The sequence below is a fragment of the Falco biarmicus genome, chromosome 12, assembly GCF_023638135.1.
Source record: "Falco biarmicus isolate bFalBia1 chromosome 12, bFalBia1.pri, whole genome shotgun sequence".
NCBI classification, from domain to species: Eukaryota; Metazoa; Chordata; class Aves; order Falconiformes; family Falconidae; genus Falco; species Falco biarmicus.
The window spans coordinates 21221519-21291246 of record NC_079299.1 but is presented as its reverse complement, the minus strand read 5'-3'; the positions used below and the strand labels follow the sequence as shown (position 1 = coordinate 21291246).

Here is a 69728-nt window from a genome sequence, read left to right as displayed (position 1 = left end):
GCAGCATGTGGGCCAGGTGGGACATGAGTGGGACAGTTGTGGATGGGAGCCAGTGTGGAGGAACATGCTGGTCAGACCGTGATGATGGCTTGGGGTACATGAGGAGGATAGTGCATGCATATCCTGACCTTGTTTACTGTGCCCGAGACCCCGCTATGTAATCTGATATAACAGATGTTGGGCCTGAAGATTTGTGCCTATGTGTAGCCCTCTCAGGCCCCATGGAGGGCTTACAAAGCATGCTTCAATGTCATATACATCCTTTAAGTGCTGCGTGCTGATGAGGCAGTATTAAGGGGTCATCAGCCTGGTCCATTCCCAACAATGTTTTGCCTGCATAACCCCATTAATTAAGGAAAGGAAAAGTCATCCTGTCCCTCCCATCAATACAGCTATGCTGGCAAGAGTCTTAAGACAACGTGCTGCTCTGCTGGCAGCAAATTCATCTGGGATAAGCCACCCTGGCATGTGCAAACTTCTTGCCAGTGGAAGCTGAGTCTCCACTGGGAGGGTTTTGCTACAGCAGCTGACCAGTTTTGCATGTGAAGAAGGCCTTGGTGGCAATGAGAACAAGGTGCCCTGTGTGGTTGCAGGTGGAGAAGTTTGTGGTCAGTTACCTGAGTCAAGTGGTAGAAAAAGACCAGCTGGTGGCCCACTTGATTTCTCCCTCTGTCCCCACAGTTCCTGTCTCCTCTGTGATCTTTTTTGTGAAGTGGCTGCCACCAAACTGAGACTGGTGTTGCTTGCTGTCCTTGCCCCATGTCTCGTGCGCTGCATTAGCTACCAGGGCGGTTGTGCTGCTTGAAGACATGCACCCATCCATGGAGCCGGCAGGCTTGTCCTCACCGTCATGTCAGTGAGAGAGTAGGTACATGCGTACAGTAATTGAAGAGATCAAGGCTGAGTGCGTCCAACAGACCGACAAAGCCAATTACCCCTCAGGAATTTCTGCTCCTCAGGCTCGGATGGTGATTACAAAACCTTTGCCATTAAAAACTAGCCAAGGGAGAAACTTGTTGCCAGAGTCCAGCAGGAATTTCCCATGCCCATCTGATACACAGAGTGACCACAAAACGTGTAGCTGCCAAACCATGGACATCACCATTTCACAGGCCTGACATTCCCCTGTGCTCTGTGAGGTGGGTAGTATGACACATAGATGCACATATATCCACAGGAACAGAGCATGCGTCCACATATGTTGGCACACAGAGCAAATAAACTGTAAAGCTGCAGTAATAGGAGGTTGTGAAACCCACAGTGATTGTGCTGACAGCTCCCATTTCTGGCTGCATGCTCTGGGCCCAGCTGCGGGGTCTCAGGGTGGAGGCGGAGGAGGGATGAGTGGCTGAAGTATGGACAGGGGGAGGGGGTCCTGCTGCTGAGATCCTGAGTCCTGGAGGCTAAAAGGAGAATAATGTCCTGCCCCCACTTTGTGCTTGTGGCACTGGGACCCCTGGGTGTGTGCAGTGAAGGGAACGAGAGTGGGAAGGCTACAGCTGGACCAGAACTACAAGTCTGGCTGTCCTGTTTCTCGTTTGGAGTCACCCTACCTCCCTGGCCTCCCTGCTTAGGGTGGGTGTTCACTGCAGAGTTAATAAGATTATAGCTCCAGTGTTGCTGGTAAATTGTGTCTTATCCACACCCACATCCCTATAAATCAGAGATGCTTTTCAACTTCAGCTGGCCAGCCAAGGAGATGGGCTAGGGTACAACGCCAAGGCTGCTGACATAACTGCTCTGCAATGCGGGTGCAGGCTAGCCTATCTATCTCCCATGTTGCTAAGTCCTACAGGGGCTTCCTATAATCCCCCTCTTGCCCTGAGTCAGACAGACATCTCTCCTCCCATTTCTCTGGGGAAGGGTTTGTAGAGCCATGCCATTTCCTGTACAGCACCTGGGGCTGTGGGATAAGGCCCCAAAAGCACGGAGAGGAGCCAGTGAGGCACAGCTGCTTTTCTGCAAGGTCAGATAACTGGAGACCGGGACTGGACTGTAAACTGCACGAGTTAACTCCACCATGCGGATGAACACTTGCTGGCGTAAACCCTGCTTACCCTAAAGGCTGGCTCTTGCAGTAAAAGAACTGGGGAAAGTCTTGCAATATACTGCCAGTCCTGCTATTTTTCATTTCTCCTGTCCTGCAGGGTTTGGTAGTGGAGTTAGGAAACTTTTTTATAACAGTCTACCTTTTGGGTGCTGGTAAGAATTTACTCCTATGCAGAGAAAATAACACCAGGCTGGAATCCACTAGAATCTCACTTATGCCCAAACCATTCCCCATGTATTTAAAGAGAGCTAAAATCATAGAATCACTTCAGTTGGAAAAGACCCTTAAGATTATCAAATCCAACCATAAACCTAACACTGCCAAACTGACCACTAAACCAGGTCCCCAAGCGGCACATCTACACGTCTTTTAAATATTTCCAGGGATGGTGACTATAAGGCTAGTGTTAGCCCTTTGCACCACGTGACTGTCACTCTAGTATATTCTTCCTCCCTCTACTCCCCCTTTTATTCTCTTTATACTGCCTGATTTCAGTTTAGTTAGGATATTGCCACTAGAAACCCCTTAGCAATGGGTCTATGAAAGCTTCCTGGGTATTCACTGCTCACCACTGTGGCATGCTGATGTTACTGTTCCCTGATCCGGGAAGGATCAGGAAGGAGGAGGGATGTGACCAAGTCACTTGGCCTTTGATTCTCCTGTCTGGGGGAATTAATGAGAATGATGAAGCTTTTAGGAAGTCTCACACTACTCCTTCAGACCTTTTAAGCCTCACTAAAAATCCCTCCCCAGAACTGAATTTGCTTGTACAGCTCTGGCCCTGGTCCTGCAACAAGCAGTTGGTGGGTGGACATCTGAGTGGACCACATCTGAAGGTGGAGCAGGGAAGAGCACCTGTGAGAAACACATAGCAGAATCAGGGCACATGTTTGTAACACTGCAGCACCTTGACAGCAATATCTGCAATTTGAAATCCTTTCTTGTATTATTTCCCCTTACAGCCCACTGAAGGGGCCCCAGGTTGCCCTCCTGGTGCATGGGCTGTATGAAGGATACAGCAGCACCTTTGCAAGACAGGAACTTCATGCTCCAACTCAGCAAGAAATTATCCAGCTACTTTGTTTCCTAGGCTCCGCTTCTTTTTTTTTGTGAACTCCATGTATATGCCTTGCAGCCCTCCTGTCTTCTGACTGCCATTAGGAGTTTGCAGTGATTTGTTATGCTTTTTGTTTCTGCCTGCCAGTGAAGAGCCCCCACACACCACTCCCTTTGTGCTCCAGTCAGACCCCGGTAAATTCACTGCTTAAACTAACTAAAGTTCTCCGGCACCACATGGTGTAACTCTTAACATCTACGTTTGCAGTGGGCCTGGTATACTGATACTGCTGTTACAAATATGCCACAGAGCAGTCTGGAAACAGGAGGTGCTGGTTGAATTTAACAGAACAATTATTTCATCCCACTTCTGTTAAACTATCTTTTGTCCATGGTGCCTGGGCGCTTGGAGACACCTTGTTCTGGGACTGCCTTATTTAATGAAATCTCTGCTCGATTCTGGCTTGACTTAATGAAAGCCTGTGCAGCTCTGGCACAGAGGAGTGGTGTCAGACCTTGGCCTTTTCCTGTCCATCTTCCCACCCCAGTTCCAGCCTGAGCTTTGGAGGCTGCAGTCCCACATGCTGCTGCACTGGAAACAGTTCATCCTCTGAGCACCACCTCATGAAGCCGCCTAGCTGACCATCACTCCCTTTTCTTGATGCAGAGAAAGGATGCAGGGTTGAAGTCACCCTTACTCAGCCTCATGAGCTCAGTTCAGTGCGTGCTATATGAGACTATTTGCTTGAAGACTCTCTGGTGCTGCACAGAATTGCACAATTCAGGCTTCAGGAGCTGCCATGTGGGTGTGCATGCACTTTCTGCACTGGAAGAAGCACAGACAGTTCCTTGTAATAGCCTTTGTTTCAGGGCTCCGGGGACATCTTAAAAGCCTGTCCCTCTCTTATGTCAGCTGTAACTTCCTTTGCACGTCACTGGAACACACGCAGTGCGTGGGAGAGGTAATGACAGTGGAAGGAGAAAGTACTCAAAATGTAAACATGCTTTCACCTTGCATAGATATCAGAAGAGACCCCAACAAATGGCCTTTCAAGGAAGGGAATCTCCTTCTAGCTTGGTGTGTCTGTTAGGGGAAGATCACGGTCATTGCCTGCACAGACACTGTGTTTTCTGCAGGGCACTCTGATGATGCTAGGAGCACTGTCCCTGATGCTGCGCTTGTTTACTGTAGTATGGTGTGGCTTTTGGAACTGCAGCACAGAAATGTCCAAAAGGTTTTATACTTGGCATGCGTCTCACAGAGCTGTGGCTTGCAAAACTCAGCCTATCCTTTCTTCCAAATAGTCAAGAAAAATGCTTGGAAATGTCATTCTACAGAGGGCTTTCATTTCTGACTTTTCCGATTAATTGAGGGAGAAAACAGAGGTCCTGGAATTTCCTGCAAAGCAGAATTTCTGTTTTTTCACCAGCTTGACTCAGCAAGAATTTGTCCCACAGGAATTTGGCCATGAGCATTCATACTAGCTAGATGGTTTGTATGAATCTCTGAAGATGGTGTAAGCAAGAGAAAAGTATCTTATAAATCTTTGCATAGTTTCTGTTTGATGCCTCTGAGCAGAGAAGATCATGACATGTTTCTCTCTCCATTATCCCATGTAGGTTTCCTGGGAACAGCTTGTGTAAATGGGTACCAAAGCAAAGGTGCATGGAGGTCTGAAGGGCTAGAACTGATGAGCTGTGCTCTGTGAATTGTTCCTTGTGTACAGCTTCCCCCTTTGGGTTTTTTTTTGTTTGTTTGTGGTTTTTTTTTTTCTTTTTTTCTTTTTTTGTGAATGCGCTCAGTTTTTACAGCACAGCTTCTTGGTTGCAATTACACAGACTTCTCATGCTTTTTTATTAGGGGCAGGTAATGGTCCTTCAGAAACTGTTTTTTCAGGTGTCATTTTTGCTTGTAGGTTCACCAGTGGGGAAGGATGGGATGGAGAGATTGGGGGCGAGGTGCAGGGAAGTGCTCCAGTGACTGTGCACCAGAAATGGCAGAATCACTGGCATGAGAGGCCCTGTCCTGAGCCCTGTATTGAGACTCAGGAGAACAACAGGAAATGGTCTTGTCTGTCCATACCCAGATGTAAGGACTGGAGTGAGGGATTTTACCATACTTCTGTCTTTGTGTGACTCCTTCTATTAAAGCTGCGTTAGAAAAAACACCTAATAAATATCTTGCCTTTCCTTCACCAAACAAAAAAAAAAAAAAAAAAAAAAAAAAAGTCTTGGGGACCTTCCTGGTACCGCTAGCAGAGATTTGCTAAAACCAAGCATAGCTCTTGAACTGCTGAAGTCTGTGTCCTAGGGGCAGCAGGAGATCAGATGAGATGTTCTGGCTGGCCCTCTGTGGCCTTAAGAGGCTGTGAACCTCAGCTAAAACAATGTTACCCTGAATCAAGTTCAAAGTCTATGAATTGAGAATTCAAGCCTGAGTCTAGCTCAGTGCAAAGGAACAAATTCATGGTATTTGATGACAGTGCGAGATGTTACTAGGAAGTTTCCCTGTGTACACATAGCAAAAGCCAAACAACTGACTGTGTTCATGGCCAAAACATTTATTTTCTTTATGGAGTGAAAACAGAACCTGAAATGCAATAAATAGCTTCTGAATGTGCCTTCATCTCTGGGCTATTGCAGGAGATCCTGCTGGAAACTCGGGCTTTGATTGCTGCTGTCAAGATTGCTGCTGCCTCTTGCATGGTTTCACAAGGAACGTGTACCCTGAATTTGTGTCTGGGCCTGAGCCTGCACTTATGACCAATCTTGTCTGGTGTCCACCTGGTTTTCCTCATATCCATGGTGTGGTTTCCGTGACTGTGGGGTGTTCTGTGTGTGGCCATACATGCGCTGACCTGCAGGTGCCCTGCACCTATGGGTGGGAATGGCTGCATGGAGCAGGGCTCGGGGAGCTTGTTAGGGTTTAGATGGCTTCCTGGCAGGGCCTCCGTTGAGCTGTGTGGATGCAAACAGAATTCATCCAAGTGACCACAAACAGGTACTTTAGGTGAATGTATGTGAGAAACGGTAAATCCTCAATGGTTGCTCATACAGTGAGGTCTGCCAGATTGTCTGGAGCTTCCCAGATTTTTGGTAGAATTTGTCATGCTTCTGAAACTAAAAAAGACATTTATAATGATGAAAGAATGACATACTTGAAGATGGCAAGGCACATTGTGATCTGGCTTTTTACAGGCACTTAAGTTGCCCTTTATATTAAATTTTCAAATTTTAAGGCCAAAAAGTGAATTATTTCTTTTCTGGTTTGCAACATGACAAGAAAACCATTGTGGCTTTTTCAAAAATTACTTCTGCAAAATAATGTTTCTCTTTTTTTTTTTTTTTTTTTTTTTTCAAACTCTCAGGCAATACCAAGGTGACAGTAATAGTTATGCTGAAAGGCACAGGGAACATCAAGACTGCTTTGCTGAACTGTTAAGAGCTGTTCAGGGATGCAAAAAGTTTGCATTGTCTGCTGATCCATTTCCACCTTGAAGCTGAACAGTTAGTTTTTTAAGATGCGAATGAGATTTTGCAAAGGATCCCGCTGTACGTCATTGTCAATGCCTGTTGACTGATAGATATGCAGGCGCATAGGGGTGCTTGGGTTTGTCTGGCATTCTTTCAAATGGTTTGTGAACATACTTGGGAACGTCATATTTCCCTAATTCATCTGAACAGCAAAACCAGTAACAAATTAAACCACTTGGAACTTCTGAATCATAAGTTTAAGTAACAGAAAGGAGATATCTCCTGGCTTCCGTCATGAGACCTGTCCTTCCTTCTTGATGCAAATTTTGTTCCAAGCTCCTTCTGAAAGCTTTTTAATCAGCTTCCCCACAGACAACTAATCATCCCTCCCCCCACCCCACCCCCCAACCTGTGCTTTCCTTCATGTCTTTCTTTGAAACAGGCTGTTGGTGCAAGTGATGTCAGGATCAAATTTGCTATTAGCATGAAAGATGGAAGACCCCATAGCTGTGCAGGCAGAACAGCTAGGAGAGGTTTGAGCAGTAGAGGCTGTGGACAAGAAGAGGAGATTAAGACCTGCAGCTGGTGGAAAGGAGAAGCTCAGACCCAAAAGGGGTGAAGGAATGGCATGAAGTGCTATCAGATGATACCCCACTTTGCTTCCTAATACTGCACTTTTGTCTGCCTCTGAGCACTGGGAACAACTTCAGGGATGACCAAAATATGGCTCTGCAAGGCTAGGAAGGAAGTTGTGAACAAGAACATCTTATCTTTAAGAAGTGGTTTCCAAAAAGAGATTCCAGGCTCACCTGTGCAATACAGCAGATGTGCCAGTTCCACCAAGTTAAAATGGGCTAAGAAATAAGTAGGGCACATTTTTTTCACTCTTTAGTTCTCTAGGATGTTCTTTAGGTTCTTTCTCCTGCTGCTCTGAAGGCATATTTTTGTTTTAATCTATGCTTTGTGAAATTCTGCATGCTTTTGCTGCCCAAATAGAAAGTTGTGAGTGGTTAGATCTGATTCAAATCTTTTGCAAGTTCAGGTGTAATTAACATACCAACATCAAGAAGCTGGCAAATGGCCAGCATGCTCCCCAGCATTGCTAACATCTGTCACCCTGGCTTTGTCAGGAATCAAAGATGTTTCTTTCCCTGGTAGCAGAACAGCTTTACTGACATCAGGACTCTGCATGGTCCAGGAGGGAGAAACAAGTCACCAAGACAGGTCATTATTTTCAAGGATATAATTTGGTGGGGTCCTCTTGACTTACTTCCCACCCAGTCTCTGCTGCTCTTCTGCTCTCATCACAGGGCAAAGCAGAAAGGGCAGAAATATTTTTCTTGTGTCTGAACTCGCAGAACATTTAAAATCTGGATGAGTGCCTAGATGGGTTCAGGATGATCCCATTCTGCATTACGATTCCAGGCAGGGCAGTGTATACACTCACACTGCATGTTCTCCTCCATGCTGAGCTGTGTGCAGTCCCTGCTCGGAGGGCTGGAATAATGCAGTACAGGTTGCATAGTCTGCTGGTGTCTTGTTCTGTACGGTCCCCATCACCACACTACCTAAGCACTGTGTCTTGTAAAGCAGAGGAGGTGATAATGAAGGGATCCCTGGTTATAAAAGTCAGGGTGGTGCTGACAGGTGTGTATGTTAAAATCGTTTTGTTATCATCTAGGGCCCAGAGACACCTATCCTGAAGCTCCAGAGGGAAGTACGTCCTTTTGCTAGGCTTTGCATGTTCCTTACACTGAACGGTGTCTGCTCGAGTTCCTTCAGAGAGTAATGGTGAATGAGAGAGATGCTTAGGCCCTGGTGCCTCCAAGGTTCCTCCAAGGTGTACAGGGTTGCTTCCTAGTTTCACGAAAGACACCTCCAAGACCACAGGCAAGTAGCCTGCTTCTCAGGAGGCTAAATATTGCTCTCTAGTACCCTCTAGGGTTCAGAAGACACAGGTCCTGGGAACTCATGGATGTAGGATGGAGTCCACAGGAGCAGAGCTACGGGATGGGCAAGAAAGCAAAGGAGACGCTCTGGTCACTTCGCAATTGCTCTCATCCAGAGGGCTCTGAGGCACTATCTTCTGCAGGGGTGTAAGTTGTCCTTGTCTCGCAGGCAAGTCCGAAGCCCTCACATCACCTCCGTCCCACCCACAGGGCTGCCCCATGCAGCAGATGGGAGGGAGCAACTCCCCAGCCCACAGCCAAGTTACTGAATCACAGCATTTAGAGGCAGAGGCGTGGTAAGGATACTTGGGCTAAATCCCGACTCTAAAACAATGAGCCCGAGGGGTCTTTATTGTCCATCACAGTGCAGACAATAATATTTTTGTTACCAGAGCAATTGCCAGTGGGATGTGGGGACAGCAGCCCTCTACATACCACAAGGCACAAGAAAATATTGCTCAAAAGTTGTCTCATGTTTTGGATTGCTACTTCGATTTATTGCTTCTCCCTGCCTCTGGGGATGTACTGCTGAGGCAATCCAGGAGCAAGGATGCTGCATTTTTTGAGCAGTCAGGGCTGGACTGTCAGTATTATTTGTAAACACAAAGCTTAGTTCTCCTCACTAGGAATAAAAGCCACTTATCCTGCAAACAAAGCTTGTTCAGCTGTAGGCCCCTTACACTGCCACTTCCCATTTCTCCTCTATTTCCTAAGGAGAAGATAAGCTTAATCCTTTATCCTTTTCATATTTTAATGACAGGGTAGCTAGCTTTTCGGTCTCTCTTCCACTCTACTTGTGTTTGGACTTGTAGCCATGAGCCCAACTCTAAGCTTCTCCACATTTATTCCTTCCTAGAAAAAGCAGGTGGGAGGTGTCCCCAGGAAAACTCAGCCTGGGCTCAGGGTAATACAAAAGATCTCTCTGAGCTGGCTCTTTTCCTTTACAGAGTTTCCAGGGGGAAAGTCTGCCTCTGTTTGTGGGGAGGATCTGCTGGGAAAGGGTTTGGGGGGGAAAGAGCGAGGGAGTGCCTGGGGGGAAAGTGGCAAGAGGTTCTGCCACAGGCTGGCAGGGATGGAGGGCACTGCCGCGGGGTGAGCTCAGCCCTTGCCAAGAGGACACCCCGCATGCCACCAGCAGGACCTTTTTGGGTGCAGCCTTTAAGGGAGTTAGATCAATGGACTGCTGTCCTTGAAAAGATGGGGTTGCTGGGGTGTCCTTTCAGTGGTCCTGAGGGAAACAGCAGGGCTGTAAAGAGCCTCTTGCCCTGGGGAAAGAAGGATGGAGAAGGGCTGTGGCTTATCCTAGAGGTATTACATCCCCCATGGTTCGGGGCAGTTGAGGCAGACATGCAGCTGGGTGTCATTGGTGTGAGGGGCAGCTTGAAGAGAAGGAGGAAGCTGCAGGGGAGCACAGCAACCTGAAAATGAAAGCTGAGGTGCAACACATGGCAGAGCCTGCCCCACCACGAGCAAGAGAATACCACTCGTTTCCCTGCCATGTCCTTCAGTAAAGGACTTGCCAAGGCGTGATAGACCCTGCCATGCCGCAGGAGGCAGAGCTGGGCCTGAGCCCTGAAACTGGAGAAATTAGCTGCTGAAGAGGAGGGAAGCAACATCTAGAAAGAAAGAGCTTGAAACCATGGAAACGGGTCTCCCCCCTCCTTCCCCTCACTCCCATCTGTATTTCCCAGAATAGACGCTGAACTCTGCTTTCTTTTGATGAGACAGATACCTGGGTCAGTGCAGCTGTGAGTGAAGTGGTCATCGCCAGGCTAAGTGAAGCAAAGAAGCGATACACTAAAGGTCTTCCTTGCTCCTCCTCCTGAAGCCATCTCATCATCTAGAGGCAAATTAACATGCTCTCTCTGGGGCACCCTCAGAGGCAGGGATTAGTACGAAGGACTTCTAAGCAAACAGCCTAACTTTCAACATCTCCTGCTTATCTTGTTTGGTGCCAGGGGTTCATTTTCTCAGCTACAGATCTATTGGCCTTTTGAGCAAAATCCTGACGTCTTAGCTTGGCTTCAGGATTTCCCTCAAGACTTCGGTTTTAAGTGCATACAGACCCCACTGCCCATACTGCAGATCCAGTAAGATTTCAGCAGCCACTCCACCCACTGTTGTTCACATGCATGAGAGAAAGTCTGCACCCTAAACTTTTTAAGTCTGGTAGGGCTGGGGAATGTAAGGGTGAATGGAGGGAGATGTTGAGTATTGCAGGCGACAGTGAGATATGGAGAGTAACTGATGAGGGAAAGGGCAGATGAAATCAAGGACAAGGGGCAGAGGGAGGTGGAGGAGGAGAGTCTGAGTATGCATACGTGGAAACAGATGATGCAACTGGAGATTACTGAGGCCCTCTTTGATTCAGCCTTCAGAAGTGGTGTGTTCATCCATAACTACTGAAAAGGATCAGTTACGCTCATGTGATGTTTGAAGAGGGTGGCACCGATGGGTGTCTTGCTTCAAATGGTACAAGGGGAACATTGGACTCCTGGGAAGGGCCACCTGGAGGGTATATGGTGACTAAGCAGTAGTGCAGTCATCATCCCTTCATATGTTTACAACAATCATCTTATCAATCCACTTTCTGGGATGAACCCAAATACCATTTTCTGTGGATTGTAAGTCCTGCTTTTCCTTTGCTTGGCTTACTCTAGCTAAACACCAAGCACAAAAATTGTTCCACAACAGCCTCTCTCTCCCACTGAAAAAAAAAAAAAAGAAATCATCTGTTCAGAACAACCTCTTCATCCTGATGCAGCAAGATAGGTATGCTACTAATGAGAGAAACACATAAACAAAATAAAAAGCTTTGTACTCATTCTTCTCCATTCCCAATTACAAGATGTAGAGAAAAGGAATCTCCTCCTGGGCAGGTGAAAGAATAAAATCAAAGACCCCTGAAACAATCTAAAGATGAAACTGAGGATACAGTGAGAGATGTCTCCATTATCAAGTACAGAGGAAATGTTCCTCCTGGAGATTATTGGATGGACACATACGGATATGTGGTCTGGGATGAACCAGATTATCCAGTGATGACAGACAAACATCTAGAGGGGATAATTTCTAGTTAAATGAGGTTCCAAATTGAGGCAAGGAGTTTTCACTGTGAGCAAGGAAGGAGAGGACTCTTTTGGCTTACCTCAAAGACTCTGGCACTCAAGAGAGGGAATGAGAACAAGAAGAGCTCCTGCATATGAAGACAAACCATACTTCTTAAAACAGCGCTGAACACTGTTCCTGGCAGTGCTTGAGCTTCAGCTGTGTTGAGACCAGGCTCAGCTGCACCCCTTTGCAGTAATTGCTAGCACAGATATGCAGCACTGGGACTTCATGAGGAACACGGCCGCTTAGATGGATGCTCAGATTGCAAAACACCATACTGAGCCCTCCCGTCGGTTCCAGGAAGTTCAGTGTACAAAGCGCTTTCAAATGCTTTCATCATGATAGACACTACAGGGGGCTGAGGAAGAAGCCTGCGGTCACGCTAACCTGTGCAAGCTGGGGATCTGTGGAAAATATTATTTCTGGTATATGGAAAGGAAGCCTTCCTTTTTGCAGTGGTATTTCTGGCATAGTTACAATCCCAGAAGCAGCGGAGAGCTCCTGGCTGGAATGCTGTGGGCACCTTGGTACCAGAGAGAGCAATAAAAACAAGCTAAAAAGCTCTGGTTTATGTAAGAGCAAGCACATACTACAGGTGCCCTGCCAAGTCAAAATACAGCCGGGTTTATGGCCTTGTTTGTTTGTTGACGTTGTGTGATTAGGACAAGAAAGAAAAATGGGAAGAGGGAACGTTTTGCTTGTTTCTCATCTAGGAACAGCAAACTTTTTGCATTGGTGTCTTCCTTAATTTTGATGTATGTTTCAGAACAAACAGATGTCTCGTTTAAATTTACAGAGTTATTGTTAACAAAGATACTATTCTTTTCCTATGTTTATTAGCTGTCATGAAGAAAAAAAAAATCCTTCAACTTAAAATGCTTACATGCTATTCTCTTTTTCTTATGATGTAAGAACTGACAATAATTTTCACACCATCTCTTGATATTCAGGTTATAGGATTTTGAGTACAAGAATGAAATCACTCCTTTTAAAAATGCTATGAAAACATGAAACATCTACCTCTTAAAATCTATACATTCAAACAGCTTTTCTTTAGAGGTCAGCTTTAAAACATTCTTAAAAGATGATGCTATAATAGAGAAATTTAGAAGAAGATTCAGAGGCAATTGGAAACTTTGAGCAGTTGTTTTCCCCTGGTTTTGATTCCCATTATACTTTTTTTTCTTTATATCCTTTCTGTTCTGATTTTTAATTCCTCATGGAGGTCAGACATTTGAGGCATCTGATTCTGATTGACTGCTGTGGAAACAGCGATGAGGCAAAAGTGAGAGGTGACATCATGGGAGAAACAGATGGTGAGAGCTGATGAACTTCTAAGAAACAAAGACACTTTTGCCAATAAGTGTTCCTAGAGAACAAGAAAAAGAAAACTGAGAAAAACAATCTTATTTCATAATGCAAAGACTGTCTTAAAGGAAGAACAACTAGCATTGTGGATAGCTTTTCGGACTCCACTAGGCCTTTGACTCGAGCTAAATGAAAGCAGTGTTGAATACTGGAAGAGCAGAGAGCAGAAGATCATTCAGGATGCAAACTCTCCCAGACACTTCCACATTGTTAGGAAGGTAGTAGCAAGCCCACCAAAAAACTCCCTCTTTGCTCAGGCATCTTGGGAAAATTTGCTTTTGGGGAATGAGAGTCCTCACAACAAACCAGGCTTTTCAGTTATGCGGTGATATGGGTGTCTTTAATAATCTTGTTAGATCCTGATGTGGTGCAAATGTAGCTAAATTTGAAAAGGAATGTGGATAAAATGACAGTCAGTCCTGTTACTGAAGAAAAGAAAAAAGAGGAATCTGCACAAGTGGTTGTCTGTTGTCTTGTAGTGTGAAGAACATGAAGAAAGGGTTGGTTTGGGGAGGTGGGTAGCAAGGCTTTTAGGTTTTATTCTACTGCCTGACACTGCCATTGCAATTACTCTGGTGTCTAAATATGAGAGTCTTTTGTGCTTACAAGCTTGATCAAAAGCCTGCCATCTAGGGTTGCTGGACTGTCTCTGGCTGCATCATCAGTAGGGGTAGTAATTGTAGTGTCTCCTCTTGACGTGATTTGGAGGGGGTCTGAGTGTGGTGCTGTCATGAGGTGGGCAAGATGAGGTCTCACTGATGATGAGCTGCAAACTGTGCTAATGAAGGCAACTGAGTTGATACACCTTCTTGAATAAGGTGTAATATATATTGAATATAAAAAATAATTTTAGAGATGATGTAGTATTTTGCCTCACATTACTTTGGGGAAACATGAGCTAGCATTAGGGAAGACTGCATCTTACTGGCATCTGCTCAATGACTCCAGAAAAGCAGCTCTTCCCCTGAATGGAGTTTGCTGTGAAGTCATTCATCCTCCTGCTGAGACAGGGCAATCTGACTCCATTGACGGCAGCAGAAATACTTGAACCGAACTTGTTGGGTCTGAGGCTGAGGCTTAAGCCTAGCTGTCTTCAGGCATGTGAGTGGGTACCACTCCCAGACAAGGAGTATAAGGTTGTGATTCCTTCACAGAGAATCCTCTTCCTTATTTTCTAGTACTATTTGATCATATCATGGAAAACACATAGATATTACTTCATGCACTACAAAAGGCCCAAAGCCCAGTGACTATTGAAGTGCCTTTGTATTAGGCACTTTGAGGACCATACACTTTCATCTCTCTTAACTTTTGATGTTTATGTTTGAATTTCTGCTCCAGGCAATCTTTATAGCCAATGGAAAGAGATAGTCACTTCCAGGACTTGGTTCATCTGAGTGCTTTTCAACATCTACCTTAAAATGAGATTACCCATGCCCCAGAATGCCTATTTTTCTCTGCTGACTGTTAAAGGAAGTCTAGACGTCTAGCTCTGATGTAAATGCCAACATCTGGACAGGTTTATCCCACCAGCAAAAGTCCCCTGGTAAAATCCAGAGCAATTACTTTGTTCTCTTGAAAGGACAAAATGCTAAATCAAGGTGAGAGCAGAGAAGAGTGAGGCTGAAGAGAAAGCCAGGGAGAAAATGATAAAGTGATCGAATTCCCACACCACTTCAGGCCCAGTAAGGAACAGAATCAGTGCAGAGGCCCAGCTCATCCTCTTATCTATGGATATGGTGGGAAGAATTTATAGATTTCAGAGGGAGGAGACAGGAGGATCTGAATGTTTTGTAGAAATAAGCTAATAAGTACTGGCTCTGTATGTAAATGAAGTTACCCCATTAGCCTCAACTCTGTGGTAGTGTTCTGGCTGAGCTGTTATATGCAAAGGATCTGTACATTTAAAAAAATAAAAATAAAAAAAAATGCTAAGGTGTTCTAGAGGGAAGCAGAGCCACTATGGGTTAGGTTATCCAGGGCCAACTGTCCTGCTTATCCACAACAGGAGCAAAAAAGCAGTGCTAGGTAGTGTGTCACCAAAGAAAACTGCTGTTTTTATCAGTTCTCCCAGAACAAAGGAGCCTATAGATAGCTGCTTTCTCACATACTTGAGAATACTTCACGATTTTTTCATTTCTTTGTTTTCTACCTCTGCTCTTCCATCAAGCCAACAGACACTAAATTCTGTCTCTTCAAATTCGATCCCTTATGATATTGCAGCTTTAGGGTTGCTGAACTTGACCAAGACAGCACAGCACATTATTTGGCATTCACTCATATGTATAGATGCATTTTGTTCTCAAACATTAAAGATGTATCTGTTATTAAATTCTCAGTGTCCTATTGCTGCTTATAAAGGCAATGACTATTTTGTGTAAGGAACGCTCTCTGTGTGACTGCAGTGTATATTTATTACTGACTTTTCTGCTGTAATGGAGTCAGTTAAAACTCATTTAGCGTAAGGAGTAAAATATCAGTGTGACCGGTAGAAAGTAAACCAGCAAGAAATGTCCTACATAGGTGTATTCATATATGACTTGTTATAAAATACAACATAAAATATGAGAGGAAGAATGTTGCTATAATTAAAAACAAAGGACTGGCAGCAAGAATATCTGGTTTCTGCTTTCGGCTGTGTCACAGACGCTCTGTGTGGCTATGGAAGGATCACTTCTCTCTCCCGTGGGTTTCCCCATCTGGAAAATGGTCTAATGATACCTTCCGAGAAGGTGCTTGAGAAGCATGACTCATTAATATTTGTAAATATCCAGGGATCAAAGGGCCTGTAGATATACAATGTAACATATTATTATGCTGCTGTTCTTTGCCAATTTCCCTTCTCTGTAAGGATGAGCTCTTTGAATTTACTGCTTTTAACTCAGGAGAATGGTCCCACGGGACTCCGTGTTTTTATTGACTCCAGATGAAGTTTTCTCGTGTTTACAAATAAAGCGATAACTTACTGACCTCCAGTGCCCACCGCGCAAGCCCGCCCTTGGATCTCGTTCCCAAATGTGGTTCTTGCTGGTACATGGCAATAAGCAAAATGCCACATTTCTGGTGAGCAGAACCAGTTTTCTCTCTCACAGCTGGACGGCTCCGGTGGGGCTAGCACAGAGGGAAATGCCCTAGGTGGGTTTTGAGAGTAAGCAGCACAAGGCAGGCACAGGGAGCTCAGCTCTGCCATAAGGAGTGGTCATGGTTACAGATATTTTGCAGATCATGATATGATGCTGTTTTAGTAACGATTGGTCCCTTTTTCCCTGTCCTGGGATGCAAACAGTTTACAGTTCTTAGAAGGAAAATCACTTCTGCAGCTGCTCCGCTGTGGGGATCTTTCAGAGCCAGAAAAGCCAGAGAGCAGCTCCTGCAAAATGTTTTCTGTAACTGAGGAGTATGTATCACCAAATCAAAACAGTCTTGGAAATGCTTGAAAATAACACCAGGGTTAAACTTTCAGCTATTGGAGGATGTGAGAAGTCTGAACATGCTGGAGTCCACTAGTGGATAACAATTCCAGAGAGTGATTCTGCGTAGTTGCAGTCAAAGTGTTTCATCGGCCCTCAAAAGGCAGAATTTATTTCAATATTTAGTTGTTGTTTTTTGTTCTCCAGGGACAGCTGAAAGTTTGTGATCTGGTAAGATAAACAGGTAGCTTTTACTTACTGGAATACTTAGATCTTTTGGAGGTGGATGGAAGCTGTGTTTTGCTTAAAATAAAGTGATTTGAGCATTTCAGATACAGCTGCATTTCTCCAAATGCACCATACAACACACTAAAGAAAGAAGTGTGATGGCATAAAGCCAACATTGGCTAAATTAGGGACAGAAGTTTTACTCTGGGGAAAAGTGCTTTAGTTTTGGGTAATTTTTAAAAAAATAATTATTATTCAGAAATGTTATCTTCATGGGAACAAGAGGTTGCAGGAGAGGCCAGGGCTGACCACTTTGAGCAGGAAATTATTAACGATTCTTATCTTCTGGAATTTGAGTAGATTTGGTTGGTGATCTTTATAGAACAATATTTATCTTTCCCTGGTGGACTTTCTCTTTGTCTCCACCAGCTATCAGAATTATAACCTGGTGTTCTGCATGAGTGGTCTTGTAACTGTGAGCCAAGGGACCTGGGAGCAAAGACAATAGAATTACAGTTACAGTTGGCAAATTGTGAAGATTTTTTGTTAAAGGTTGGATGGTAATCACAGGAGATTGGGTTTTGCGATTACTAATGGTCCTTCGCTCCCCTTTCCCATGTGGGTCTTTGCCTGTACAGAGCTGCAAGAAACTGCATGGAGTGAGACTTTATTTTTCAGCGTGTGTTTTCCCTCCTGCTCTGTATGCTGTTGCTGTGCTTATGAAGGAGAGGAAAAACACAAATGTTCTTTGGAGATCATCTGATGTTTAAAAATTTCTCATTCAGATTCATGTCTTCCTCAGTCTCTCAGCTGCCCTGGGCAAAATTTCTCATTTTCTTTTCTTCCTGCACCACCTTATCTGTCCTTCCTCACTGTGCTATCTTGTCCCATAAATACCCCAGAATCTATATGTTTGTATGACTTCAACTATTTTTCTTACATTATCTTGAGCTATTCCTGCTGCATATGCAATAGTAAACAATGATAGCACCAGCTGATGGCATTTTTTACTCTTTGTATATAGATGTGTCTAATCCTGGTTGTTGGGAGTTGCTCTTCGCTTCCCTGCTTGAAAACTGGTAGTGTTGTATGGGCTAACTGTGAAAAGTGTCCTACCACAGAGGAAGTCAGTGCTGGATTCCTTACCAGATAGGCCAGAGATATACTAAAAATGTAACTTATCACTAGTGGGGCTGTGCTGTCCCTGTTACAGCAGGGTCTGTGCTTCCTTATTGCTTTATTCAGGGTGGTATGTGGTGGTGTGTAGCCCACAGACCAGACCACACGCTGGCCTGTTGTGTTGGTAAGCATGTCGACGTCCTTTTGTACAAAAGCCTGGGCTGTATTTTCCCTGATGAACCAACTTCTGAAAGAGAGAGGGGGTTGGGGTGAAGGGGGAGCGTCAGCAAGAGATGATAGGATTATTTTGGCAGAAAGATACTGCCAGAGAGATGGAGGTATTCCACAGGCTTCTTGGGCCTCAGCTCTCTCCAACAGGAGTATAATCCCGGTTTTCTTCTTGGGGGTTTAGCAGCCTTGCCCCAAAGTCCTCAACACACAAAGAAGTCACTCAGAGTAGCTTCAGCACACTCGGGGTCAGGCCTTCTAATGGCCTGAAGGGATCTGGGGAGCACAAGAAATATGAGGTGCAAGGCCAGTTGCATTTCACTCTGGAATTTTCCAATCTTCTCGCAGCTAGAATACATTCCCTGGAAAGCCCAGCTCCATTAGCTGTATGTTAATTATTGCCAGCTATCTCAGAAACGGAAATCTTCACTCATTTTTCTCCTTAGTCCCTATCTTCAGCAGAAAAGTCCTGTCTTCAGAGGGTGGCTGGCAAGAGGGGATGGCCTGTTTCTTTGAGTTAGTACTCCTGTATCTGACTTCTTAGTAATAACAACAGCAACAACAACATTAATAAGTTAATTTTTAGCAGTCTCTCTCTGCTGGGGTTATGACCGCACTGTCAGAGGGTGCAGGTAATGGGACTGCACTTCCACATCCAGCTGTGAGTTATGCAAAGCGTGAGGTAACATTTAAGTTAATGACATTCCAGTTCGCACACCTGCCCGATGGCCCTCTGATGCTGTTGAGTCTTTCCTACAGTGGTGTTTGCAGGCAGAGGCTTCCTTGGCTTGGGTGACCATGTTTATACAGGCTTTATTTTCTTGCTAGCATCAGCCGAAAAAAGAGGCATTCCCCATGGCTCCCCTCATCCAGGTTGAAATTAATGCCCAGCCGAAACACGTGGGTGAGGGATATTTAATCCCACATAGCTCCAGGCACAGGACCAGGTGCCACTGTGATCTTTTTCTGTATTTCACCTCCAGAACGTGAAGCAGACGGAACACGGCTCGGCAGCCAGCAGTGGGCCAGCCCGCGGGCCGAGCGGTGGCGTGGCCAGCAGGGGGGAGTGTGGGCAGCGTGAAAACCCCGGGGCCAGGGGAGAGCCAGCCCGCCCCGCAAACACGGCCCAAGGGCTGGAGCAGGAGATCATGGATTCATAGAAGCGTTAGGGTTGGAAAAGACCTTCAGGATCATCAAGCCCAACCGTCAACACAGGATTGCCAAGTCCACCACCAAACCATGACTCTTAAGAGATGGGAGTTTGCTCTGGGTCCCTTCGCCCCCCTGCCACAAACCTGGAGTATGACATGGGTAAGTTGTCCATCACGGGAGTTGCCTTACCTGCACAAAAGTTGCCTTTGGCTGCCCAAAAGTTTGCCTCTGACTCAAGTCTGAGGCCATTGCATAGCTGCTCTCTGTAGCTGAACAGAGACAGAGGCATCCTTCAATGCCTTGTCTTGTAGGGTCTTTCTCCAGAGACATCTCTTGCTATTGAACAGTTAGGAGCAGGGCTGGAGGAGCGTGGAGACTTGGGCACACTGGGACATGAATGGAGCTGTGGGGAGTTTAAACCTTGTGGAAAGCAGGAGGGAAGGTAATGAAGCAGATTGCTGCTTCTGGCTACAGAGATGAAGAAGGAAAAGAGGCCATCAGGAAGAGAATCACTACTGGATGCAGAGAAACTGCACTGACTAACCAGCAGGAAGACACAAATACCTATTGTAATGAGAGCAAGCAACAAAACCACCCACAGAATCCATCAACTTTTATAACAGATATAGGGCAGAAGGAACTGTAGTGACTATCTCATCTGTTCTGTATGACACCCACCAAAGAATCTTCCCAAGTTCGTGCCTGTTTGAATTAAGGAGAAACATTAAAGCTCTTTTGTAGAAAATGACTGAAAGATTTCCAGTTTTCAAAAAATCCACCAGAGCTTGTTGTAATTTTCCTCAGTTGTATTTTTGCCTCATTTCTTATCTCCAAGATTGCCTTGCATCTTTTCCCCCCATTGGCTCTTTTAATATTTGCAACTGCTGTTATTGCATTGCTGTCTTCAGTGTCAGACTCTTACATGCCATGACCAAACCACCCATGACCTCCTCTTTCATCCAACGAACAGGCTGCGTCCTGGCAGCTCTACTCCATGGCATCTTTTCCAGTGCTGCAGTCATCCTCTGGCTCTTCCCAGCACCCTCTCTAATCCTCCCTGCCCATGCAGCATTCCCAGCAGCAGTTGTCTTGGTGCTAAAGGGATAATACAGCCTGCCTTTTCCTGTTTAATATTTCCTGGTTTGCAGCCCAGGATCTTGTCACCCTTGACACCGTATTTCACCCTGGCAGATATTTCCATGGCCTCCAAGTCCTCTCCTGATTTTTGGCTTGCTTGGGTAGAAATCCCCTTTTGGTAGGAGGTCTGCTTTCTTCCATAGCTGTGAGTCATACATTTCTGCATTAAAATGCATCGTGTTTGCATGAGCCCAGGCAATCTTTATTGTTCTGCATCAAAGACATATCCTCTTCATTACTTAATAGTTTCATCTCCAGGCTTCAACAGCAATCATTTAATGTATCATTCTGAGTTGGATTTGAAAGACCTGGGCCAAAAGCATCACCTGCCAAATGGTGACTCTTCACTTACAGTATCACTTCCCAAGACCTACTAGTTAGCCAGTTTTTAATCCATTTAATAAGATCCATGCTTATTTTGTATCATCCTATGGCATGAACTAAAATGGCCTGAAGAAGTCCAAGTAAATTACATCAACCCTGTTACCTCTGTCAAGCAAACTCGTAATCTCACTGTTAAAAGCTGTTGTTATTCTAACTAGATCTAACTAGATCCTAGGTGTCTAGGCTCACTGATATGAATTATTCTATCCCCTTTAATTCATTCTTCCTAACTGAAAAGCTCAGGAATGGAGGCTCCACCAGCTCTCTGTGTGTCTTGCTGCAGTGCCACATGCCATTCTTTATTTGCTCATCATAATACTGGTAAAATGCCACCTTGTTTTAGGCCTATGAAACCTGTTTTCCAAAAATTATCAAAGCTCCTCAGAGTCTTTTTTTGCCAGCTCTTTTTAATACTTTGCAGTGGTGGGTTTTTCATGTGTTCAATCTAAATTGCTGCCTTCAGGTTTCTTACACTTCTGTTACATATTTTTAAAACCCCGTAGTCGCTATTGGGAAGGAAATATGTGTCATCACTGTCCAAAGTCTACAACAATAATATTTGTTGGCTACAACTGTTCTCTGTATCATTACTAGATAATTATTTCACCACTATTTCCACGTAGAAATAGACTAGAATTGTTTTATGGTATCCTTTGGTTTTACTCTGCTTAAAAAAAGCTGTCTTACTACCCTTAGATCTGTCCGCAGTTATCTTCCTGTTCTTTTGCTCCTCCTATCAATTTTCTACAGTCGTAATAAATTAAATTATCAGTCACATTAATTATTGCTACCAGCTTCTCTTCTCCCCCCCCATATCTACATACACACAAGTCCATAAGGAGAGACCAACATCTACATTTTTAATTATTGCAATTGCTTTGTTTTCCCTACAAACCAGCCTCCTTTCCCAATTGTGATATTTCAGCACCAATAAAAATATTCAGTTTCCCAACTACTGTGTTTCTTCTGTTTGTTTCTCTCCCATCTCATTTTGCTCAAAGCTGAATTGTTTTCAGCTTTGGAAACTGGCCCTTTTAAAACTCCACGTTTGTACATTAGCAGTTTGGACTTTATTCTGTTTGCCTGTAACAAATCACATTGAGTCACACTCATTTGACTCTTAACTAATCAATAATTCATTTTTAGTTCTTTAGTTAGTAGTCTTAATCTAGCACAGAATACCAATAAGGAATGAGTTTCCACCAAAGCAGTGTTTTGGAAGGCCCACCCTGATCCCTCCTATTCCACTGCGCCTCCATTCTGCCTGCAGATGTGTGCTAGATGATGTGAGATCACCTTCCACTTTAGCCTAGGTGCTACTAGTACTAGTCAGAGTAGAGTATGCACTAGTCACAAGTCTTCTGGGATGCAACTGGCTGTTTTGCTCTTAATCCTGCAGTGCTTTGGAGTCGGACACGCTTTGGTACCTTCAGGACAGGAGCAGTCAGCAATAAACTGCCCTGGATAATGTTTTCCTGTTTGCCAGCAGGTGACTGTCCCCAAGGTGTCTGCAATGACAGAGCACAGGCCATCTAGTGTAAGATGGCACAGAGTCGCTGTGCTGGCTGGCTCCAGCTGTGTGCTTGGCTGCCTCCAGCTAGCTGTTGTCCTTCATTGTGCAGGGACCTCCACGTGGCCCATGTCCTGATTCTTGTCTGGGTTTTGCTACCTGCCACATCTGGTAAGGAGATTGGGCCGGTCTTGGGGGCCTGCCTCAGTGGTGACCCCATCAGAGACCTTCATTCTCCCACCTGGCCAGATACATACAGGTGGGATGCCAGGAGAGAAATGCCAGCATGATCTGCCCAGTCTTCCCCTTGCTAGAATGAGCTGCAGACCTGGGAGAGCAGGTAGCCAACCTGATAGCCACTCTCTGCGACAAATGTGCATGTTGTTGGAGAAAAACGCAGCTGGCTCAGGCAACCTCAGCAGCTGCTTAATGAGCCTTGACTCATCCTACTACACCAAACATCTGACCAGATGAAATCGGTGCTGGCTGATGCAGCTCCTCTATTCCCGCTGCTCAGTCCAGAGAAAAATGAAAGGCAAGCGCTTTCAACCGAAACCTGGCATGAGCCCCCAGCCACTGGCCTCAGCTCTCTGCACCATAGTGTGCTGTCCAGCAGTGAAGCCAGTCTGCACACAGCTGCACCTGGGTCAAGGATGTATATTAATGCAGACAACTCCCTTGGCAACCACTTGATTCTCCGAGGTGGTAGCCCTTGGGCTTCTCAATGTCTCTAGTGTGTCAGAGGTGCTCTGTTACATTTTAAACTGGCGGGTTGTCCTCTTACCATCATGACCCCCTGGGTGAAGAGCTACAGACCTTCCACCAGGACCTCCTTTAGCAGCCTCTGCATCATCTCCTCACCATGCACTCTCTGCCCAGCCCAGCCTTGTGTGCCCAGACCTCTCCTCAGTCCCAGGCAGGGCAGGAACACGGATACACTAACAGCAGATATGTTCATCAGTGAAAGAACAGAAGCACAGACTTAACAAGGCATCTCTGTTCTGGAAGCCACTTCTTCCATTCAAAGACTGCAAAGCCACCTTCCTTTCAAACAGAAAAGGCCAGCTAAATGACAGGCGCAAATGCTGCTTCAGCAGAGCTTTGCAGCTGAAGCCATTCACCACTGCAGGGTCCCTCCACTCAGTACTGCAAAGGATCAAAGCAAACTGCCCGAGTGAACTGCAGTGAAATGTGTTGGTCTGTGAGGGGGAGAGCGAGCAGAAGTGTCAGAGGTGGCACTGCTGGTCTCCAGAGCAGGGCTAGTTAGCCAGGCATGGCACTGCACAAAACACACTTACTCTTGCATTGACTTTGCTGCCTGGCTTTGTTTGCTTAATTGTTTGTTTTCACAGATAGCACTGGGTTGTGTAATCATTTTCTTTGAAAATGGGATTCAGCTCATGTTATTTCACCTAACTGGCCTGATGTTGAGTGAAGCAAAAGCTGCTTTGCTGACAGCCCTGGTCCCCAGCCAGTGACATGTACTTGGGATGTGGCCTCAGAGAACAGTTGTCTTGTTCTGATGTCAGGTGTGTCCTGGGGCCCCAGCACAGCAGTGCGCATGGCAACTGGGAGACATGTGAGGCAGCCCCCCAATACTAAAGGCACACAGCTCCAGCTGTGGCATAAAGATATTTTGAATGGGCAGGAAAGGCTTCAGGGGTACAAGCATTAAAAGGTAAAGCAGCTTAGGCATTTAGTCCAGGGTAGAGAGCGTGTTTTAGGGCTTTTGAAACTTCGGGGGGGTAAATGAGAAAGGAGAAAGGCATGCTGTTATTTCTAAAGGGTGAGGGAAGCTGCTCAACTCAGCCTGCTTCTCTTGTATCTGCAAATTGGCTGGCTCTGGACATGGGCTATCCAGATATAAATGCCTTGCTATAAGAGTTGTTTTGTGGCTCACTTTCAGGGAAACCAGGCTGCTAGGTACTTCATAGCAAGTCTTCTGGGGGCAAGGACTGTGTATTTTCCTTTACCAGGAAAGCAGCTTGCTCTTTCGGAGTGCTGCTGCCTCACAATGTAATGGTAAGAGAGCACTGCCCCATGCAGGTCTGGAGCGCTGCCCTGATGGTCCTGTGCTGCCCTGCAACATGATACAGATGGATAAGATGTGAGTGGGCAAGATGCTAATCCACCCACAATGTAACTCTCGTGAAACGTCCGGGAAGGGGATGGAGTAAACCTGCACTATATTTTTTGCTACCAGGATAGAGATAATATCTTAGATTCACTGCTGATTTGCAAACTCACATCCCTTCCTCCATCCACCAACCTTTGGAAGACTTAATACTGTCCCTTGAGGAGAAAAATAACATATATGGGAATACAGAAAATACTGAAAAGCAAGTTCTCTGTCAAACTATAGATGTCAGAAGCTAAGCTCTTTGACCTATAGCTCAGTTCCAGAAATAACATTTCTTTTTAGATGAGCAGAAAATAAGCTGGCAATGATGAAACTGATCATATGTTTGAACTTTAATTTTGTTGGTGGATGGCAGTTGTATGAGTAGCTGCCCCTGCGGTTTTTGTTTTAAATCATCTGGGCTTTTAATACTGACCTTTCTGTGAATTGGTGACATCAGAAAACCTATTACCCAATTCAGATTTTGCCAATCTTCTTCAAAAGTAGTTTTATTTATGAATATCCTATTTGTAAGAAAGGGGGCATTTCTGGCATCTCGAGCATATTAAGCCTTGGCTATGTTTTGTCCTACTGGTGTAAATAGTTTTCCCAGAACTGACACTAGCGAAGCGGTCTCAACCTGAAGCTGTTTGGACCAAACTTCCTTCTAAGATTTGCCCTAAGAAATTGCTTTCAAAATGCTGAGAGGCAAAAGGAATTTGAGAAATTACAATTAGCAAGGACGAGGCTGATGAGCTTGGCCAAGGATGAGGAAGGCAGCTCTCGAATTCTGTTCTTGAGAAATGCTCTACAGGCTGCATTTCAGTTCCAGAGCTGGAAAGTACTCCCCCGGGAGACCAAGAGCTGGAGAATTTAGGAACCTCCCAACAGCCTATTTGCCCCTGTTTTGATCTTTTATTAGTTGGGAGTATTGCCCAGCCTTTTTTTGGGTGTGAAGGTGTGGCTCTGGGCAGACAGCCACCAAGGTGTGTTGGCATCTGTTGAGTCCAGAGACAGAAGGAATTTAAGAAAACTTCCCTGCTTTGAGCAACGCAATGTGCTCTCATGAAATTGCTCACTGACCTGTATTCGATATGCTTTACTTAAGGTCCTGATGAAACTGAAACACTATCTTGTGTGAACTGTGATTCAAAAGAGTTATCAAATTTCCATTTATCCAAAACAATTTCTTGAAGTCTGCTATTTTAAAAAAATTGCATGTTTTCAGAGTGTAGAGCCAGACATTAATACACCTCTGAGATGGAAGCTTTACAATTTTATGTATGGTTTGTGGTTTAGACATCAGATAATAACCTAGCATAAGTATGAAAACATTTAACTGGCATCCAGTTGTAGATTTGATTGGAGCATCCTTTGGTTGGGGTTTCTAGCCTGCACAGTTGAGTGGGCAGGTTTTTGTGAAGGGTCAGGCCCCAGGTCATTCGTGGAGGTGAGACTGGGATGATCATGAGTTACTTGTGGGAAAGGAGGTGGGAGGAGGAAATGGTGCAAGGAGGTCTAGAATCACCGGTGGGGAAGTGGTATCTGGGGATGGGGAGGTTCCCTGCCTCAGCCCCTAATTGCTGGGGAAGAGGCACAGGTGTTGCTTTGGTGCATACACATTTCACACCCCTCTGGTACCCTGGAATGGGGAACCACAAATGGCTGGCTGGTAGCTGCTCACCAGCTTTTAACCCTAAGGAAGTTACAACTCCCAAATCTCCTCCTTCCATTGTAGAGGGGCTTTTGAGTCCCGCCAAGCAGATCTGAGAGGAGGTTGGGTCAGCGCTTGTTGGCACCCTGCCCGTGTGGCAATAATCCCACACTGCCTGAAGGGAGGCAGGAAGGTTTTCTTCTGCCTTGGAGGGAGAAGGAGGCTGGGTTTCTGCTGTGGTTTCTTCCTTCCAGGGGAGCACTGGTGAGTGAGTGGCCAGAGAAAATACATGATTTGTGACAAGGTATATCTGTGATCCTGTCCCCATGTCCCCAGCATTTAATCCAACTACCAGATCTGTGGGCAGGAGGGAGTTTTCCCTTGATAAAATAGACACCACTGGCTGGGGTGTGCTACCTTCCTCGTTAGCACCGACAGCTTCTGACAGTTGTGTGGGGCACTGGCGTGGATCACAGCCTGCCACTGCTGAGGCTTGGGGAGAGCCTTGCACACTTCTCTCTTTCTGTGGTGCATTACGCTTGTGGTATTTGACCTTTGCTACAGCTCTGAAGTGTGGTGTGAGGTGTTGGGAGGGACTTTGTGGCCCATGACACACAGAATAGATGCTTTGTGGGTTCCTCTGGTCTGAAGTCCCATTTGGTTGTCTTTGTGGAGGACTGCACATGCTGACTGTCCAACTGCTGTGTCCCTCTGTTACCATACTCATTTGATGCGTCATCGGTGTGATTCTGATGTGATTGTTCTATAGGTTTATTTATTGTTCAAGTCAATATTGCTAACGGCCACTTGATTTGCAGGGGAGGGATAGGCATGCTTGAGTTTAGTTTTATTTTTGTTTGGTAGTTACCAAAATGTTGAAATCTGAGACCAAGTCATACCTCCTTCAGCAAGCAACATGTGTCCAGCACCTGGGACAAACATCAAGCGATCAACCTCAAACAACAGAACAGCTTTTCTGAAATCAGCCTTTGGTTCTTAGACACATAAGCCATGAATAACACCCACTCCCTATGTTTGGAGTGTAAAATACGAGCTCCAGGACAAATGATAATAAATGAGCCCAAATGAATTCTCCCCTCCAGAAAATTATTTAATACGTAAGACTGCCCCATCAGATGCTTCTCCAGGGACCATGATGTAAGTGTATAGTGAAGTACTATCACAGTAACCGTGTGTGTGTATTCCTACCAGCTCTGTTAGCCGGGGATGTATAAGTCAGGGTCAAGACGTCTGATGTACCCTTAGGCTGACATTACATGTAGTTTCGGCATGAAAAAAGCTGTTTGAGTCTCTTGATCTCTCTGTAGATATTAAAACAATCCTGCTGATGGCTGAGGACCTGTCCTGTGACATCCATTCACTTGTCACTGCCTCTGCTGCTTGCTGCAAAAGGATGATGCAAAGATCCAGCGAGAGACTGGGTAGGGGAGATGGTGAGTGAGAAAAGGGGAGCAGCTCCTCATAGCCTGCTGTCTTTATTGACTGTGGGAGAAGCACCCAGGGTACAAAATCAACCCAGAAGGAACCAGCGAGTGATGGTGCTGTGCATTTGTGAGCGTTTTTCTCTCTTTCCAGGAGCTGAAGATCTTTGGACAAACTTCTGAGCGACAAGAGGCAAGTGAAACAGCCAGTGGGTGGTGCATGGGCATCTCTTATGCTTGCAAATACAAGCCTAGCGCTGCCCTTGCCCGGTGCTTGTATTCTATTTATACCACAGCAGAGGGAGCGTTGGCAAAGCATCTCAGAGGAGCAACCTTTTGTTATACCTACAGCTGCTCCCTTCCCTGTTAGTGCAACCGACACAAAAATAATCACAACGATAAGGATCGTGTGGTCAATTGATTCACTGTCTTGTGACCAGGCTGCAGACAACTCGGCCATAGCCTGGCTATTGCATCTGCCTCCCTGTGATTTCTTACAGGGAAGGAAGCACCTGAAATACCTCAGGACATTTAGGATCCGTTCACCTGGCTGCTTCTCTCAACAGCTCACTCCATTCTGGCCTTTTTTCCATGTCTGCTAGAAGGCCAGATCAAGACGTCGATTTTCCTCATGCTGTCCTCCAGGCTCAGCGCTGAGGGACTATATTTGAAATCAGAGAGTGAGCTGTGTGTTAAGAAATAGCTCTGGCACTAAAATATTTAAAATTACTCTTTGTTTCCCTGACTTCTCTCCTAATTTAGATTATCCAAATCCAGATTCCCCCCAGACTTGCCCACAAGATGGAATTCTAAGAAAATATTGTTTCATTTGTTTTTTAACGTCCACATTTCTCACATTTCCTGTTCCAATTTCAAAGTGGGCCTGAGCTCCTCCGCTAGCATTGCTCCGGCTGTTATTTTGGGGATCTGAGAGAGGGGAGAAAAAAATAAACAAAGTGCAGGGAATGCGTTTCTTGCATTTCCCCCTTGTCAGCCACAGGTTCTTTTAGGTAAGTTGGTAAAGAGTTACTGACATTCCTCTTTTCAGGTCAAATAAAGGGATTAGACGAAGAGTATTACTAACATGGGTCAAGGTATTAAAAAATGGATGCCTAAATTTAGGCTCCTAATTTTGTATTTTGAGCCCCTAAATAGGGCTTGTGCCCTTTGAAGTCAATGCCAAAGCTTCCACTGAATTCAATCTGCAAGATGAAGTCCTAAATTATGGTCAGGCTCTTAAAAGTTCTCATCGTCTCACAGCTCCAAATAAGTCATCACCCAGCCTCTTTGCAAATCACGCGTCTTCCCTTAAGTGCCTGAACATGGAGCTTGTGCTTTTAGGTATTCCGTATTTAAAATCCTGCCTGTTGATGCCATCTTTCTTTCTGTCTCTGGAGCCATTGACATGGGAAAGATAACAAGGCTAATAAAGAAGCGTAGCTGGGTAACACATTGATTTGCTTTTTTTGGTGAGCGGTGCCTAGCACGAACGCTGTGGATTCTATAGCAATGTCAGTATTTATTACGGTGTAACGTTAACATGGGAGGCACATGAATGTCCTTGCTGGTGCCAGAATTCAAGCAAGTACATGACCATTTGCACAAACTTCACATACACCGCTTTCCTGGTAACAGGATGTTGGCAGGTGGGAAGATCACAGGATCCACATGAAACGTAAGACGAGATGAGCAATCCCGTAGTGGTAATTTTAGAAGCTGGGTTCTGTACATTATTTACAGTACATTGTAGCTTTAAGGGGATAACGCTACCCCTTGCCACTCGTGGGTTTAATCTTTTTTGTGAGACTTCTGTGTGGGACTTGTGGTGGTGCAGCAGCCAAAGGGATATTGTCCATACAGGGGAGGGTTAAAATTGCAAGTTATTTGCAGTAGAGCTGCCTTCATTCATAAAGCGCTCACCTAGTGAGAGGGGAAAAGGCACCTAGGACTTTCTACCAAATGAAGAGAAAAAAGTACTGACGGAGTTACCTGCTTGCTGCTGATCTGAAGTGCTGAGGCCTGGCACAAGGAGGGAGCTGCTCACTGTGAGCTGTGACAGAGTCGGAAGCGGTTCCTGCCTCTGGGAACTTTCATTTGCCTTTACCTTCAGTCAGTGAAATATTCCCTCTTTATCCCAGGGAGGGGCTTGAACTCTCCCTACCTCTCAAAGGACGTTTTTGGCAATTGCATTCCGAATACGGGAAACTCCAGCTATTTGGATGGATATTTTTCCTCAGAAGCCCTCTGCAACAATCAGTTAAAAAATAAAATAAAATAGAGAAAGGAAAGAAAAAGGGATTCTTTTGCAATGTTTGAACAACACCCACCACTCCGCTGTAGAAACGTGATCCCTGAGGGGAAAGGGATTATATTCTCTTTCAGTTTTCAGCTAGGCTGGATTTCTCCCCTCGCCCAGAAGGAGGGCCGGGGGCACCAGGGGTGCGGGGCATGACCCCGCTGCCTTACGCAGAGGAGGCGCTGGATGGGAGCTGGAGTCGCTCCTTGCTCAGACAGACCCGTCACTCATCTCCCAGCCTTCCTCGGGATCGGTGTGACCCGGGTGACATCCCTGCATCCTGCACTAACGGGTGACACAAAACCTTTAAAAAATAAACAAAGGGAAGAAGAGGTCTAAGATCTACCGAAAGCAAAGATAATTTTTTTTTTTTTTGTCATTTCGTGTGTTTCCCTCAGCCAGCAGGTGCCTCTATAGAGCCAACGCTTCGCCTGTGTCAGTAGGAGTCCGTGGCACAGCACTGGAATACCTGCTTTCAAATGATAATATGGCCTTTTCTTTCTTCGGTGTCTTTTTCCCCTTCTCCTTCCTCCAGCCCACGGTGAGCCCTAGGAATCTGCCAGTCTGGACTTCCACTCTGTCCGCCACCCGAGGTCCTTGGAGGACGGTGGCAGGAGAGAGATTTATATATGTTGACACAGGCATATTGTCACTATATATCCCGTATGAGGAAATTTTGTGTGTGACAGGAGCAAAGAAGGAGCTCAGTTGGGGAATGTCTGCGGTAACCCCAGTGAGACAAAGCTGCCTTTTTGCCCTTCAAATACCTTCCCAGAAAGCAGGGTGGGGTTTGATGGCAAAACCTGCACCCCTTCAGCCCGACACCCATGGCACATGGGGCACGGCTCGGGCAGTGCAGGCGGGGGGCTGGTGCTGCATAAAGAGAGGTGAAGCCCAACTGAGGATGACACCCCACCCCCCACCCCCCTTTAGCACGTAGGTGCTAAGAAATCACTGTATCTGAAAAGCGAGGGCCTCGGGGGGGACGGATGATGTCTGTGACCACAATTTGTCCCCTGCTGCCCCCTCCCCCCAAATGGCTCCGTTGGACTTTGGAGCAATTCCCACGGGCAAGGTGAATTTTGACCCGAACGTGCATCCATCGGCGGGGCAGAAAGGGTGGAGGCAGCGCGGCCCGTGGGGCGGCGGGGGGAAGGCCGGGCGGGCGGGGGGCGAGACGTGCTGGCGGCGTGGGGCCGCGGTCCCGCGTGGGGTGGCGGGGAGCGGCGGAGGGGGCGCGCACCCCTTTACCTCCGTGGCCTTTTCGCCAGCGCGGAAAGGATGGGAGGGGAGGAGGGAGGAGAAAACGCCGCGGAGGGTGGGACTTCTCCGGAGCGTGTCTCCCCGCGGCCGCGCCGAGCAGTTGCAGAGCGCCGGCGAGCGGGCGGTGGGGCGGGCGCTGCGCGGGGAGCGGGCGCTGCGCGGAGCCGCCGCTGGAGTGCGCGGAGCGCGGCTGCCGGTGCGCCGGGGCGAGGAGCGCACGCCGCGCCGGCGGGGGACAGCGCGCCGCGGGAGCAGCCCTCCCCGGGCACCGGGACCTGCTGTTGGCTTGCCGCCTTGCTTTATCCTCTCGTAATTTATTTTTCCCCACCTACACTTTGATCCGCTGGGATTTTTTTTTTCCTCCCTTTTCTGCAGAGCCTCCCCCCGCCCCAGTTCCCTCCCTCTCTAGCCAGTTTGGATTTTTTCTTTTTTTTTTTTTTCTTTTTTTCCTTTTATATTACTATTCTGATTTTTTTTTTTTTTTTTATTAAAGCGGTGGACAGAGACAGGCAGAGAGAGACAGGCAGAGAGGGCAGGAGGAACGCGCTCTGTTCGTCCCCTCCACCACCATCACCCCGACTTGCGGAGAGGGGTCGGGCCGAGCGGCGGCAGGATCAGCCCCTTCCCCCCGGGGAGGCGACCCCGGCTCGGGGAGCCGCCGGAGGCAGCCGCCGCGAAGAGGGGCAGCAGAAAAGAGATGCATTGAAACTTTCCGCGCAAACTTTGGCGTGAGTGCGCGAAACCGAGCGCGGCGCGGGTGCGTGCCTGCCCCGGCGCGGGGAGAGCGGCCGCGGACGGGCGCCGCTGTGGAGCTCGGACTGCCCGGCGGCGGGGGCCGGGCGGCGGCGGGGCGGCCGCGGAGCCTGCGCTCGGCCCGGCGGAGCGCCCACCGAAAGCAGCAGCAGGGGCCGGCGGAGAGCCGGGCTTATGGAGGGGTGAAACCGGAGACCCCGAAGAGGAACCCTCCTTCCCCCGGAGCCCCTCGCAGCGCCCGGCCGGCGGTACCCCAGGAGGCGGCGGCGGCGGGCACGGAGGAGGCGCGGGCGAGAGCGCGGCGGGGCGGCGGGGCGGCGGCGGCGAGGCGGAGCGCGGCGGGCCCCGCTCCGCGGCGTGCGCTGGCAACCATGAACTTTCTGCTCACTTGGATCCACTGGGGGCTGGCGGCGCTGCTCTATCTGCAGAGCGCGGAGGTAAGCGCCGGGGACGGGGACGGCGGCGGGACGGGGGCTTTTGTGGCCTCGGGGGGGGTGGGGGGGTGGGCGCGGAAAAGACTTTTCCCCCCTTGTGTTTTTTTTTTTTCTCGACACCCCCCCCCCCCTTTCCTTCTCACCTGCTCGGTGTGGTGCCGCCGCGCCGCTGGCACCGGGTGCGGGTGGGTGCCTGCAGCGCACACGTGTGTGTGTGTGCGTGCGTGCAGCGCTGCGGCGGGGGGGCGAGCGCTGCCCGGCGCTTCGCGGGCCCCCGGGGCAGCCGGCAGCCCGTGCGGAGGGAGCGCGCATTGCGCGCCCCCGGCGCGGAGCTCCCGGGGCGGCGGGGCCGGGGGTGCCGGCGGGGCCGGGGCGCTGCGCGGCGCGGGGCAGGGAGGCAGCGCGCTGGCTTCTTGCATCAGCCTCGCCTTCCCGTCCTCGGGTCTCCTGACATTGCAAAAGGGTGTTTCGGCGGTATTTGCCTTGGGTCCCAGCTCGGGTTCGTGCCGCCGAGTGGAGTTCAAAATACCTAGCCGGAAAAACAAATAGAGATCAAAGAGGACAAAATGGATTCTGAATTTCTTCCAGACTGAAAAAAAAATTAATCAAAATACGTGTCTCCTGCACCGAGATTACAAACCCGCGCATTTTTCTCTTCTCTTCCTCCTCAGTCACTTTTACTTTTGCCTCATTGTCATTCCTGAGGGATTAGAAACCCACTCTCCCTCCTTTTCTTTCTTTTCTTTCTTTCTCTCTTTCTCTCTTTTTTTAAGGAAAAAGAAAGGCAGCTTTCTGTACAAACCTGTCCTATAAATCTGTCTGTTTTCTAAAGAGTCAAGAGGGCTGTGTTGCCAAGAGATATTAAGGGGTTTAGACAGAGTGCCCACGTGAAAGTGGCTGTGTGCTAGGCGGGCATGGATTACGTTTTAAAGGCTATAACAGGTTAGTTCTCTCCTGCCATTTCTCCTTGGAGAGAATGTGGGCCAGATGATCTGCAATCGTGAAAATAAACGTTGCTTGCAAACTAATCAGTTATTCACATTGTTTGTTCAGCACCGATGCTGGAAGGTAACTCCCCAATTAGGAGCCATTTCAGCTGTAACTGAAGTCATGCAGGCACTACGCGCTTTGTTTCTACCCTGTTATATCTCTACTTTCTCCAGTGACAGCCGCACGTTGGGCTGTACTCGATGGGAGCGGAGGTGCACCTCTCCCTGGCGTGTGGCACAGCGCAGCTCTTGCCTGCCAGCCTCAGCTCGGGGAACAATCCTTTCCGCCCTCCCAAGAGTTTTTCCACCATCACCTAAAACGGGGGTTCTTTGCCCCCTGGCTCCTCAGTGAACTCGTACAGTAGTGTCTGTTCCCCGGCTATAGGTTAGACAACTCTGTATGGGTGTCTAGTGATAATACCCTTTAACCCTCCCCTTGCTCCTTCTCCCCTCCCCTTCCTCTTCCCCAGAGAAGGAAACGGCTGATCAGGTAGAGTCCAGGTCTGTCGGCCCTCAGGAGTCGTGTAAAAGCCTCATGCTGCCTTTTCTCCCAGGCAGGAGGATGATGCCGATGGGAAAGGAAAGAGGATAATCATGGGGAAAATACTAGGGAAGAATTAGGGGGTGTCGGTCGTGGTGGGGGGAAATGTTGTGGGGATAGGTACGTGAGAGACTGTGAGATGTTCAGATAGCCGGGTGATGCGGGCCATATAAGTGCTCAGGCGGATCGATGGTGAGGTCTGCCCTTTGGTTCTGTCCTTATTTGTCCGTTGATCACCCAGGCACCACGGTGATGGGAACGTTAGAAATACCAGCAGATCTCACGTAGGCAGCTTGACGATGACTCTGGGCATGGCAGAAGGCATGACTCTTCACGCTGGGACTAGGGTTTTGTGCTTTGATGATAATATTTATCTGTACTGTTAATCTGGCTGTTGTGCTGAATAAAACCTATCTGGCTAGCCAGGCGCATTGGAGAGCATTAAATAAAAGCTCAGGCAGAGGCTGAGCTGGGAGAGCGTGGTCCCAGCGTGTGTCAGGGAGCTTTCCTGAAGGAGAAAGAAGAGGGACACAGGAATCATGGTGCTCCTCTGGTGAAGGTGGCAGGGGGATAGCTCCTTACTGAGGAAATTGTTACAGTAGCTCCTGCAGCAAGGCTGGGACAGTGGGAAATTATGTCATGGTTGGGGATGGGCTGTTCTGATGCCACAGGTGTCTGCCTCCATTGGTGGCGATAGCCTTTCTGTGCAGGAGAGGGAGGAAAAGGTGGTTTGCAGTGCCGCCCTCCCAGCTGTTTGCCTATGCTGAGCTGCGGTGCGCAGTCCTTGCTCCCCATGGGGTCAGGGAGGTTGTGTTGTTGTCCCCTTCCAGTCCCTCTTTTCCTAAAGAATGGGGGACGGTCTGTCGTTCCTCATCTTCCTTTGTCTGCGGGTCTTGGCGGCAGCCGGGTGGCAGGTTACCCCTGATGAGGGTCTCGGAACTCTTCGCTTCCTGCCCTGAACTGTGGAGGGACCTGGATACACCAGCTGTATTGCCATAGGGAACAGGCATCGATCAGACACCGAGGGAGGGAGAGCAAGCCTGTGACTAGACTGCTAATGATCGCACACCCACCAGGCTCCCTGCCTTTGGTGTGCCTCTGCGCCAGGCCACGACGGGGAGCCACCAGAACCTGTTTCCCCAGCCCACAGGCAGCCAGGACACAGCGGGTCACCTTCCCCAGAGCTGCTCCAGGCCTTGCTCCCAGGACAGGCTGCGAGGAGTGTTCCTCTGGGAGAAGGGGAGAGGGAAGCCCATGCTGACATCTCAGAGGGGTTTGCTGATTCGTGAGCAACCCCAAATCCGCTCTCCTGTCCGTCCTGCTCCGTGTCAGAGGTGCCTCGGCTGTGCTGGCAGCTTGCAGTATTACTGACCTCTGTCTGCATGTACAATGGAGAAGGAGTGCAGTGAGTCCCGTGTCCCCCCTGCTTAAGTAGAAACCGCTGAGAATTTCTAGTGCCTAAGACGAAAAGTGTCTTAACTCTGGTCCCAGAGTCCCTCTCAAAGTGGATGGATTGTTTGTTCCAGTCCTAAACAGTTACAAAGCTCTTTTAATGAGGCTGCACAGATTAGGGGGAGGGGAAGGCAGAGAAAGAGTTCTGGTGGTGGTAGTCAGGGGAGTGATGGTTAGAGGGGAATGACTTGATTAACCTTTTCTCTCCCTTCAGAGAATAACTTGCTTCAGACAAGGACTGGGGGAGAAAGGGGACAGGGAGGGTGCAGACACACGGATGGTGTGAAGTGGGTTTATTCGTTAGGGAGGGTTTTACTCCACTGCGGGATGTGCATTTGCTGTGACCTGCAAAGGGCACAGAAAGGAGCTTCCCCTTGGTCAGCCCCGTTCCCAGGGTCATTTATCCCACTCTTGAGCACAAGGGTTGCTTCCACACCTCTGTGAAACGCTGAAAATCTGTTGGAAGGAAATTGTGTTACAGAGCTGTTGGGCAATGCCAAAAGCCAGCAGAGGAGAGTGTGACCTTCAGGCTCCCACCGAAGGGCACGCTGGGCCTGCTTGTCCCTTGGAATGCTTTTGGTTCCCCATTGCCCTGTCTGATATGTAGCGGACTGGTTTAAAGTGAGGCACAAGCCTCAGCCTCACCTGCTGTTCTAGTGGATGGGCTTTGAGGGCACCTAAGTCACAGGTGAAAGGCACTGCTGAAAGGGCAGAAAAGTTTCTTGGTAGAGTGAGCAGAGAGGGTGTTACTGATAGTTCTGGGAAACCTTTCAGGTTTCTGCTGAGAGCTCCCCTGGGAGTGCTTAGAAGCTCTGTGCAGACCTCGTGTACGGATCTTGTTTCTGGTTCTTGGGGTGGGATCGCAACCCAGGTCTAGGTGATTGCCGGGAGAGTGTTCTGGCTCCTGCTCCAGTACATCAGGGGCAGAGAGAGGTGCTGGCCAGGTGCAGGGGAGCAGTGACAGTATGTGGCTTCTGCTTTCCGTCACCTGTGCACCGTGTGTGCTTGCGTGTGAGGAGGTGGTGGGATTGGCAGTTGGCTGGGCAACCTTGCATGGAGAATGGGTAGAATGACCCTCAAGGTGTCTCTGAGCTAATTTTGCCATGGCCATCATGGTCATGCTACGTGCGAACCAAAAATCCCTCTGTGAAAGGTCTTGGGGGCGTTGTGAATTGGATAAACTGACTTGGCTCGTGATCCTTTTCCTGTGCTATGACACAGACTGAGGCTTTTCTGCCCTTGATGCGGTTTTCATTTGACCCGTAGGTTGTCAGGCGCCGAGTGGCTTCGGAAGGCCACTGCAACCCCCGCTTGCCTCCATTTTGTTTGTGCTGTTGCAGTGACCTTCACACTTCAGGAATGAAACTGTTTCTAGGAACCAGCTTTTTAAACTGTTGTCACAGCACTGAGCTTGGGCTCACAGCCCTCTCCTCCCCAGGGAAGAAACAGATCCATGGGGTGGCTCAGGTCTGGGCCGGTGAGTTATGCCCAGGTACAGAAAGACTTTGGTTGAAATGAGAAGCAAGGAGTTCGGTCAGAGGGACCTCAGACAAAGGGAACTGTGCACAGACACAAAGGAGCGGCTGGGAGAGGGGCTTCTAGGGCTTCGCTGGCTCTCTTGCTGCCTCCTTTTAAAAGCTGATGCTTTGGGCTGCTTCAGTGGTGGTGCTGCCCCATGCATGGGGCTACCTAGAAGACTGTCAGTAGCAGATTCCCGTTGTGAGCTTGGGGTGGACTTTGCCTGCTCGATTCAGTTGTCTCCGGCCGCAGGATCAGAGGGCCTTTTTCTAAGCCTAAATGCAGCAGATTGCTGATGAAGCGGTGTTTTATATGTATCACCACGCTCTTTTGGGGCCTTTGCTGAAAGACGGCATGTTCTGGGGCGGATGGCGTCACACAGGTGGCAACATACCTCGGGGAAGTGAATCAAGCTGGGCATTTTTTGGTTTTGGTTCAGAACAGAACAGCAGGGGGAAACCTGACTTGGCTGGAAAGTTACGTCAGAGCTAAAACCCTCACGCAGAGCAGGAAGAGTGGAGTTTTTGTTTCACCTGGAATTAAAAAGACTTCCTTAGTAAAGCAGTGTAATGCGTCTCCATCCCGGTCTGGAGGTGGGTTACCTGTCGCCACTCCTGCCTGCGTCAGCGGTGTGGAAATGCCCCTCATCCCAAAAGGCAACGGGAGTGAGGACAGAGCTCGGGGCCTTGGATTTTGCCCAGGGGAAGCGTGGGGAGCGCAGGGACGGGAGCCCCGCTGCTGGGCCACGCAGGGGACTGCGGGGCAAGGATGCGTCTCCCCCTCTCGTCTCCGGTGCAGGGAGAGGGGGAACGTGGGTGGGATGGCGGTGACCATCGCCAAAGCGGTGCTGTCACAGTTAATCGCTCTGACACCCGGCCAGATACCAACACCTCGGTGGCCACCACCACTTGGCGACAGACGCCTGTGACATTGAGAGGGGAGCGATGCCCTTTGGCGCCTGGCCGCCCTTCTCCCCCCTCTGCCCTCCCGGGCCGGATTCACCTCGCGGGGGGCGGAGGAGAGCGGTGCCAGGCGGGAGGGCACCCTGGTGTTTTTCTGCCCCGGGCCCAGATTTGCTCTCAGGTTTTCGGCCGCGATCACTGGAAGCCCCTCCCGAGGGACGCGTTTCTCCCGCCGGGGCCTCCCTCCGGCCCGGCCGCCTCCCTCCCACCTGCCCCTGTCCCCGGCCCGGCCCGGCCGCCCGCGCCCCGCTCGGCTCCCCGGGGACGGGCAAAGACAAAAGGTCCCTCTGTGCCCGCCGGGGCTGCTGGGGGCACGGCCCCGCCTCGGGGGCGCCCGGCCCGCCGCGGCCTCCCCCCGCCCCCTGCCCGGCGGGGCGCCGGCGGCGGGCCCGGGAGTCCTCCCGCGCCCCGGGCCCGAGTAACGGCTCCGTGTGGTGACCGATTCTCTGTTATCTTTGCAGTTGTCGAAGGCGGCTCCTGCCCTGGGGGATGGGGAGCGGAAACCCAATGAAGGTAAGCGCTGGGCGGCTTCCCGGCGGGCGGGGGCGGCCGGGGGCTACGGGGGAAGGAGGCCCGGGCCCCGGGAGCCGCCGGCGGCCAACACCGCCACCTCCCGGGGAGCGGCGGCGGCGGGAGCCGGGGGCTGCCGGCGGGAGGTGCCGCCGCCATTAACCCCGTGCGCCGCCCCCTGCGCCCCCCCTGCGTGCCCGGGGCGGCCGTGGGGCGGCCGTGGGGCCGGGGCGTGCAGCAGGGCCGGGGCGTGCAGCAGGGCCGGCCCAGCCCACCGCTGGCTTCCCACAACTCTGAGGAAAACTGCGTGCGTGCGCTTGTGCACATACACACGCTCATTTTTTAATATATATATATATATATACACACACACGCACGCGCACACACAAAGAGCTGGGTAGTGGCGAACAGTTTGCTAGGGATTCACCACAGTGCTGTAGGAAAGGATTTGTCATCTTCCCCAGCAGCGCTGGCGGTGCCCGGCTGGGTGGCCAGGGCTGATCCACGAACAAAGGCCAAAGCAGCACCCCAGCAATCCCCAGGCGGCTGGGCAGCGGGTCTCAGGGGGGAGAGGGGGAGGAAGGGCAGCCCAGGGTGATCTCCTGGAGTTGTGCCTCCCGAAAGTCCCAGGTAACCCCCCCAGTCAGGTTATTGCTAAGTGCTGGGCTCAAGAAATACACCCTTTTGCTCTGGTTTGAGCTGGCAGGCTTAGCGGATTCAAGGGACAGCAACGTGATCCAGTAGGTTTTACTTATCCAGTGCGAATGGGACCATTCCTCAGTGGGGAAACGAGGTGGTGCCTCTGCAGCCCTTGTGATTTTGTGTCTCTTTGGCTGCCCAGAGGCCAGACTGTGGCAGTGTCCTCTGCCTCGTTAGTTTTTGCAAGTACCCGTAGACCAGAAGAGCAGTCAGCCCCCAAGTTAGTCAGACACGCTTGCTGCAAGTGCTCGTCCAGTGGAGCCCTGTGAGTTGCAGGAGATTGGCTTTCTGTCTTCAGTCCTTGGTTCAGAAGTGGGATAAAAGGATTGTGGACTTGGGAGTCTTCAAGCTGAGGTTATCATCAGCTGCTTTAAGACCATCCTGATCGCCTTTTCCCCATACCTTCACAGCAGAGCAAGACCACAGGCTCCATGGCAGGGTCTGATGGAGGTCTTGCAGGGTCCCTGTGGGTTGTGACCTCCAGCGTTATTCCAGCTGGAGGTCAGCAGAGGGCTCTAACAGTGTGGGCCCAGATGGGCTTTTTTTTTTTGTCACACTCGATTTCAATTTATGTAACTTTACTGGTGTCACAGACTGCATGTGTGCTGCCAGAGGTTTGTGGCAGGCTGTGTTTGGGATAGGTGTCCATTTTGCATGGGCAGAATACCTGATTTGATGGTGGGCTGCCGCCTGTTGCACTTGAGCCTTGCTCCTGCTGAAGTCAACAGAAGAAGGTTCAGTGACTCCAGTGGGAACAAGATGGAGCCTGCAGTGCGGCTTATTTTGGTAACCAGTCCTCTGCTGTTGGTAGGAAAGAGCTAGAGTCCTCGTCTGTGCCATTTGTTGTGTGACTGCTTTCTCTGGGGAGGGCAGGAATCAAAAAGAATTTAATTCCTGGTTACAAGAAGACTGATAGGATCGCAGGAGAGGTTGGTCTGGCAATATGAGTGGTGAGACTTCGGTGCTATTGCCTTGGTGCTATTTCTGATTCTGTGATGCAGATACATCTGTGAGCTAGAAATCAGGACTCTTGGCATTACCTTCCTGGCTCTACTTCTGTCCTGCTGTATGACCTTGGAGGTTCTCTCTCAGTACCTCAGTTTCTCCTCTGTGAAGAGGAGATGATGATATGCCTCTGTTCCACAAGGACAGTCCTGTAGTTCCTTCCACTGAAGCTGTTGAGGTTGAGGTAAAAGGTGATTTTGTGTCTTTGGCTATTTTATGCTTGCTCTGAGATGTTGAGCTGTGGCAGGTTATTATTTGGGATGGACTTACTCTGCTTGGAGACTAATTTTAGCTTCAGCCCCTACCCTTTTGTGCTCAAGAGAGCCTTCCACATGTTTCGTGGCACAGGAAGTTGTAGAGGAGTCAGACAAACACTCTTTGTTTGTTCCACGAGAAAAGATTTTCTGGTATAAATAAAGGAAACCACCAGCACTTGTGGCTGCACTTTTTATTTTTAAAAGAACAGTGTGTCTGTATTGCTGCTAAGCCATTGATGGGGAGGGAGGCAGAATGATCATAGACTTGCTCCTTTTCTAGTCTAGCATGTTCCCACTCAACTGCTCCAAATTTGGACTCAGTCCTGCCTGCTGTGGCTGTAACTACCCTGAAGAGTTAATGTGGGCCCTGACTTGAGTTTTAACCTTACTTCCCCCCCTTCATTCACAAAGAAGAACCTCTGACTCAAATCTGGAGATGTTTTGCAGGGTAGGGGTGTGGGTTAAATGCAGGATTAACTTTTAACGTGGGTTGAAGCCCAGATTGCAGGAAGGGAGCAGGCCAAGTGGTGTTAGTCCTTCAGTGACCTTTCTATGCTTACCCATGAAAGACAGACCTTCTTCTGTCCCTGACACAACCAATGGAAAGGAAGCACAGACTGAATCAGCCCGGCAAAGTGTGGAATATGACTCCCAGTACACAAGAGTAAGTGTAGGTACGGTAGCAGAGGCAGGGCTTTGCTGTGAGGATGACTGTACCTCAGTCATGTGCTCCGGTTTGGGTGCTAACTGCAAATGAACTATGGAGCATTGCAGTCTCTGTGTGTATGCCCGGTGTCCTGCAAAATCAAGGCAAAGTACCTTTCATGGCAGAATCTTTTGACTGGCAGCTGGAGAAAGATTCCACATTTCCTTTTCAGAGGCTGATTCAGACTTTGGAAAATCATCACAAGTTAAAGTAGAGCCAAAAACTCCCATATTCTTTATGGGAAGGATTTGGTCCTGTCAAATCTCCCAGATCTCAAGTATAGTCAGTCGTCAGGGTGCAGCTGTGAAAGTAAAGGCTCTGCAAAAGAAGTTCAGTATGCTGTTCTGTGGCCAGCCTGTGGTCCGGATTCTCTGGTGTAATCCAGCTGCTTGCACAGTGCAAACATTTAGAAAGCGTGGCAGATGTGAATCGGTTTCACTTCAGTTTTCTACTCTGTGTTGATTTCTGCCTCCTTTATGCCCCAGACTACAGCATTTGATCTGCACAGGTAACTGCCGCCTTCCCTCTCTCTTTCCTTCCCTCCCTCCGCTTGACGTAGGTCTGTAGGCATTTTTATCTAGAACTGTGTCTTTACTGCCAGAGTTTCCAGATCCTTTCTGCTGGCACAGCATGAATAATCAACAGTGCAGTTCAGCAACTGTCACTGTGCCTGCAGAATTTCCCACATACTAAATTGTTCAACTTGTTGGAACACAGGCAGTGACTAAGGTCACTCCAAAGGGGAACGGGGAGAAGGAGGTAGCTGCAGACAAGATAGGAGAATAGCCAGGAGCCATACTGCAGCTAGGGGAGGAAGGAAGAGGAAAGGAAAGGACAAGGAACAGAAACATGCTGTCTTCTAGATGAGGAATACCAACAAGCAGTCCATGCCTGCCAGGCTACATTTCCCTTTCACAAGCCACTTTCTCTTTTAATAGCTGCTCACGCTCTCTGACACTTCAAACTCCCTGGACGGAAGCTCCTCCCCTCTTGTACCCGCTCTGAGCTCTGTGGCACTGTCAGCTCTGCATGACCTAGAATTAACTTTCAACAATTAACTGCGGGCTGTGAGCTCCAAGCCCTGCAGCTTTTGCATTTTTGTGGCAAAGTAACCTTTATGCCAGTTTGTCACAAGTTCAGGGCACTTTAGAAACGCTTACCGGAGACCATTTTTTTCCATGATGCAAGCAGTTTGCTCTTATCACTCAGTTATCAACCTTGGCGCTGTAGGACTCTGCATACTCTACAGGTGGATCATTATAGTGCATAACAGCATGGGGCAGGTACTCTCTCTTTGTGTGTGCTCTTATCCTCTGCTCCACTTGAGACATCCTCCTTTGCCTGTGTGCTGGTAGAGCTAGGAGGCCTGGAGGGCTCCAGGTACTCGTTGTTTGCAGAACTGTACTAGCAGCGGGCTTTTGTGCATGTGTACTTATCTGTCCTATCTCTCAACTCTTTAAATCTCTCCAACCCTTGACCAAGAGCAAAATGAAGCTTTGGCAAGAGACTGGGAAATGTTGAGAAAGGCTTGTGAAATCAGCGCAGGTCGCAAGCAGTGTTTGCTCCATTTGTAGGGAAGGCAGGGGATAATGGCAGATCCGCCCTGTTCCCCCTCCCACACTGCCTCATTGTGGTTTAGCAGCCAGGTATACGGTCTAGTTAATTCTGGGGGTGCGTTGGGTTTGCTTTGAAACTTTCAGTGGGTGGCTTGATTCCTTGGTCTGGGAAAGTGGTCGGTGTGGAGACGTGGAGGCTGTGACTTCTAGCAGGTGCTGTTGTGGTTCTGAGGTGGCCTGTTGAGGTGGATGTTCCGCATGGGCAGAAGAGGTAGCTGACGCTAAGAGTGAAGATATGTGGATGCTTGGTTCAGAACCCACTGCTTGTTCTTGGAAGTGTCTCTGTGCTGAGGTCTGTAGAAAGGATGCTTCTGGCTTATCCCCTTGCCTTCTAAAACCCACTGGGGCATCCACTGGCTCTATTGAAAGGGAGTAAAAGACAAACCGGTGACGGGCCTTGATCCAGAGCACAGATCATCTGCGGCAGCTTCAGGTGCTTTTTGGCTGAGCTAGTATGCTTAGTGACAGCATATCTGAGAGTATGGGGTATAGCGGGGAAGGGGTTTGGGGAGAAGGCACCTGTGGGATGCATCATGGTGCCAGGGTGGCAAATAGTGAGGCTCTCTTGTTTACCTTGTTTATATACCCTGAAGCAGTGGTAGGAAGAGACTGTCTCTTTCTCTTCCCCACTTGATTTGTGTGTGTGTATGTGTGTGTGTAGGGCAGAGACGAAGGACTTAAGCTTGCAAGACTGCTAGTGAAGAGCATAGGGTAGATGTGTTGCAACTGTCTGGCTTGATTTAAGGGGCAAAGCACTAGAAATTCCTGAGCTAAGTTTGCATTAACTTATTCCCTCCATTCCTCCTTTTAGTTATCAAATTCCTGGAAGTCTACGAGCGCAGCTTCTGCAGGACAATTGAGACCCTGGTGGACATTTTCCAGGAGTACCCTGATGAGGTGGAGTACATATTCAAACCATCCTGTGTGCCTCTGATGAGATGTGCCGGTTGCTGCGGCGATGAGGGCCTAGAATGTGTCCCTGTGGATGTGTACAACGTCACGATGGAGGTGAGGGCCCAGCTTGCAAGCTGGCATGCTTGGGTGGAAGGAAGCAAGTCAGCTATCACAGCCACCCCAAGTCCCATCTCTGAGCTAATTCAGATGAAGGGCAGCCTACTCCAGGGAAATGGAAATTGTTGGATCAGGAGGGCTCAGCTCTCTACTGACCCTTTTGCCCAGCATTACATCATACCGGGTTAAAAGATGAGTTGCCCATGGCTGTTCAAGGCCAAGAGGAGAATCTGGTTTTGGCTCTTGACTTTGCTAATGCCCAAATACAGTACCTAGGAGCATGCAAAGGAGCACTTCATGCTTAGAGAATGCAAAGAAGCTGTTGTCTATGAGGCCTTACAGAAAATACTCATTGGGCCCTTGCTCCACTGTAACTCTGCATTTGGTCCACACAGCTGTTGCTCTGAAGCCAGCTGAGTAGCGCAAAAGGGGAAAGCTTGTCAGTACTCTCTCCTGGAGGGCATGTGAGGTCAGCCTTTACCAACAGAGCAGGGGATTTGGGTCATTAGCTACACTGGCACAGCAGGGGTGGAAAGGGGCTCTAAGAAACACACTGCTTCAGTGTCAAGTGGAAAAGCTTTCCTGCCTCTGGGCATCTTCCCTCCTTTATTTGGAGGCTGCTGAATTCTTTCCTTGGAAGAGACAGAGATGGCCACGATAGCAAAGGCTGGGCACATGGGGAAGATGCAAACTCTGCTTTAGAGACCTTTGCCGCTGCCCTTGTCTGCCAGTCTGGATCCCAGCTTGTGACCTTAGTGGTGCTGGTGCCTATTACCCTTAACCTCACCTCCTTTTGTCCTTCAGCCCCTTGAATGGCTACTGTAAATACTGCCATCACTTTTTGATATGTATGAGAGACATTCAGGGCTAAGTGATTAACCAGCAAGCTCTCTTTACTTGTCACTTGAGCTGTGTTTGAACACTGGCAGAGAACCTGTCTGTACCCTTCTGTAGTTCCCCATGCTGCTTTTCTACTTGCAGGTTCCAGCCTGGGCCAGAGCATGCTAGTATGGTGTAGATAGGGATGGTTTTCTTCCTACCATTCTTTGCTGAATTACAGTTTTTGGCTGGTATGCCTGCATGCCTGTAAAGGGTCAGAGGCGCTTGAACAGATCTCTGGTGCAAATGCTAGAGCTAGTGGTCCAGCCAGGTTCTGGGTTGAGAGAATGTGACAATACGTGCTTAGCTTCCAGTACAACTTCCCTGGAGGCGCTTGGGACAGGGGGATGGATGATGTCTGGCTCTGCAGGGCTGTTTTAAGCACAGATCACCAGGTTTACTTTGTGTGTCAAGTCACTGAGAAAGTGAAGTGTCAGCTGGGAAGGAACGCTGGCTTAGGGAAACTGAGTCGGATATGAAACTTTTGCTTTGGGCCTTTGCATTAGACTGAAGCATGCTTCTATGTGAGAGCAGGCTGGATGCTCCGGTACTGTCTCTCTAGCATCATCCAGGGATGGCTCAGTAAGAACCTTGCTATGGTGTTACGTCCTCTGCCGTGCCTGTCTCCAAGGCAGTCCACCAGTGCTGGCACCTTGCACACATGAGCAAACAGAGCTTTGGCATGAGTCTGGTGTTGCTGCTTTCTTGTGATCAAAGACCTTCTCTGACTGGGAGAACGGGGTCTCAGAGCCAGCTTTTCTCTCTGCCATGCTTTTCCCAGGAGCACCCGGGGTGCAAATGCTTCGCTGCGCAGCGGGCTGATGTGGAGCTGTGAATATAAATAGTGAATGGGCAGTGACCCTCTCTGTTTCTTTCATTCCAGATCATGAGAATTAAACCCCATCAGAGTCAGCACATAGCGCACATGAGCTTCTTACAGCACAGTAAATGTGACTGCAGGTGAGAATGGGGCAGCATTGGTTCCTTTTGCAATAAACTTATTCTGAGCCTTTCCTTTTTTCTGCCATTGGGTTGGGACTGTTGTCCAGAGGCTTCTGCAGTCTCCTCAGCTGGTTTGCAGTGGGATGGCTGAGCCTGGGAAAAGAAGTCATTTGCTGGCAAGCCTCCTCCATCTCTAGTGGACAATGCAAGCTTGCAGCCATGAGTCTTTTGGCACTGGCTGCCAGCGAGGTGCAACAGGAGGGCAAACACTTTGAGAAGGACCACTTAACCTGTGCCATAGGCATCCTGCAATGCCAGCTGTACATGTCCTTCCCTGGACCTGGTGGGAACTGGGGATAATACTGGAAGCATATGTGGTAAGCTCCCTTCTAATGAGGTCTTTGTTCTCTCTTCCCCCCAGACCAAAGAAAGATGTCAAAAACAAACAAGAAAAGTAAGTGACAAGCCTTTCCTCCTTTCTCTTTTGGTGGTTGGTTGGCATTTCCTCTCCCCACTGCCCATTACCCTTTTCTTTGGTTGGAGATGCTCACTTTGAGAAGGTGTTTTTGGAAATGGCATATGGTAGTGCATGGGGCGACACTCTGAATCCATTCCAGGTGGGCACAGAAACCCAGATCTGACGGTCCTTCCTTCATACCCCAGACCTGGAGCTTGCATGACCCATGGCCACGGCAATCATTCCTAATGCTTTATCCTGAGTCAGGGAAGTGCCGTCGTCTGTGTCCTACCAGAATGGATTCAAGGTGCAGCCCCCATTTTCCCTTCCCTCTTCCTGGGGTGTTTCTGGTTACTGCAAATCGCTGCCTTTCTTTATTATTAATTTTTTTCTTGCTGCTTGAGTGAGTACTTGCTGGCTTCTTTCACAGCAGCTTGGGTAGGAACTCTGCTGGCAACAGGGAGAGGTGGCAGTAGAGGCCTGGTGGAGGCAGGAGTGATGCCATGCAGGATGTGGTGCTGGTTTTGTTGGGTGGGAGCCTGGGAGGGTGTAAAGGGAGGTGGATGTCCTAGTTGGGTCTTGGTGGAGGCTTTCATGAGATTTTTTTTCATCAATCTGATGGATTTGCTGTGGTGACTTGAAGGAGGTTAAGGCACAACCTTCCTTTTCCTTCCTCCTCAAAGTAAAAAGGTTGTGGAAACAAGAGAAATAAGCTCTCGTCCTGCAGTAGTTGCAGGGACGATCACAAAATGTGGAACAAGATTGAAAAGAGTGACCTCTCTGGGAAAGAGGGTCAGCTGGATGGTGCATGGCTGGGATAGCAACTTTGCCTTTAGAGGTGTGGAGTTATGAGAGGAAGGGGGTCAATACTGGGAGATGAGGCTGAAATGGAGACAGAGGGAGCAAGAAGGAGTGTGAGAGAACTTCCTTCACCCCTCTCCCAGTGGCTGTATATTTCTAGCTGCCTTCCAGCCTCTCCTCCTCCCCCTGGAAATCTGCTCCTAGCTGCACCGGGCTGTGTGCAGCAAACACTCCTCTCTGTGCAGGGCTGTGTTGGGGACGGTCGGTCAGCGTGGCTCTGTGGTTTGAAGGTGTGTGAGAGCTGGGTCTGTGTGAGCTCTGGTGAGGATGGGGTGTGGGTGAAGCAGCCAGCCCAGACTGTGTTGCATTCCCTTTCCTTTTCTAACAGCACCTTGCCTGCTCTTTGCTGGTTCTGCACTGCCTGGGGAAGGAAGGGAAGGGATGGGAGAGCTTGGTGTGCTTTGATTTGTGCTGGATTGAAAGTCCTGTTATATTGGTGCCCCTCTCCTCCCTTCAGGTCGATTTTCCTCCCCTCACCGCATCCCCGTGACTCCTGACATGTAGGGCAGAGGCTGGGAGCGAGCTGATGCTCTGACACTCGTTCCAGTGAGACGGCTTGAACAGGGCCCAAGAAACAGCTGTGGTGCTTTCCCTTCCGCCCCCCACATATCCCCAACAGCTCCCTCCCGAGGTGGGCTGCGCCAGGGAATGAGGGAGCCTTTGCTGAGCTGCCACAGTGCCGGGGCACACTTGCCTGACGAGCCCTGGTGCTTTGCCTAGGGCCTTCTCCTTGCATGTCTCTCCTTTGGTCCTGTGCGAACGTGGCTCCAGGAGCAGCACAGGCTCCAGCCTCCCTCCCTCCCTCCCTGTGCTCTCACTGGCCTGTAGGGATCCACTGTTGGTGTCCAGGCCTGCACATCCTAGCCCCTGTCTGTCTCAGCTTCTGCCCAAAGAGTCAGGAGAAACTGGTGAATTTTTCAGAATGGAGTCAGTGCCTTGGCTCCGTCCGCTTGTCTGCCTGGCAGATCCATGGTGAAGGTGAGGGGAGGGAGGGAAAAGAGGGAAGATCTGAAAGCTGCTTTCTGGTTATCTCCTGGGTGCCATCACTAGGTCAGGTGTCCCTCTTTTGCCTTCGGCACTCAGGATGGAGACTGCCAGAGGGGATGTTAGCAGACATCCAGCAAGGTCTCCTGGAGTCCTCTGAACCACAGGCAGGAGGTGGGAGTGGGTGAGCAGAGCCTTCGGGCTAGGTGGCCTGCTTGCACGCAGCACTGCTGTGTAGACCAGGTCATTCCCCTTGTCTGTGGGGTCTGAGGCCAGGCCCCCTTTGCTCCCATCTCAAGGCAGGATTACCGCTAGCCCTGCAGCAGAGCTGTTGGAGCTTGGCTGTTCCCTCCTAGGCCTGGTGGTGCTGGGCAGGGCATCAGGTCAGAGCGGTTTCCTTTTCCCTGGGGAGAGCCCCTCTGCTCAGGTCGCCTCTTGTCAGTCACTGTGCGCCCGTGCTTGTTGCCTAGAACGGTTGTCTGCGCTCACTGTGGTTGCGTGATGCTTTCACAAAGCTTTCTGTTCCTTCCTCCTCATCCCCTGTCCCTTTCCCACTTGCTCCTCTTGTGAGGGGGCAGGTGCCCCTCTGAGGCTCCAGCAGATCCACCTCTGCTGGCAGCAGCCCTGCTGGAGGTGGTCTCTGCTGGGTCTGCGGCGCTGGCTTGGCTGTGGGCAGGCTGGTTGCGGAGCTGGCAGGAGCACAGGAGGGCCGGTGAATGTGTGTGTGAGGTGGAGATCTGTGCTTCGGCCCTGGGACTTGCCGTCCAGTCCTGCCTCATGTGCTTCCCCCCTCCCAGCAAGGCACATGGCTGTATTTTTTCCCCCTCTTCTTCCTTGCGTTTTCTTCCGTTTTCTCTCTCTCTCCCTTTCTTTCCTTCTCTCTCTCTCTCCTTCTCTGTTTTTTTTTGTTTTTCTTCCAGAAAATCAAAGCGAGGAAAGGGGAAGGGTCAAAAGAGAAAGCGCAAGAAAGGCCGGTACAAACCACCCAGCTTGTACGTTTGTGTCCTCTGCTTGTAGACTCTCTTCCCTCCCTCTCCCCAAACCAATCCGCCTGCTTGCTGCTCACTCAAATCTCACCCTCCCCTCCCAGTCACTGGTGGGCTGCAGACCCTGCAGGGGCAGCACTGGTGGTGGCACCGCTCTAGCACTAAGGGTATCTCAAGGAAGGTGGCTTTAGCTTGCTTGGCTCTCTAATCATCAGTGGCAACCATTTTTTCCCAAGGCACAAGAACGTGGGTGGGTGGGCGAGCGCCCTGCACCTCTTTTCCACGCCTTCCGGTTGCAATTCTGTCATCTGCTTTCCCCCACTTGTCTCGTGCCCTCACTTGCTACGATGACTGGTGACAGGCAGGCTGGCATCTGCCGTGCATGTGTGTGTGTGCGTGCGTGCGCGCGTGTGCGTGTGTGTCTGGTGGAGTCACAGGCGGAGAGGAGAGGTGGGATGGCGGGAAGCTGGAGAGGGGGTGCTGGGGAACTGGGGAGGGTGTGCTCTTTTTTCCCCCTTCTCTTTCTGCTGGATTTTGGTGGCTTCTCTCTCCCTGTTTCTCTTGCTGTCTCTTTCGCTCTGCTCTCACAGTGGTTCACAGAATCCTGCATTGTAAATCCATGGCCCTTCCATAGGAGATTCCTAGATGGCAAGGTTGGGATGGGGCTTACAGAAAGGAGGGCAGTGCTGGCTGCAGGGGTAAGCATGTGATGCTGGAGCCCAGCTGCTTTCCAGGGGAGGAGAGACCCTGTGCATCTAACTCATTTAGCTGCTGGCCTCTTTCTACTCGAATAGCCCACTTCAGAGAACTCCTTTCATCGATTTGTCAATAGCTGGCTGGGACCTCTCACCTTCCCATCCGTGCTTTTCCCTTCTTCCTCCCTCTGGCCTGTGCCAATGGATCCAATGCAGCATTTGTGAATACTGTGCAGAGAGCCTGTTTTCTTTCTCTTTACGCTAATGCAAGGGGGTGCTGTCCTGGGGCTGCCGGGGTGCTGCTGGAAAATCCATCAGCCTGCGACGCTCCAGTGGGCAGCATGGGGGCTGTGGGAGGGGGCAAGGGGATTGCTTTGATGTTTAGGGTGTTGCATGTGTATTTTCTTTCTGCTGAAGCGCTGTAGCTTAGACATCTTTCCTTTTGCCTTTTTGCAGTCACTGTGAGCCTTGCTCAGAGAGGAGAAAGCACTTGTTTGTACAAGATCCCCAGACCTGTAAATGTTCCTGCAAATTCACAGACTCACGTTGCAAGTCGAGGCAGCTTGAGTTAAACGAGCGCACTTGCAGGTTTGTGTCCTGAAGGATGAAAGAGAAACACACAAAGAGAAAGAGAGATAAAGAGAAAGAGGGGGGAGCTTGCTTCCTGCTGACTTCTGGCACCAGTGCTATATGATTACTTCTTTTCCCTGTCCTACGTGGGCCAGAGGGGCTAATTGACATGAGGGCAGAGTTTCCCTGTGTCAGAGGGTGGCTGTGCATTTCAGATGTGCTGTCAGAACTTGGACGGGGACGGCTCCCAGAGCAGGGCATTTGTATCTAAGCTATCCTTTCCTGTAGAACAAGATAACGGAGTTCATGTTGCTAAGGTAGCCAGGGGGAGGGTCTGTAGCCCTCTGTACACTATCTGTATGCAACTTTGAGCGTACTGTTGGACAAAGACAAATCCTTAGCTGACTACAATTTGACCACCCCTGTCTTCTAAGCCTGTTTTATGTAGCTTCTGGACACTCTGCTGTGTGCGGAGTGAGGAAAGCCGGGCCAGGAGCTTCCCTCAAGGCTGTCCCCATGTTATCCTTTGCCTCTTTGTTCTTCTAAAAGCCAGGGCGAGCACCCTGTCCTCTTGCAGTGTATTCACAGTTCCCTGTCCATGTCTTGTCCAGAGTTGTGGTTTGAGGGCCTGCTTTCAGGCCTGTGGTGTGGGATACAACAGGATTGAGTCTGTCTCTGGGTGAAGGCAGGCAGCAGTCTGTATTTCAGGTGTGAGGTGGGAGACGCAAAGACACTGTGTGGTTAGCGTTTGTTCAGAGATCCATGCTGTGCATGTGTCATCTGAGTGTTACCTGTCACGCACCATCTGTGGCATAGACATGTGCAGAAACCGATTCCTGGTTCTTATCTGAGCACTTTGGTGAACTCGGTGGGGTCTTTTGACTTGCACCAGCTATGTGTGTGTCTCTGGTGTGGGATCATCCTACCTATCCAGAGAGAGACGTGGAAGTGGGGTTGCTAATGAGCCCTTGGCTGTGACTCTGAGCTTCAGTCCCTTTCACAGAGATCTAGGCAAATTCCTCCTGTCAAGAGAGTATTGCAGTGGCAGTGGCTGGATGGGGGAGAGATCCAGGGTCCTCTGTGGCTACACCCTGAAAGAGGAGACATCCATTTGACTCTGCCTACCTGGAATCTGCTGCTGCTAAGGCTGCTACAAGTAGCAAGTGCCTCCTCTGGGTGTGAAAATGCGTTGTGCCCAAACCAGAGAGGCATTGGCACTGCCAGCGTGGTGGAAACTGCTCTGTTTACAGGAGAATTTTCTTGGATGCTGTAATTTCAGTGGAAAAGTAACTGATGGTGGGGCCAGAATAGAGCAGCTTCTGGAGTTAAACTTCTCCCAGTGATCATAACCCCTGAGGCATGAGACGAGACCTAACTTTGGCGTTTTCCCTCTGCTCCTGTTCCCAGACCCCAGAATAACTGGAAATTACCCTGCCGAGTTTGAAGGGTGAGAAATAGCAACAAATACAAAGAAAAAACAAAGGATACCCTAAAGAAGTCATGATGGCAGAAGGGGGTTACTGCTTACTCTTACTAGTCCCTGTCTGTATTGGGATAATTGGCACTAAGGGAGGTTTCCAGGGCTGGTGTGTTGGCCAGAAAGATAGGAAGGTGTCATAGAAGCGGGTAGCTTATCTGTTTCCAGATAAAAAGCTGGTTAAGCTGAAGTTCCTCATGCTCTTTCTTGTAGAGTTAGAATTGGGCCCTACAGGGAAGAGTAATTTCTCATTTCTCCTGCTGCTTCTTCAGGCTGCTGCTGCTGTTCTCTGGTGCTAACCCCTGCTCATGACAGCTAGTGGAATGAGAGGCACTTTCTTTCCACATTCTTGCCTGCATGAGGCCTTGTTGTCTGCATTGCTTCCAACCCAAACAGCAGGCTAGGTGGAGAACTGAGGGAGTGTGTCTTTCTGCATGCATTGCTTAGCCTTTTTTTTCTGTGTTTGTGTGTATCTATGTGTGCACGGTGTGAGAGGGTGCAAACAAGACAGTTCACCTGTGAGAAGGCCTCCGATTCTGCTCCTAAATTTACCCCTGTACCGGTATCCCTCACCCACCACGTCCAGATGAGCCTGGGGGAATAGAATTCATTGACCTGTGCATGGGTCAAGATTCTCAGCTGTTCTGCCCCATCTGCACAGCGCTTCACCCCACCAGTGACATCATGCCATGTCTTAACACCATGTGCTCTTAAACACATTAGCCACCTCCCTTCCTTCCCTTTCCTCTCCTACTTGCACCCCCATCACAAACATTGACCCTTCCTCTCTTTTTTTCCTTCCCTCTCCTCTCTGACAGATGTGAAAAACCGAGACGGTGAGCAGCGGAAAAGAAGGGGGAACAGCCCTGTTTCTGGAGCCTGATTTCTCGCCTAGACAGAAAAAAACAAAACAAAACACTAATCCAAATGAACCCTAAAAATGAAGGATCGGTAGAGCACAGCACTTTCAGTATGGACGATGGACTCCGGAAGGAACATTCCCCAAGGCACCCGCCGCACAGAATTCACCTTTGGGTTTTGAACTGTTTTATTTTATTTTTCTTTTCATGCTGCTAAATAACAGAGCCAGGAAGACTATAGGGGTGTATTTGATGGGGTTTCCCATGCATACATATATATGTGTGTATACATGCATATACATATATATATATGTATATATATTTTAACCACATCTATATATACATATATGTATATCTTAACCACACACACACACATATATATAAAAAATATATATATATATACTGATTATTTTTTTTAACATTGCTAATGTTATTGGTGTCTTCACTGGATAATACTCGACTGCTGTGGACACAAGCGGGCTACTTGGGGCATAAGAAACAAGCTAAGACTGGACTTGAGTAGAAGCGCTAGGTGTAAACTTCTTAACTCTAACTGACGTGTGTGGCCTCCGCTGTTTCTCTGTAGAGTGTGCTGTACCACAAGCCACCTTCTCCTTGCCTGGGACAAGGGAGGAGAGGTGATGGAGAGGACGGGCAGGGAGTTCCAAAGAGCGGCATCCTAGGGTGCAATGGGTCAAAGGCCAAGGAAATGGCCGTCTCCGTGATCAAGGATTCCTCCTCCCCTCTCTTCCCCCCAACCTTCGCCCTTACTCGTCTCATAACCTGCCTGCCTTGCTGGGACATGGGATGTCAGTGTACATTTTGCGTTGACTTTATTTGCTATAGAAACTTTTGCCAGAGAGACATGCTGGCTTCTCTTAAGGATGGTGGGCAGCTGATGCGCGCTAACTTTCCATTCAAGGAAGTATCACAGGAGTCTAGATTTCCTGCCCTTGGTGGCTGCAAAAGGACACAAGGCCTACAGTGTGCTGAAGCAAGAATGGGGACCGGTGCATAGCCACACAGTTGTTCAGCACTGTCTGCTTTCTTCATGCACAGAGCTGCCACTCAAGAGCATCCAAGATGCTTACGGAACATTTCTGGAAAGGGATATTAATCAAAAGTATATACACAGTAGGGGTGTGTGTGTGTGTATGTGAATGTGTGCATTTGTGTCTGTGTGTATGTATGTTTGTGGTTTTCTCTCTTTTTTATATATATATATTTATTTTTATACATATATATATATAAAAAAATAATATATATGTATGCCAAGATTGGAGGGGGGATAAAGAAAGCAACTTCTGCTGCCTTCAGTTTGTGTGCCCAGTGTGAATGACCTTTAAGAACGTCAAGATATTTTTTTTAACGATGTACTGTAAATATCAGGCCCCTTTTCCACATCTTGGGCTGGGAAGTCAAATGTGAAGGCAGCCGGAATCCCTAAGCCATGTCTGAGAATCTTGGCTATGTGTGTATCTGCAATATACGCTGTGGTGTATGTGAAACCCACCTTACACATGCGCGCACACACACCCCCCAGAAAGCGTGTTTGTACATCTATGTGGATATATATAATCTAGTTCTGTGATTAAAATTATTAATAATAATAATAATAATCAAAAAGGTACTCGGTCTGTGTCAGAATGCTGCCAAACATCATCTGCAATTGAATTTTCAACGCTTGATAATGTACAACACGGAAAACTTCCAAAAAGACAAGACAGTCTAAAAACAGACTCACAGCAAGTGACTACTAACCACTAGGTACTCCCCATCCGACTGATGGCTTTCAGAAGGAGAAAAAACACGCGGGTGGGTGCTTGCATCTGCAACGTATAATACTCATGCTGCATCGTGCGCAAGACAGAGGCTTCCGATCGGGGGGAGGGAAGAGAAAGTGTTTTATATACTTATTTAATATCCCTTTTTAAATTAGAAATTAAACAGATAATTTAATTAAAGAGTAGGGATTTTTCAGTATTCTTTGTTAATATTTAATTTCAACTATTTATAAGCCGTACCTCCTTTTTTTTTTTTTTTTTTTTTTTTTTTATTTGTACTGGTTGTGTATAAATTTAACCTTCCTGTTGTCCCGTTCCATCTCTCCCCAATTGTTGGCAGAGTCAGTAGCATGTTATGGGCAGTTATTTAATTAATTTCTCTTAACACCTACCCCTACACATTCCTATTGAGACAAGGGTTAGATATACATCTACATACTATATATATATTTGGCTATGTGTTTGTATATATATATATGTTTATGTATATGTGTGATTCGGATTAAATAGACGCTACGATTTTTTTATATATGTAAAAAGAAGAAACAAGAAAAATAGAAAATTCTACATCTTGAATCTCTCTCCTTTTTAATTTTAATATTTGTTATCATTTTATTTATTGGTGCTACTGTTTATCTGTAATAATTGCGGGGAAAAAAGATATTAACACTACATATTGTGTCTAGTGAATTTTTTCAAGATATTCCTTAGTACATATTTATTTTTAAACAAAGAAATTACAGATATATCTTAAAAAACAACGACGACGACGACAAACAAACTTTTTTTTGTATTAAAGAATTTAATTCTGACCTTGATTTCCTTTGCCTTCTCCTTCTGCCTTGCATCTTGGTTTTCTTCCATTGTGTAGCAGACCCTCCAGCATTGCCTCTGGAGGCTACAGGGCGCCAGCAACCTGCCAGTTGGACTCCTGGATTTGGGCTCAGAGCCTCCAAAAGCATCTAGGTACCTAAAGCCTGTTGAGATGAATGGGAGGTAGGCGCCGAAATACTTGCGTGGAGCTGAGCCCGAGTTCCCCACGCGGTGAGAAGAGGGTGGTCTGATGGGCAGGAATGAGGGGGCAGGACTCCTGCGTTCCTTCCCAGCCTCTGATGCCAAGGAGCACGGTGATGGTCCCAGCCCTGCCAGTGCCTTGTCAGGAGCCAAGCCCCACGTGCTGGGTGCTGCACAGGCATGAGTAGACACGATCCTGGTGGAGCTTACAAACCATGATGAAAGTAACGCTCTGAGCGTGTCCTTCACTGGTGATGGACTTGCGGTTTGCAGCTGGAGTAGCACGTATGTAACCCACTGCCAGCAGTGGCTCAGCAAGACCTTGCCATCCCGGACGATGTTGAACAAAGAACTATTCAGCTCCGACTGTGCTCATCGCTTCGTGAGGGACCTTGGTACCCTTGCACCTTTTGTGATGCGCTTTGGGCTCTTTGGGATAAAACGCTCTTTGGAAGTGGTCTTGTCTGCTCATCAGCCGTGGAGGTGAGTGTTTCATGTGCCAGTTGTCTGGCCACGCTGGGAAGGAGCATACAAGATGTTCCTGGATGTCTGGGAGGCGACTCACCCGGGTTAACACAGAGAGTGCACTGAGTTCATGGCCGCCTCGGTCCTGCTCTTGCAAAGATGAAGGAGCTGGCTTTTATTTAGGGTGGACTTGGGTAGCTCAGTGGGTGGATCAGCAGCCACAGCCTCTGCAGAGGGCAGAGTGGAGGAAAGAGGACAAGTACTTGAGGAGGGTCTGGTTCGTCTTGTTCAGTAACATCTTGTGGAGTGCAGCGGTGAAGTGAGAAGGTGAGCAGGGGCTGTCTGTGGATGCTGCTGCCTGAGGAACCCAAGGAGTTATGTCCCTTGTGTATTCACCACCAGCTTCTGGATCTATGGCCTGCTTTGCAGATGGCTGTGCAAGGTGACAGACAGCAAGGTTTGCCTCAGTAGACCTGCATTGTCTCTATCTGACCTGGGAAATGTTTACAAGTCACCAGATTGAGATTGAAACTGGCAGGTCAGTGGTGTTCCCCTGGGCTGAGCTGGGTGTGAAATCTCAGCACGAGGGAGCCCAGGTCTCCCAGATGGATGAGGCGGTGGGTCCCTGCTGCCAGTTGCAACACGTCAAGCCCTGCCTGCCGATGGTGAGCTGGGCTGGCTGCTCCCAGCGCCTGGAGGACCAGAGCATGCTGCACCCCTCTCTTTTCCTACCTCTGAGGGCTCAGGAGAAGTAGGACATCTGCAGAGCCAGGCGAGCTGGTAGCCACCTACCCCATGAGACAGTGGCAGCACCTGGCTGAGTGGCATGTTTCAGCTGGGATGACTCTACCCGCTCAAAGGATTCCCTCGCATGTGGCTGCAGCAGAGCTGAGGCAGCTTCCTCAAACACTGCAGCACGAACCTGCCCAAGCCAGCTCTGAATGAGGTACCTGGGGCCCTGGCAGCAGTCCAGCTTTTCTTTGTCCTCCAGGGTGGATATAGCTGGGCTGTCACGTCTCGTGAGGAGAGTGATTGCAGCTTGATGTTGGAGGGGAGCTTGGCCTGGCTGGAGAGGCTGCGTGCCAGTGAGGAACCTGCTCCTGGAGGGTTTGGGACACAGGAGCGTGGCTGCCCCTCATCCTGCCCAGGGTTCGCACCCGGCTCACCTGTGCCCTTCCGGAGGTGAGGTGAGGACACATGGAGCGAGGCCAGGTTTGAAGGCTGGTGCTCTGATGTCGGCACGCAGCCTTTCACCCTGCTGATGAGGACTTTCTCTCAAAGTCTTCTGGTTACATCCACATTTTGGTGGCTGGCTAATTAAAATGCTATCTTCAGTCAGCCAGCTGGTGCTTTCGTCGTGCCTGCCTCATTTATTCTGTGGGACTCAATGAGAGGAGGCACCGTGAAAAGCAAAAAAGGGTGGCCTGTGCAGACACGACAGAAAACCCCACTGTCAGTGGGAAAAAAGAGTGCAATGCCTGTAAAGCTTCTGTCCTTCAGCATGGTCCCACAAAGGGCCTTGGAAGCCCAAAGGAAATCAGTCCCGCAGGCCACGTCCTCCACTGTCTGCTGGCGGGAGCTTTGATAGCGACAGATGGGTATTTTTATCCTAGTCCATGTGGTGTGGGTGCAGGCAGCCTCTCCGTGCTTGGGACGCCTGAAATTTAAGCCTAATCTCGATCATCCAGCACAAGGTCTGCAGTCCCGCTCCATGCAAGCACCATGTTTGCTCCCAGCATCCCATCTGGGGCCGGGCCAGTGTGGCCCCGGCAGCACTGTGTCACCCCACAGGCAGCTGCTGGTCCCCGCTGTGCCCTGCAGCGCCCCATGCCCTGCAGTGTGATGGGGCGGCTGAGCTGCTGGCTGTCACTGGACCTCCAGCCAAGTATCCTGTATCTTGTAGGACGTGGTGAGCTGTGGATAAGAGCGGGGAGGTGATACCCCCTGCACCAGCAGTGAAGGAGGGTGTGAAAGGAGCGGAAAGAGTGCCTGACACAGCTTTGGGGAAGGCTTTCACTTCAGTTTGGGGTGGTGGGAGGACCCTGGGGGCTTTACACCACAGAGAGGGCGAGGGTCAGGTCCCCTCTCAAATGTCAGTGGCTTGCTGCCTGCCTGCATCAGGGGCAGGGTCCTGAAGTACCTCCCAGAGGTGCAGCTTGCCACCTGTGTGAGAAGGGTATAGCTTATACAGGCAAATGGGCTTCTTGGGCATGTCAGCTGGTTACCTGCCCCAGTCTGGCCTAAGGCCAAAAAAGCCTTCCCATAAGGATTTATTTCAATTTGCTGCCTGAGCCATCTCCATACGTCCACGTGGGCAATGCTGCATGTTCACAGCTGAGGGACATGTGAGGAAATATCTGCACTTCTGGGCTATATCTGTACATTGTGATAGGGGGCTAATCTTGCTGGTTCGTGCTCTTTATTTTTACCTCGCTCTTTCAGATGTCCCAGACACTTCTTTGGGGGTGAAAAAAAAAGGCAAAATCCTTCTCTAACCTGAGAGTGGCCAAGCATCTCCTTAGGCATCGGGGCTGCTGGGCAACCTGCTGCCATGGGCTTCTATGTGCCTTTAGCACCCAAGTACCTCTACTGCCCACCCTGTGCTGCCCATTTCCTGGCCAAGCCTGGTGCACACAGCAGGGGGAAGGCATGCTGCAAGCCTGATGTTGGCATGGCAGGGGTTTAGCTAGGGAGTTACTCTGACACCTCCTTTGCCAGCTATTCTGGGAGCTGTTGGTGTGCTCCGTGTTTGGAGCGTGTTACATGGTGGGACCCAGGCTGGGAAAGGCATCTGGCTCTGCTGAGTGCCCTGCCAGGACCACTGATGAGTGGCAATTCCTGCTGAGCACTCCACAGGGAAGCTCATGTTATGCTGAAACAATCTGGGATGCGAGTCCCCAGAGAGGCTCACATTATGCCAAAATAATCTGGGATGCAAACTGGGATGTCTTGCTCCCAGCCTGTGTGGTGCCTTGGAGGTGAGAAGCTTTGGCTCTGGATGGCAATACCTCTGAATTTAGGTCGACCATGTCTGTGGCGAAGAAAGGGTGCATCTCACACAAGCCCCTGGACCTTTCCTGTGCAATGCTGTTCAATGGGAGCATTATCTAAGCAAAGCAGGGAGAGACATAACCCCTTAGCTGCAAGCCCTATGGACGGCTTGGCAGAGGTGGCACAAGATGAGTACAATGATCAGCTTAAGCAAATAATTGAGTTCCATCACCTCTTCAGTGATGTTAAGGCCAGAAGCGTGACTTGCCTGAGCTGACCAGAGCCCTTCACCTTCGTCTTGCCCAAAACTCCTACCTGAGCCATGGTGTAGGCTTTGGAAAGGCATCCAAGCTGCTGTCTCACTGCCTGGCCTTCCTGCCTTTCTTACCTACAGAGAACCTGCTGGCACTGGAGGCAGCCTGTGCCACGAACATATTGATACCACGGGAGTAAGTGTTTGTGTCATTGACTTCTTACCCAGAATCTGGGCTCCTACCAGCACCCCTCCCTGCTCTCCCTGCCTGTGCTGGGCTCTGACTCCAAGCGCAGAAGCAAAAGCCCAAACTGAGCTTTATGTCGGACTCATTCCTTTCAAAGAAACCCCTCACCTGGCTACTCGGACGCCAGTGCAGGTACTAACTTTTGGAACTACAACATGCTGTCAATCACCCCCCCCCCCCTTTTTTTTTTTCTCAGTTTGAATTGGCTCATTCCTCCTCCAAGTCCCCTTCCTTACGCTGGGCTGCTTACTGGAATGTTCAGGCCTTCTTTTTTTCACATTGCAAGGACCTCATATCTGGGAGAAGCAGCCTGGAGACTCCAGAGCAAATCACATTTCTTCTAAGGTGGTGTTGCTCCTGGGAAATAAGGAGCCAACTTCTACTTATTTTGATTTATTTCACCACTGGAAGTGCAGTGAATGGGGGGTCAATGGCACTGGATCTGATTGTTTCCAGTCTTCACAGGCACCATAAATTATGAGTCATAGGATCATCCTGAGTTATTCGGTGACTAAACTGAGGCTGGTCTTGAAGCTTAGGGCCAATTTCTTGCTTGCAGTATTGGCTTGCCAGAGCTCTGTGTTGAGAATGTGGGGGGTGGACCTTGTCAATACACAGCACCCAGAAGAACTGGCTGAGCTGCCGAAGGGGGTGCTGATGAGTCAGGGAGTGGCACTGCCCTCTGCACCAGTGCCGTACTGGGGTGGCTGGATGTACAGCACAAGAGGCTGTGACATTCGTGAGTCACTTTGCAGGACTGAGTATGATCCACACCCCTGCTGAATTGTTGGGACTGGTCACGGACTCAGAGACATCCCAAGAGGAACAATTTCTGGGTTTAGGACATCTTGTCAACCAATTGCAATTGCGCTGCTGTTCTGAACATGTCTATCTTAGTGCACGTCATACCCCACAGCCTAACCTGTTGCACTGCCTGGACTCTGTCCTGCTCTTTAGCCTCTGTTTTCTCTGCCTTAATTTCACCCTGTTGCTCTGAGTTTGCAGATGTGTCAGTAGGTGTGTTCCTTTCCTCTCTGACGTAGACCCCTCAGATCCTTGTGGGGTCTCATCACGTCTCTGCTGTGAATGTTTCTTGGCCAGTGACATAAAATGATTATTCAAAACCCCTGTCATTAGCTCATCAAGCTCTGCCCTTGACCGTTTGTTCCTCTTCCTCACCTCCTGACACCACCCATGCATAACAATAACACTCATTTTTCTTCAAAGGATGTCTAGTGCTGAAGACACTCAAAGGTGGATCGCTCCAGAACTGCAGACAGGCAGCTGGCTCTGAACATACCCCTTGTCTCTCTCTCTGGATGGATCTCTCTGGGGTTGCTCTTTCTCAACCTCTTCTGGCAGTTCTGCTTTCCAGAGTGTCCCTCCCACTGCAAAGCAGCTTTGCCCCAGATACATTAGCTTATCTTTTCCCAAGTTAAATCTCATTTTGTTTCCTGCTCATTTCTAATCTCTCTAAATCCTTTTTGAGGATTTCTCATTTTGCCCTGGAATTCGCAATCGCTTCTGATGGAGGTGCCAGCTCTGGCAGCTCATGGGGGAACCTTCCCTTGGTGCTGCTGAGTCAGGAGGGCGCTGGGGCTCCCAGTGCCGGGGGGTGGTGGTGCCCCACAGTGTGGGTGCAGGTGTGGCCCTGCACGTAGCTGTGTTCAATCATCTGGTGAGCTGTATTTCTCCCTCACCCTCAGACAGGAGTTGCCTAGAGCAGCTGGAGGAACCGTGGGAGTCAGCGGGTCCTAGTCTGTAGAGCAGGGCAGAGGTGTGGGAGGCGAGGGAGCTGGGTTCAGCTCCCAGGTGGGCCACCGAGGCTCTGCTTTCCCTCCCTGCCTTGATTTCTCCATGCGTGACAAAATCTCATCCTCCTCTTCTGGGACCCTTGGCAGATGGTCAAGCTCCATTCACTACTTATCATTTTATCGCCGGTTAGTAGAAGGCTTCCCGGCTTGCTGGAATTGTTAGGGATCTCTGTGTACATTCCCCAAAAGCAGGTTAAGTCATTGTCCCCTGCCCCGCTGCAGTCATGTCTCCCTGCTCCTCTCCATCATCTGAGAGGGAACCTAAACCGGTATTTTGGTACAGACAGCTCCTCCCTCCACCTGCTCCTTGGGAGGGGACAGGAGATACGGGGCTGGAGGGGAGACGGCAAGGCACAGCTCAGGAGGGGCTTCGCTGTCGGGGAGAGGTAGGGGACAGTGTGAGAGTGACGAGGGCGGAAGGTGAGGGATGCCCTGTGAGGTGGGAGGATGAGGAGGAATAGGCTCACTGTGTCTCAGGAGCGGGGTGGGGCAGGCCTGAGATAATCTGGCAGCCCTGGGCAGAGGGAACCCTCCCAGTTACGAAACCTCCCGCGCTCCCATGGTTAGGGTTTGCAGGAGTGCCTGAGCTGCCAGCTTCATCAGCACTGGGGAGCTTTCCCTGGGCAGCCCCTCGGCCTCTGCATGTCACGGAGAGCCCCGCTGCAGAAAGGGCACTCGTGAGATGCCGCACGGCTGCCTCCCTGGCTATTCATTAATTCCCTGGAGTCTCCCCTCTCTGCAGGATGACCGTGCATGTGAAGAGGCAGCTGCTAGAGCCCAGGGTGGCCAACGCAGAGGATCTTGTGCTACTTATACCAGTACAGGAGCTGTGTGCAGTGCAAGACTACCTGCTTTTAGTCAACCCAAAAAGCTTTCAATCCTTCATACTCCTGAAAAAAAATAAATTCCAACACGACCCAAGTATACACCAAAAGCTCAGAAGGCAAACGGCCCCATATTGCAATAGTTTTCAAACTGCTGTGGGGTTCAGCTGTGCAGGTGATTTGCCAGCAATGACTTTCCTTCCCAGCCTTAAATCCTGGCGGTGAGTTCCTTCGGGCACGCTTCAGACTCCGCTCTCAAGGCTCCCACCATATCCCTTTACAACCAGGTTCCACCCTATTTTTAATCTACTCCCCATCTTCTGGTGTTGTCAATCTCAGACCCTTTCCAATGCCCAGCAGAGGATTGTATATGTGCCCTTGTCTCACTGTGGATGTTTTTTACAGTTTCTCTCCCAATTTTAAGTCACTTGAGCCCTGTTTGCCTTTTGGGTTGTAGATACGCACGAAACCCAGGCATCCAATCCAAGGTATCCACAGCAACTGCAAAATATTTTTTTCCAGAGGGGACCTTCAAGACCTGTTGGTGAAGAGGTGAGGTTTTGGCTGTTCTGGGCCAGGGTATGTCACCTTGCGCCTATCCAGGGGCCGTTTCAGAGGGCTGTTGGGCTGCTTCACCCCAAAATATCTTTACATCCCTTTCAGGCTCCTCAGACATCTGAGCACCATAAGCCAAACCCATTAGCTCCTCATCCTCGGTGTCCTGCGATCATTCAGTGGCAATCAGAGCACCGACACCCTGTGGCTTCCTCATTGGGGGCTCTGCTCCGAGCAGGTTTTCACTTTTTCTTTAATCACATCACCAAGTTTTAATGCCCAGCAAGAACTTTGACCCTTATCCAGGGATTAGTTGTTATCCTTAAAAGCTTTCTGCGGCAAGCCTTATAAAAGAACTCCAGCTTTGTAGAATGTGGGCAAATCATGTCCACCGGGTTAATTTTCTTTATTAGCCAACTGCCTCATTTTTCCATCCACAGCCCTCGGATATTGTCCCCTCGCTCCGGGAGAAGGGCCGTTCCCATCAGTTCACAGGAAGTTCACTGCCGGGACCCTTGTTACTACCAAGCCACCCTCAGCAAGAAGGGGGAAATCTTGGCCTTGGTGAAATTGAGGGAAAAACGTTATGTTCCCTCATCGGGCTGTTTCGCATCCCGCCCCAGCAAAATCAAGCAGTGATGGATGGCTGCCAGACAGACCCTGCAAAGAGGCAAAGTGTTTTAAGCAGGGAGCATAGCGGCAGCTGGGGTTAAGGGGAGGCAGCAAAATCCATTCAGCTGTTTAACAAGTTGTCTTCATGAAAAGAATTGTGGGCATCTGTCTGTCTTTCCTTGTATCTCTATCACAGCCTATTTCAAGTATAATCCTGTTTACTGAGCAGGATTTTAGTAAGGGATAAAAGGGGATTTTTGTTCTGGTTATTGACCGTTATTTTTCATGTGTGTGCAAAGTACTTGGATACGGGAAAACCAGGAGCACAGTGTGTTTTGCTGTAAGTAATTAGAGGCAGGATTCACAGGTATATTCTGGCTGCTTTCAGCCTTTCCCGTGACAGAAAGCAGCTGCACACCCAGCATTAGCCAATCTGCTAATAGGCTGTGTCACAAGACACAGCATCACCATGTCTCACAAAGCAACTGCATTGTCCTCTCTAAGCTTATTGTGTGAAATATCACGGGAACACCACCAAATCATGTCCCGCAGACCATTCCAGACTAAACATCCACAGCCCGGCTCCCTGACCCGGATTGGGGTCCTTGAGGGAGGAGAGAAGGTACCTCGCTTCTGCTGTGCTGGGAGCACAGAAGGTCTGTGCGCTTGTTCAGCATCTCCACACAGACCTGCCTGTCTGCATGGGGTCCGATGCATCCAGAGGCTCCTCATTTTCTTGTTCAAATGATAAGTATGTGGAACATGTTAGCGACAAAAATCAGTCTGTGGGTACCTCTGAATCAGGTCCTAGGTTTCCCAGCCCAGGTGGCCAGGCAGACGGAGCCCTGCACCAGAAAACAGTGGATCCTTAGAGTCCAGGTGCTAGCTAGCACTGGATGACTGGTCTCTAACTCACAGAGGATGAGGGGTGGAGTGGGTAAAGACAGAAGGCAGAGTGATGACAGGAAACCTGCTTGGGGGCTGCTACAGAGGGCAAAGGGAGTTTTGGGTAGGTTCTTTCTACCAAGACGGACCAGAGCTGTGGCCTCTGTGGAAAATTTTTTGCCAAACCCTGTGCTCGGTGTAAAAGAGACTGCCTAGAAGTTGCAGAGTGGTGTAATACAGGTGATCCTGTACCTTGGTGCTGTGCCAGAGCTGGGAGTCCTGGGTCCTCTTCCCAGCCCTGTGCTTCGCTTGCTTATTAGAGCAGTGTCAATCACTGGTCCGGTCCGTGCCTCAGTTTCCTCATCTCTTAGTGGTGATAACAGTACAGTGGTGATAACAGTACTGCGCTACCCTGGGGGATGATTTGTAAGTGAATTAATGGTGAGGAGTTAAAGAAGAATTAATCGCTACCCTCTGTCAAGTGCTGAGAGATTCCATGATAGTGGGCAGCAAGTGGTGAGCCAAAGTTTCATGTGATGTGCAAAGCATGGCTTTTGCTTACGTTGCAGCCTGTCTCTGAGTCTTTGCTCCTCTCTGTGTGGCTCCAAAGGAAAGTCACGCTTTGATTAAGACAAGCGCTCATCAGTCACGTAATGTTATTTCCAGGTGTGCAGCAGCCTGTGTGGGCAGGATGGAGTAGGTTCCCAGCTGCAACTGCCTTCCCTTGAAGCAATATGTAAAGAGATAACTCAGGACTAACGTTCTCTAGGAGACCCTCACATGTTGCATGGGATGACAGAGAAAAGGGAAAAAACCTAGGAGAAACAGAGCAAAGTGGGATGTGGCTTGTAGCAAACTAGTGCTGTAGGGTTTTAACCATAAACTGGTAAAAGCTAGGGAGCTCAGCCCTGGAGGAGGGAAACGTGGAGAGTGCAAACCATCACACAAAGTCTGCTGGGAGGGTAAGATCAAGGACTGGAAAGAAATGTCTTCTGAGAGCTGCATTTGGCCTCCATCTCCATGGTATGAACTGTGAGTCTGGGGTATGACAACTGCTTATTAGGTTCCAAGTTTTTTCAGTCTCTGAACCCCTGCTCCTCTTCCAGGGGTGTTTCAGAGCTCTTCAGAGAAGTCAGATGTGTAGAGCTCTGCAGAACATCCAGCGAAGTGCCCTACCTTGTCACTTCTTCTGGATAACCAACATGTAGCCGCCAGACCTGTGGAGATCTCTGGAACGCAGGCGGAAGATCACCCTTGGTGGATCATTTTATCTCTCTGTGCCTCAGTTTCCTTCTCTGTGAAACAGAGATGTTAAAACCAACATCATCCTAAACAGCAGCTTGGTGCCTCGAGGTTGGCAAGGGGCCATGGGGCAGGGCTGAGGGTCAGGGTCAGAGCTGTGGGTTTGAGCAGGACCCTGGAAGACCAGAACTCTTCGTGGATAAGGGATGGCGCCTCCAGCGCAGCCGAGTGCAGGCAATTGGAAGAAAGTGGATGCTCAGCACTGGCACGTCTGCTCTGCACCCATTTGCACAAGCTGCCTGTGTGTTACGGAGGTCACCCTGGGAGCTGGGGTCCCCCAGCCCATGGGGGCTGCCCTGTGCGTCAGGTCAGGGTGCTTTGCTTGTAACCCCTGCCCTTGTGCACTGCAGGTCCCCAAGGAAGCCGGGCACCCACCTCACCCCTGATCCCTGCGACTTCTGCCTCCAAAGATGGAGCCTTTCTCCCCTGAGAACGGAGCAATGTGGCAACGCTCTCAGACCTTGGCTTGTAACAGCAGTAACCTCCGAGCTGCTGACTGTTGCTCAGCAATAAACACCACTCGTGCTATTAATAAACACTATCTGTCAGCCTTGGTATTTTTAATGCCGGGACACTGTGCCCTGGCATGCGGAGCCACTCAGAGACTGAAGGCCGGATTCAGAGACGAGTCTAAACTGGCGTAAGGCACTGCATCACACAGCCCTGCAGCCTGTGTCTGCTGCAAGGTGGAAGATCTCTGCTCTCCTTGGTGTATCAGACAGGATCCAAGTTCCTCCCCACAAGGGATTTTCTCTCCCGCCCATTGCAATCCCAAGGCACTGAGACTCAGAGACAGGCTCGACGTGCTCTCACAGCCTGGGATAGATCTAATAGGATCTCTGGACCCATGTGAGTCAGTGAAAATACTCCAGCTTTTTCCCTGTGATGTGCCAGTACCTTTAGCTGAATCAGCAAGGGAATGCTGCCTACTTACACAGTGTCTTTGGACTCACAATCCTGTTATAGGAGGTTCCAAGCACCAGCTTAAGACGTGCTCCCCTGTGCCTAGAGGTCGTCAAGAAAGATCTGATGGGATCGATGCCTCTGAGTGGGGCACCTGGATCCTGCATGCTGCGAGTGACTCTGCCACCAGCAGCCTGGAAGAAAAACAGGAAGGAAAATGAAAATGAAGCGTGTATGGGGGCTGGTCATGTTGTACTGAAGCTCCCGGCTGCTTCCACCTGGCTGGGGTGTGAGCCATCCCTGCATTGAGCTGGCGTGTTCTCTGCTGGGGCTAATCTATCTATGTCCAGGCAGGGCTGGAGGGGGCTGGTGTGATGCCACAAGGGGCTCTGCATGGGAGGGGGTCCGAGGCCGTGGGAAAGAGACAGTTTCACCTGCAGCCTCAGCGTTTGGCCCTAGAAGTACAGCTCGGGTGGCAGGTGGGTGGCTCCTCCTGTGCTCAGGGGCAGGGAGTGGGGCTGCGGGTGCTAGGGAGCTGGGGTGGGGTGTGGGTGATGTCAGAGGGGAGCAGCATGGCCCCGGCACTGGCTGCTGCTGGGGTGCACACCAGGCTGGCTGGGGGTGCACCCTGGGGGTGCTTTTCCCTTCGCTGCTGTGAGCATGGCAGGAGCAGCTGTGGAGGGTTATGGAGGGACGGGGCAGCGGCGGGGACAGGGGGGAGGAATGGCTGAGCAAACAGTGAGCTGGCCGAGCAAACAGCCGCCAAAGCGAAACAATTGGGTCCCGTTCTGGTAAAGCTCAGCAAATACTGCGTAAAACCTGCTGCTGGCAGTGGTGCTTGCCCTAGTCATCAGGTATAGCAGTATCAGAGGGCAGATACAGAGCAACCTAGGGAGGCAGGGAGAGGTTGTGCAAGAGAAAGCTCTGACCAGCATGACTCAACACTCATTAGCAGTGGCACACCTACGAGAAGCCCATTAAAACCGAAAGGAAGAAGCTCAAGCACGTTATTTCTCCTCTTTGCTGTAAACCGTCTCTTTTCCCATGTGCACATCTCAGTGTCTGCAGTGATGGAAGCAGGGAGGGAAGCACTATGAATAGTTATTGCTGGTTCTTGGAGCTGCACAGCATTTCTGGAGAATTAGGTTCTGGCCTGAAAAGCTTCCAGCATCAGTGGAAGCAAGTCATTATAATGGAGTGCACATGGCCGGGAAAGGGGAGGTGGAAGACAGATATAATTCCTTACCCCATCACTTTGACCCACTTTAAATTCCCCCCACACCCGTCCCCAGGCCCCCTGTCTCTGCCTCTGCCCTGCCTCCTGCCCCATGGCCCCTGCCAGCCCAGTCACAGGCCCCCAGTAGCTCCCTCCAGCCAGATGGGCTTGTCAGTGATGTGATCCAAAGCTTATTTTTCAGCCACGGCCTTGGACTCTGGTTTCTTCAGAGCCAGCCACCCTGATGCCTGCAATCTCCTATAAAGGCAGCGGCACTGCCCCTGCATGCTGTGCACAGCCCCACACTGGGCTGGCCGTGTCTGTAGCACAGTCACAGATGTGCACCTGGGAGATGCCCTCAGCTCTTAGGCTGAAGTTGTGCTCTCTGAACACCATCCACCTGCCAACTTTCCCTTGCTTACTGGCTGGTTTCTTGGACATGCCCTTGAAGAAAACACCAAATGAGATAGATAGATAGATAGATAGATGAGACTTCCATGTGTCTAGGTATAAATACCCCAACCTGGGCTGTGCAGAGTGGAAACATGAACAGAAAGCATGTCTGCAGCACGTCCCCCTGGGCACTGGTGTGCATCACTGGGAAAATGGTTTCATTTTTTCTGCTTGCATTAAAGACACCAAAATTAGGTTTACCCTGAAATGCTTAGTACACAGCTGTAGGACTGGCCTTGGAGTAAAACTCCCTTAAGTCACTTCTCCATTAGTATTTTACAAGGAGAGAGCTAAATCCAGTCATCCCTTGGGCATGTCTGCATTGCATTCCAGAGGTGGGATCGCAGCTTGGTAAACATACCCTAATGAGCCTGGGTTTTAATCTGAGTTTTAACCTAGTTTTCTGCCTGTTAGCGTGGGTACCAGTAGCAGTGTGTCACCGAGATGTCTGGATTGCAGACCCCTCCTAGGCCAAACTTGACTCTGCTGCTGCTCATACTCTCCCACTAGTCCCCAGATAGTTTAAAACTGGCTCACGCATGCCTCTCCAAGCCATCAACATGATCTCGGATTGCTGTTTTGGCACTTTATGTCACCATTACATTCCCACCACATCTGCCAGTCCGGAGGCACCATGAGTCCTCCCCTGCTGCTCCCAATACATGTCTGAGCCCTTGCGCTTGCTGGTCTGGACCAAGGTGCACAGCCCTCGTGCGATTTAGAAGGGACCTCTCTGCAAAGGCAGAGGCTCTGGAAGGTGTGCTACATGCTGCAGAGGGGAAGGATGGTCTCAACCCTCTGTGTCCAGGGTGGCTTTGCTGTTCTAGGCAATTATCTGCCACAAAGAAGACAGGTCATCCTGCCCCGTCCTTCCTCCCTGTGCCCCCCTCTCCTGCCCTCACGGTGCTCACAGTAAGTCTTCAGGACGGCTCTTCTCTCTCAGAAATACAATCCTAGGCCCACTGTCTTTTATCTGATTCGGATTAGATTTCTTTCTGCTTTTCTCTTCCCTCCATTGACACACAGAAGAGTGATACCCCCACAGGGGAGGGTCCAGACATACTCCAAATGATGTCAGCTTTGATTTATTATTGTTTAATATCATGTTGCTTACTGTTGCATTGCATGGAGTTAGCTTAGTTTGGGAAAGACTGCTCTTCTTTGGACAGGACAGATGGTCTGAAAATTAATTTTTTCCCTTGCCTACCTAAATATCCAAAGCAGGCTGTTCTGTCATCAGAGCTTTGCTTAGGCGAGATCTTTCCTTGGCAGAAGTGGCAGGGGGAAAGGTGGGGATAAGGGGAGAGAAAAAGGGAGGTGAGTGCACTCTACCACAGTTGAGGTTTCTCAGTTTGTCTCCTCGTCCCCCCTCCACAGAGCCTCCTTCCACTCCTGCCAGTTTCCCAGTGGTCTAATTCAGAGCTGTGCCTGGGACAGGGCCAGTGCCAGATGCTGCAAGGAAGAGGGGTGGGAAATGTGGCTGCAGGTAACTATGAAACAACCCACTCAGATGTGTCATTTTGTCTTAATCCCTGGCAGTCAGGGGTGGCTTGTATCCTGGAGCAAGAGGGCTTACATCTCCTACATTTTTATTCTATCTCATGTAGCTCTGGATGTTCTTTTTTATCCATTGAAACATCTGATCTTTTCGTGCTTCCTGCAAAGCTCTTGGTCTCCCTGATGACAATGATTTCCATCTGTGCTTTCCTTCAGATGATTTCCAGGCTCCTTTTGGTGAACGTGTGGGTTCGTGGGGATCCGAGCTCCCGTTTTGTGAATGAGCTCAAGGGCTTGCTGGGAAAACCGCTTGAGCTCGTGCTGCCTCGCAAGCTCCACAAAGCTCAGCTCCCTGCCCTGCAATTGGCAGGACTGTGTGGGTCCTGCTCAGTGTAGATGGGTCCTGTTATGCTTCTTGCCGGGGTCAGGAGCCAAGCTGCTAGGCTGTTCAGAGCAAGGAGAAGAAGACACCAGGCAAGGAGGGGAGGAAAGGAAGATGCCCAGAACCCACATGCTCAAGCCAGCTTCAGTTTCAGTCTTAGCAGGGACAGAGCCTGAAAAAACTGCTCCTTGTATGTCTACCAGGCAGACGAAGAACACTGCGTTTGTTCCCACTACTACTTTTAGTATGCAGCTCTCAAACGCATAGACCTATATCGTCTCAAAATGTTCACTTATTTTGTTTGGCCTGAATCCTAGAGGACATAACTGTGGGTTTCCGAATATTTAAGGCAAATGTGTTATTTATAAGCCATGTCGGAAACATTCTGAGCATGTGGATTTTTAGTAAGGAGAGTCT

The 69728-nt window shown here is 49.4% G+C and overlaps 2 protein-coding genes across 11 annotated transcripts; one reads left to right on the top strand and one right to left on the bottom strand.

The window, feature by feature from the left end:
• Positions 1 to 23835: 23835 nt before the first annotated feature.
• On the bottom strand, positions 23836 to 37665 carry LOC130157470 (uncharacterized). 3 transcript variants are annotated; one of them, XM_056357097.1, is made up of 2 exons: positions 32281 to 37665; positions 23836 to 30283 (listed from the first exon to the last, which is right to left on the bottom strand). In XM_056357097.1, the coding sequence occupies exon 2, from the start codon at positions 26686 to 26688 to the stop codon at positions 25768 to 25770; it is 921 nt and encodes a 306-aa protein (XP_056213072.1). In that variant the 5' UTR covers positions 26689 to 30283; positions 32281 to 37665; the 3' UTR covers positions 23836 to 25767. The 3 variants fall into 3 exon arrangements, with proteins under 3 accessions (XP_056213072.1, XP_056213073.1, XP_056213074.1); XM_056357098.1 differs by having other exon boundaries at positions 23836 to 29991; XM_056357099.1 differs by lacking the exon at positions 32281 to 37665 and having other exon boundaries at positions 23836 to 28052; positions 29381 to 30939.
• On the top strand, positions 31097 to 54716 carry VEGFA (vascular endothelial growth factor A). 8 transcript variants are annotated; one of them, XM_056357100.1, is made up of 9 exons: positions 31451 to 32140; positions 38061 to 38112; positions 43204 to 43400; positions 45166 to 45242; positions 45646 to 45678; positions 45842 to 45988; positions 48447 to 48518; positions 49664 to 49795; positions 52073 to 54716. In XM_056357100.1, the coding sequence occupies exons 1-9, from the start codon at positions 32075 to 32077 to the stop codon at positions 52092 to 52094; spliced, it is 798 nt and encodes a 265-aa protein (XP_056213075.1). In that variant the 5' UTR covers positions 31451 to 32074; the 3' UTR covers positions 52095 to 54716. The 8 variants fall into 8 exon arrangements, 6 of the variants coding, with proteins under 6 accessions (XP_056213077.1, XP_056213075.1, XP_056213076.1 ...); XM_056357102.1 differs by lacking the exon at positions 45842 to 45988 and having other exon boundaries at positions 31097 to 32140; XM_056357101.1 differs by lacking the exon at positions 49664 to 49795.
• Positions 54717 to 69728: the final 15012 nt, after the last annotated feature.

Bases quoted from the DNA above. Each gene is read 5' to 3' on its own strand.
- VEGFA (XM_056357100.1), top strand. From the start codon at position 32,075: ATGAACTTTCTGCTCACTTGGATCCACTGGGGGCTGGCGGCGCTGCTC. The intron at 48,519-49,663 runs GTACGTTTGTGT...GCCTTTTTGCAG, and splicing joins CGGTACAAACCACCCAGCTT to TCACTGTGAGCCTTGCTCAG. The intron at 49,796-52,072 runs GTTTGTGTCCTG...CCTCTCTGACAG, and splicing joins TTAAACGAGCGCACTTGCAG to ATGTGAAAAACCGAGACGGT.
- LOC130157470 (XM_056357097.1), bottom strand. From the start codon at position 26,688: ATGACGCATCAAATGAGTATGGTAACAGAGGGACACAGCAGTTGGACA.